This window comes from Esox lucius, chromosome 5 (genome assembly GCF_011004845.1).
Source record: "Esox lucius isolate fEsoLuc1 chromosome 5, fEsoLuc1.pri, whole genome shotgun sequence".
Lineage (NCBI taxonomy): Eukaryota > Metazoa > Chordata > Actinopteri > Esociformes > Esocidae > Esox > Esox lucius.
The window spans coordinates 18806330-18862993 of record NC_047573.1 but is presented as its reverse complement, the minus strand read 5'-3'; the positions used below and the strand labels follow the sequence as shown (position 1 = coordinate 18862993).

At 42.6% G+C, this 56664-nt stretch overlaps 4 protein-coding genes across 7 annotated transcripts; 3 read left to right on the top strand and 1 right to left on the bottom strand.

Moving 5' to 3' along the window:
- The first annotated feature begins 681 nt into the window (after positions 1–681).
- Positions 682–18997, top strand: LOC105005817 (WD repeat-containing protein 49). Of its 3 annotated transcripts, XM_034292238.1 has the most exons (20): positions 682–1386; positions 2571–2802; positions 2889–3035; positions 3388–3510; positions 3598–3769; positions 3994–4040; positions 4215–4352; positions 4593–4781; positions 5509–5700; positions 5871–6146; positions 6252–6419; positions 7475–7624; positions 8237–8421; positions 8669–8799; positions 9460–9605; positions 11657–11874; positions 14355–14476; positions 16349–16446; positions 16909–17037; positions 18119–18963. In XM_034292238.1, the coding sequence occupies exons 1-20, from the start codon at positions 1316–1318 to the stop codon at positions 18239–18241; spliced, it is 3057 nt and encodes a 1018-aa protein (XP_034148129.1). In that variant the 5' UTR covers positions 682–1315; the 3' UTR covers positions 18242–18963. The 3 variants fall into 3 exon arrangements, with proteins under 3 accessions (XP_034148129.1, XP_034148130.1, XP_034148131.1); XM_034292239.1 differs by lacking the exon at positions 16909–17037 and having other exon boundaries at positions 18119–18997; XM_034292240.1 differs by lacking the exon at positions 682–1386 and having other exon boundaries at positions 2649–2707.
- Positions 18998–27662: 8665 nt separating this feature from the next.
- On the top strand, positions 27663–36198 carry fam20a (FAM20A golgi associated secretory pathway pseudokinase). Its single transcript, XM_010863801.4, has 11 exons — positions 27663–28139; positions 29744–29937; positions 30111–30161; positions 31595–31673; positions 31838–31930; positions 33099–33214; positions 33797–33977; positions 34651–34760; positions 34958–35039; positions 35120–35179; positions 35326–36198. The coding sequence occupies exons 1-11, from the start codon at positions 27751–27753 to the stop codon at positions 35603–35605; spliced, it is 1635 nt and encodes a 544-aa protein (XP_010862103.1). The 5' UTR covers positions 27663–27750; the 3' UTR covers positions 35606–36198.
- A 2032-nt stretch (positions 36199–38230) lies between these two features.
- On the bottom strand, positions 38231–45968 carry prkar1ab (protein kinase, cAMP-dependent, regulatory, type I, alpha (tissue specific extinguisher 1) b). Its single transcript, XM_010863789.5, has 11 exons — positions 45821–45968; positions 43754–43984; positions 43434–43601; positions 43237–43328; positions 43036–43097; positions 42898–42944; positions 41672–41830; positions 41436–41496; positions 41143–41264; positions 40846–40927; positions 38231–40685 (listed from the first exon to the last, which is right to left on the bottom strand). The coding sequence occupies exons 2-11, from the start codon at positions 43925–43927 to the stop codon at positions 40513–40515; spliced, it is 1140 nt and encodes a 379-aa protein (XP_010862091.1). The 5' UTR covers positions 43928–43984; positions 45821–45968; the 3' UTR covers positions 38231–40512.
- Positions 45969–46889: 921 nt separating this feature from the next.
- LOC105005666 (WD repeat domain phosphoinositide-interacting protein 1) lies at positions 46890–56298 on the top strand. Of its 2 annotated transcripts, none has more exons than XM_010863771.3 (12): positions 46890–47276; positions 51160–51242; positions 52532–52701; positions 53433–53529; positions 53620–53735; positions 53938–54030; positions 54273–54343; positions 54468–54575; positions 54725–54886; positions 55000–55107; positions 55349–55497; positions 55584–56298. In XM_010863771.3, the coding sequence occupies exons 1-12, from the start codon at positions 47200–47202 to the stop codon at positions 55703–55705; spliced, it is 1356 nt and encodes a 451-aa protein (XP_010862073.1). In that variant the 5' UTR covers positions 46890–47199; the 3' UTR covers positions 55706–56298. The 2 variants fall into 2 exon arrangements, with proteins under 2 accessions (XP_010862073.1, XP_010862081.1); XM_010863779.4 differs by having other exon boundaries at positions 46891–47276; positions 53620–53717.
- The last annotated feature ends 366 nt before the right edge of the window (positions 56299–56664 follow it).

Genomic DNA, 56664 nt, shown 5'->3' with positions numbered 1-56664 from the left:
ATTATGCACTGTAGATGATGATAACTTCAAACTCTTTGCAATTTTTCTCTGAGAAACTCCTTTCTGATATTGCTCCACTATTTTTTGCCGCAGCATTTGGGGAATTGGTGATCCTCTGTCCATCTTGACTTCTAAAAGACACTGCCACTCTGAGAGGCTCTTTTTATACCCAATCATGTTGCCAATTGACATAATAAGTTGCAAATTGGTCCTCTAGCTGTACATTTAACTTTTCCAGCCTCTTATTGCTACCTGTCCCAACTTTTTTGGAATGTGTAGCTCTCATGAAATCCAAAATGAGCCTATATTTGGCATGACATTACAAAATGTCTCACTTTCAACATTCGATATGTTATCTATATTCTATTGTGAATTAAATATAAGTTTATGAGATTTGTAAATTATTCCATTCCTTTTTTACACAATTTGTACAGTGTCCCAACTTCTTTGGAATCAGGTTTGTATCAGAATAATGAAACCGTCGTTTACACTGTTAACCAAAGTTGTTCAGGTCAAAGTTGTTCAGATATTTAAGCCTTTTCACAGTGAGGTAGTTAATGACAAAATGCCCTAGGACCTGAATGGGTTCTCCTCCATTGCCTAGTTTAGTGGCTCAGTGACCTGGTCTATCATTAGCCAGAGTTAGTCCTGTCCCTCCATTTGAATTAGCCTACACTTTCACACAGACATCCAGACACGTAAACACCAGCCCTCTTTCAACAAGACTTCAGGATCCTGTACATCACCATTTGGGATAACTTTTGTGTTGTTGATATTGACTTACATATGGACAGTGTGGTGTATTGGTTGCAAACTAAGAAGTTACTGTCCTTTCCCATATAATCCATGATGGTAGGATGACTTATCTTGACACCCCGGTGCCTGTGCAGATGGTGGATGGTCTCATCTCCATGGTCATCCAACTTTCTTTCCTCGCGGCTGAACTCCTGTGATGGTTGACGCATTGACAGACCAGGGCATTCCACCCCTGCCTGAGAAGAAGCAGCTTTGTTTGAGATAATATTGGGTTTGTCTCGAAAGACGGAGGGGGAGAGAGACAAAGAGGGAAGAGAGAGGTCTTATATTGGGTTGTGACGAGGTCAGTCTGTGTTTCAGCATCCTTCACCCTGACACACTGACAAAGGATTGGGCCCAAGGTGATGAGGAGCCCCTCTGAGGTCATTTGGAGGAGATATTGAAATATATGACTGAGGTTGTTTCTAGGGCTTGATTCAGAAGGAGTGAAATGTCTCTGTTTAGAAGCGCTTCGCCTATTTGAAAAAAACTGAGAGCAGAAAGGTTCAGGTGTGCAGGAATGTGTACTGTAGGAGCCAACACTGGTCCATGGGAGGTGTATGAGAAAGAAACTCCCAGCAGCAGCTCTTGGTGAGTTTTGTATGTTTTAATTAAGAACAATATAAAGGAGAATTCACATAACATTTTATTGTGTTAGTCTCCTTGTCTATCTTTTTATATGTTTGGTCTGCGCTGATGTCTTTGAAGTCAAGTCTATATGCATGTTTAATACATTTAGCATTGTGTTTATGTTTAAGTTTGTGCTTTTCCTCATTAATGTAGTGATTTTAATCCATCATACAATCAAGATATCAAAACGTAAAAAAAAAAAAAAGAATACATCTCTGAATAGTATAACAATTTCTATCTGAGTAGAGCAAATTGACATCTTCTAAAGACCTTTGGAGTAAAAACAGTCTCATTGTCTCATTGACTGCGTATCAATGATTACCCTGTCAGGGGTTGATTGCTAGATCTATTATCTGAAAGGAGCACTCATGCATGACTGGATGAACCAGTCAGAAAGGAAAGTGTTGAGACTTGATTGTTGTGTGGTTTCCCATGGCAACAGAGCCACACATGGCTGGTTCTCTACAAGGTTGACCACACACAAGACAGGGGTTATACCCATATGACCAGCAGTGTTCCGCACTGCCTCTCTTCAAGAACTCCTTATATCCATATAATATAAGGACAGCTGTGAGTTCCAACGGCACATTACATTTTTTTTAAAATATCAAACATTAAATTCAAACAGGCATACCACATCAAACAAGGGCTTAGTTATCTTAATCCAGTTACCATTGCAGAGACATTCCTTAAGCCAGTACCACATTGCTTTCAGATCAGGGCAGGGCAACTCTAGTCTGTTCATTTCCCCAGAGCAAAGAGATGCCCCAGAGCGAAACGTCACACTAGCAACTTTGTTTTCTGTTCATGGTGGGTGAGGGTGCTGCAGGTGGGGTGAGTCGAGGCAATGAACAAAGCAGAATGGCCCTGCACAGACCACAAAAGAGAGGGAGGGGCTCTGACTGTGGTGTCGCCCTTCCTCGGTCTGTAGTCTTTGGAATGTGTCACAAAGTGTGCTGTTTCAGTGCTGCCACAGGGAGGTGCTACGTGTTCACGTTCTGTAAGCCTGTCATACAAAGCAGTGTCAAGGATGGCTGGTACATTAGTATATGTCTGTATCTAACTAATATACAGTTTGTGATCTGTGACTGTTTTGTGAGTGTCTGCATAGGGACTGTAAACTGCTATTCTACTCCAATCTATAGTGAGTCTGGACACAATGCCTGTCTTCTGGAAGAACTGAAACTAGAACACCTCCGGTTGCTGAAGGACAAATTTACCCATCACACATTCTCAGACCGGGGGTCCCGGCGAAGTTGGAGAGCTGCTCGTAAACAAGGAGGTAGAGGAATGAGTCTGGAAGACTTCCAGAAGGCTCTGTGTGATGTGATTGGTCCGGAGAGCCATCGTGGATGGATGGAGAGGGTCTTCAATGAAGTACCGTAACTCTCTCCCTTTGCTATGTACATTTGAGCTGTTTGTTTCCCTTTAAGATAATGACGGCCTGTTCTCATTCATGATAGATTGACATATCGTGTGATGGCTATGTGGAGTGGGAGGAGCTGTCTAACTACCTGCTGCAACAGTGCAGAGAAAGAGAACATTCGTCCAGGCTTAGAGATGCTCTACTGGACACTGAGCCGCTCATCAGACACTGCTCATACAACAAGGTGAGGGAGGGGACACCTGGCTAGTCATTACATACATTTTGTGCAACACCGATGTAAAAGTGAGTAGTGTGTTATAAATATGTAATAGGTACGTGGTGTGTTATAACTTTGTAGTAAGTACATGGTGTGTTGTAACTTTGTAATAGGTATATGGTGTGTTATAACTTTGTAGAAGGTACATGGTGTGTTATAACTTTGTAGAAGGTACATGGTGTGTTATAACTTTGTAATAGGTATATGGTGTGTTATAACATTGTAGAAGGTACATGGTGTGTTATAACATTGTAATAGGTACATGGTGTGTACACTCTTGTACCTATCTTGACATTCATTTGTCTTTTCCCCTTCGCAGCAGGAGCCCACTATCCGTGTAGTGGCTGTTCCTCATCCTCCTCCCCTCCGCTATATCAGCGTCAGTAAGGTGGGGCTGCTCACAGTGTGGGACAGTCAACTACACATCCACAAGACTCTTGAGGTGAGTGAGCTGATAAGCCACACATAAAAACAAACTCACAGACACACAGTCACACAGAGACACGCCAAATTGAATCTCTCTCCCTAGCTTTCTGGAGATCCGGCAGAAGAAGGTGTTAACAGAAGGAAGTTCAAGGGCTGGGCCACCGATGCTGTCTACCTGCCCAACATCCACAAGGTTGTCGTAGCAACCAGCAGCAGGGACCTCCACTTTGTTGATGTGTCAACGGCCTGTTGCTTTGAGGACGTCCACTTGTATGGTATCTAGTTGACTTTTAGCCAAATGTTTTAATGTGAAAATGATGCTTTTCTTCCAAAAAAGGTTTGTGTCCTAGGATGGTCCAGTGGTTTAAGAAGCTGTCTTCTGGTGTACATGTAGTGCTGTCGTAAGGTTTCAAATCTGTCCCAGTGCTCTTCAGCTCTGTCTCTAGTAGTGAATAAATGTTAGATTTCTAAATTCTCTTTATGTTTCTTGTTTATTCAGGGTTCACCAATGTTCCAACCACTCTAAGCTCCTGGCATGACCCTGAGGTACACGTCCCAATTCTCCCAGTTGATCCATTCCAAACTGTCAGCTACTCCTCTTTTCATGGCCCATTATGCATGTTCTAAAAAAAATATACACATTCGTTATACCGTTATATTCCGTTATATTCAAATATTTAATTTACTTCCTCTGAGTGGTGTTTTTGTCTTCCCTTCCAGTCTCCAGGGCAGTGCTCTCTCCTGCTGTGTGGTGATGAGAGGGGGGGGGTCCATTTGCTGCGATTTCTGAAACCACATACAGTGTTGTTTGAGTGCCCTTTCAGTGATGACAATGGCCCACAGAGGATCTACATGAAGGTGTGCCTCATCGTCTCCATTTAATCTCTGCCGAGCTAGAATAAAACCCAGCTCCTCATTGTAATGACCATATAAGTACTTTTAAGCAAGTCCAAGGGAGTTACTTGTCTTTATACTGTGGTTAGCGTTCGTTGCTGTTAAGTTTTTTTTTCTCCTGAGGTTGCTACATCACTCTGCCAGACCACGATTGGTGACCACATACAGTGTACATATTGGTGAACTGAAATAATATTATAACAGGATATTGGTGACCACAGCCGCCTAGTCTCCTACCAACACATCCCCGCGGTTCACCAGGAACCAATCAACAGGATCTTGTATGAAGCCCACACTGACTTCATCATGACGTCATCAGGAAGTGATGCCTCCTCAGTGGTCATAATGAGCACGTCACCTCGGAGAACACCCATTGTTTGGAAGATCAATAAGGTAATCATTTTAGAAAGCATAAGCGTTGCTGTAAATATGTAATATGTTGCTACTCTATGGTGTAAGCTTGAAGTGGGATGATAGAAGAATTCAGTCGGTGGCTGGAGCTGCAGTACAACAGATCTGTTCTTAAGTTGATTTGGACTGAGGTCAAGGTTGGGTTTGATTGACACAGGAGGTCTGGGTGACTTTGACCGAGGCCAGAATGAAATGTCAGCTCTGACTCAATCACACGCTCTCAGGATAGCCAATTACACAATATCACTCAGAGAGAAACATGACTTACATCATCAGATCATACGTCTCACCACGGAATGATGAACTGGTCTGATGCAGGATCATTTGGACTGTGGAAATGAACTGATGCTCACTGTGGCTCCCAGCATATTAACAATACAATGAGCCAGACAGAGAGAAGGAAATGGCCCTTTACCGTGGAGCCAATGTCTAATGTGACCTGCCACAATGAGCATTAATGTGGGTGGGGATGTTTTCCATTGGTCTTTATGGTTTCTGAAGGGCAAATTCTGTACTCCATTAAACTGCCTAGACTTGGTCATCTAAATAATAAAGCTGTCCTCACCAACACCCTTTTATAAATTAACAGGAATTTTTTTTAATAACATTTAGCCATTTTATTAGGTGACCCTTACATTCTAACCCCATTTTCTCTGTCTTTCTTTCCAATCTTTCTGTCTTCCTCTATTTTCTCAATCCTCTACCTCAGGGTGTGACGTGTTTTGACTTCAGCAGGTCTCTCAACCTGTTGGTGACTGGTGGTCTGGACCCTGCGGTTAAACTGTGGAACCGCTTCATAACAGCTTGGCCAGTCGCTGTCCTGTCTGGTCACAGCACCACCGTACTGGATGTGGTCATCTACCAACCACTGAGACAGGTCTTCAGCTACTCTAAAGATGCTGTAAGTAAATAATCTGCCGGTAGGTTGACTAGAGGCTTTGAAGACAACCATTACAACAACCCCCTCCTGTCCTTTTTGGTCTGTAGGTGTGTTTACCTTCCACTTTTTTTGAAGAGGTGTTTGTTTACCCGTTTTTAACCGGTTGTTTATTGGCGTGTGTATCTGGTCAGGAGCTGAGAGTGTGGGACATCTCCTCCCATAGCTGTCTGAGGACAGTCCATCTGCAGTTCGCCTGTTTGCACCCAGGGCGAACCCCAGTGCATGGCAACTTCCCCTTCCTGTTGGTTGCCCCACCCTTCCCGTCCCAGACTCCGCCGCATATCCTGGTGTCCTGTAGAGACTACCTGGCCAGGCTAGAGCTGGAGGTGGGGGGAGGAGAAGGAAGGAGGATACAGTGGCCTGCCGGCCCCGTCTCATGTGTCCTCTACAACCCCACTCTGAAACAGGTCTGCACAATCTCACGCTGTAAACACGTCCCGTATGCCCTATGAGATTGCGTCGGTGCGTGTGTGTGTTCATGACTGGGAGTGTTTGTTAATTCGTGGGTGTAGGTCACGGGTGGTTTTGACGACTCCTCTGTATCAGTGTGGGACGTGGAGACTGGAACTCTGTGTCTGAAGATCAGCAGTGCTCACGGGGAGGAGCCAATCACCTGCATGACACTGATAGGCTCCTCCCACAGACGACTGGTCACTGGCGCACGCAACGGAACCATCAAGGTACCACAGACGCGGCTCGCACAATTATGATAAGGACTTTCACATTGTAATAAATATATGTTATCCATATATCTGTACAGGGGCGTGTCTAGATTATTTTGACTGTGGTGGCCAAGGTGGGGCACAGACCCTGTTTAGGGGGGGGCATAAGATTTTAAAACCTAATATATTTTTTTCATTAGAATTGTCATGATTCAACACATTAAACAATTCAGCTTAATACATCTAATGGAATAGGGGTCCCCAGGAGAGATTTGATAACCTCTGGATTAAAGTATTCAAACAGGTCTATTCCCGGAATGCACTAGTTAGTGTTAAAACTTTTGAAAGGTGAGATGAAACAACAAAAATGGGAAAAGGTTAGTTATCATTCCTTTACCTACAAATTCCAAAGCAGTTTGTACTGGAAAGATTGCATAATCTCATTGGATACTTCCAGATAAAGTGCCTTAAGATCAAATTGAAAACGTATAATGACAGCAATAGCTGTGCTTAGAGCTAAGTCACTATCGAACATCCAGGCACGCACTGCATGTCTAGAAGGTGGCTGTAACGGAATCGGATTAACTGTTCCGAATGCTACTTGAGAAAGGTATAATACTGGTATCAGATCAGCTCTTACTTAGTTGCACAATGGCCAATGGGCCAGCACTATTGGGTTGATCTACTTGAGTAATAGCCTATCAGATCACAGAGTTTTTGGGGTGGGCACCAGGCCACCTCCTGGACCTGACCCTGTATCTGTATACATTCAGTGAGGAACTGTCTGGGATCTTCTATGCCTTCTAAGTCTTAAGGATTAGCATAAATGTGTACATATTTTTTATATATTATCTTTCCTTTCCATTGTTACAGTGCAATGTTACTGGAACATTTGCAGTGGAGTCTGTCACCTATCCAGTCATTTTACTGACGCCTGATAACTATTTCAAGTAAATAAGAAAACCAGGGCAAAATCTTCTAGTATGTGTCCGACCCCTCCTTTACTAGGTTGAAACAACGTATGATTGACACATATGTAGTCTACTACAGGGATATGTTGGTTCTGTCCAAAGGTGTGGAACTTACTAAATGGCCACAACCTACACAAGCTTGAGCCTGTCAGCAATTCAGAGATCACAGGGATTACCTGTCTCCATGACAACAAGCTCCTGGTTGTCGGGTGGAGCCGGAAGGTTGCTCAGTACGACATCACGGGGGATAAGGTAAGAACTCATAGGGCAGAGACAGACACACGTACACGTTTTATTTTTCACTGGAGCGCGGTTTGTGCACCAGCCAGGATCAACACAAGGCCTGCAGGCTCAGGTGGAAGAGTCCAGCACACCTCCACAACCAAGAGTTACACAGAGTGTTACCTTTCATTACCATCAGACCATGTCTGCTCCATGTGGTTTCACTCAGACACACGCCTTCATTACAAGGGACCTTTCATGAATTGATATATATATATATATATTTTATGGACTGTATATATAGGAGAAATCCAGTGGTTTCTTACAGTAAGACGTCAGCAGAACCTGGTGAGGTTTTGAACATTTGTAAACGATATCAGTGAATGACGCAAAGTAAGGCCTCGGGATCTTGTTATATGCCCAATATCAATCACTACAATTTGGAACTGAACATATGCCCCACAGGTGATCATATGGGTAGATATGAAGCCACAGATATTCAGAAGAAAACATGGTCTGTTTCCACATTATAATGAATGCTGGCCCAAATTCCTCTTAATATGCATGCTACTTTTTTAAACTGCTGATTGACTGACCACAGTGAACTTGTTCAGTATGACGTCTTGTCTGGGGTTTGAATAGGATGTGTTTGTGAGGGCGGACATGTCTTGGAAGTCAGGTCAGCAACACAGAGCTGACATCCTGGCAATTGACCACTGCCCTGCCCTGGGTATCGTTGCTACGGGCAGCCACGATGGAGAGGTCATCGTCTGGACCCTGGACACGCAGAGACCCCTAGTCCATTTGCAGAGGGACACATGCTCACTGTAAGTCTGATCGGGGTGTGTGTGGGTGTATGTGTGTGTATGTGTGTATGTACGTGTGTGTATGTTATGTGTGTGTGTGTGTGTGTGTGTGTGTGTGTGTGTGTATGGATGTGTGTGTGTGTGTGTGTTTATGTGTGTGTGCGTGTGTGTGTCTATGTGTGTGTGTGTGGGTATATGTGTGTGTGTGTGTATGAGATTATGTACCATGCTTGCATTTTTATTCAATTTTGTGTGTGTGTGTTTCCAGGGCAGTGGCCCCTGTGGATGTTTTGTATTTCCTGCAGCGGAGGGTTGGAGTCCGACACACACCTCTTCTTCTCTCCTCAGAGGCAGGAGGGATCTATTGGTGGAGCATCACCGGGGACACACACCCTCAGGGTAATCTGGACACACACACCCTCTGGGTAATCTGGGGACACACACCCTCTGGGTAATCTGGACACACACCTTCATGGTAATCTGGACACAAACACACTCATGGTAATCTGGACACACACACCCTTAGGGTAATCTGAACACACAGAGACTCACATGTTTGATTTGCTGCCAAATTGAGAACAGGAAATGTTGTAGCATTGAAAAAACTACTTCCTATAAATTACATTCACTAACCCAAAAACAATACTTAATTTAAACTCTCTCTCTCTCTCTCTCTGTCGGTCGCTCTATGTCTGTATCTCTCTCCCTCTGTCGGTCGCTCTATGTCTGCATCTCTCTCCCTCTGTCGGTCGCTCTATGTCTGTATCTCTCTCCCTCTGTCGGTCGCTCTATGTCTGCAACTCTCTCCCTCTGTCGGTCGCTCTATGTCTGTATCTCTCTCCCTCTGTCGGTCGCTCTATGTCTGTATCTCTCTCCCTCTGTCGGTCGCTCTATGACTGTATCTCTCTCCCTCTGTCGGTCGCTCTATGTCTGCATCTCTCTCCCTCTGTCGGTCGCTCTATGTCTGCATCTCTCTCCCTCTGTCGGTCGCTCTATGTCTGTATCTCTCTCCCTCTGTCGGTGTCACTATCTCTGTATCTTTCTGTATTTCTGTGTCAGGCCAGTTCTATGCTCCTTGTAGAGAGGAACAGTGTGTGTTGGGACTGAGTTCAGACCTGGAGAACAGCATTCTGGTCACAGCAGACACTGCAGGCAGTATTCAGGTCTGGGATATCTCTCAATACTTACTCAGCATTCCACACGAGGTACGTGTGTGTGTGTGTGTGTGTGTGTGTGTCTGTGTCTGTGTGTCAAATGCCTGCTAGCTTTCATGTTACCATGGCTCGTAGAGGCATTTTGTCTACCCAACAAAAGGCTTAATAAACCGACAGGGCGTGCATGATCATGTTTTCATCCTAAAAAATGCAACGGATGACTTTAAGCAAGTAAGCATTTCTATTCAGTAACTTTTAACGTGGAACTTGAAGCATGACCCTAACAAACACACAATGTGATTTAAAACTTTAGAGATGCTCTTTTGTACTTTTTTACATTCTGTAATGATAAGTGCTGGAATATAAATACTTCTCAGGGTTTGCACACTTCAAAAATGAACTGCCGGACTGATGAAAAAGTAATGGACATCAAACATTTCCAACAATTAGCTGAAGTGAAATGACAGACCCTTCAGACCCTGTGTCCATTATAATGGGCATCACGTAACAGCCCAATTCATTTTTGCTTCATTTCACCTCATTCATGTTGCTTCATTTCACCTGTATGCCACTGGGATTTCTCATAATCAAAGTTTTTTTTAGCACTGTTCAGCATTGGGGTACCACATTAAAAAGTAGTTGGATTACTTTTAACGGTAACGAGTAATGTAATGTGTTAGTTATTTAATTTTAGTAATCCATTACTAGTAAATGTTTCAAATAAATAACGCGCTACTCAATTTCCCTCAGTGCAACCAAGGTAGCTTTGTGTAGTAGTAGGATAATCATGTATTTTATTTGTTTTGAGACTACAACTAATACAATGTTGTATGCATATTTTAGGAATAACTATATTTCTGAAGTAGTTTTAAGCAACCTGTTGTGCTATGAGGTGGATTGAAAATACATTAAAACTGTCTGGAAAATTGACTTTAAAAAACAGCACATTCATGACACCAAAAAAGTCATTTGTACCACAGGGAGGTCATGTAACATTCTGCGATGAATACTGCCCTACCCACCTCCAGTTACTGCTATATGAGTTACCACTGTTCATGCTCAACAAGGCCTGCTATGGTGTGTTGGAATGACAAATAGTCTAATACAAAAAAATATAAACAAGCACTGCTTACACTTCAAAAGAAATTTGTGAGGGAAGAAAATTCTTTAAGTAAGGACCCTAATTTTCTTTTTTTTCAACACAACAATGTTTTAGTAACTTGATTTTCGGTAACCACTTTCTACCCCGAAATTTGTTAGAACAAGATATACATTTTTATAGTGGGTATAAACAGATTGCCCATGGAGTGATGCTACTTCATCCTAGAAATGTGGTTGAAATGATATTGCCTGTGTACACTAGCTCATGTTCAATTGCCAAACCCACTACAGAGATATGCTGATGACTTTCAGATCTCCTCCAGAAAATATATATTTATTTTTTTACTTGCCATATTGCAAAGAGTACATTTTGAAATGGTCTAGGTGTACAGAGAAAGACATAAAATGTTCTGTGAGTACTCTATAAAAGAGGCAGTGAGGTCAATCGCTGGTACAATTCTATAATTTGTAACAAACCCAGCATTTACACTAATGAATGAACCACAGTTCAACAACTAATGTCATGAAGCACAACTACAGTATGTGGTTCATAAATGTAATAATGTTGCTGACAAAGAGCTTAGCCGGGAGTATTCAAACAGGCTTAATATGTCTGACATCTCAGTCATATAGGTTTGGGTGTCTTGAATTTTAAGTGGATTTTCACTACTCCCAGACTGACCCATCTACTGAACAAGACCTGCCCTAGCTTTGTGGGGGCTTTCGATCTTGTGACAGTGAAAATAGTGTTCTTTTGGTATTCATTTTAGTTATTGTCTGTCAACCAAAACAGTATAATAGGTCCACTGTCCTGTTCACGTCAACCAGGCTATTTGAGTTAGCACACAATGGAATTTAGAAGTGTCCCTTAATATTTAGTATTTCATAAAAATAGCAGTATGTGCAAATTTAGAACACAACTTTAACACCCTGTGTTTTTAGTGTTCTACACTGTACTTTATCGTCTTATCGGTGTGTGTACCTGCCTTTCCCCTCTCCAGCCCCACTCCAGCCGCCCTCCTCTCCTGCACTCCTGGGGGGCCCACGAGGGGGCAGTAGTGAGCGTGGAGGTACAGGTGTACACAGAGATGCTTTTCTTCGTCTCTGGCTCTGTGGATGGGACCATCAAGCTGTGGACAGGAGAGGGAGGGCTTGTGGGCACCTTTGGACAAGAACCACATTGGAAACTCGGTGACCCATCGTCGTACCACATCTACAGGTGCAGGAGTGAAGGGATTTTAGGTGCTCTACTGTATAAAATGAATGATGGACTTGACCCTCATGTATCGTACCTTTGATCCTTTGCAAGGTTTTGTAATGTTTTTTAAGTAAACCCAAAAATGGCTTCCATCATATATTACAAACTACTGAAGAACAAAGCAGTCCGGGTGTGTTACTACTGGCTGGAGAGTATAAGACTGAGGTGTCATTGAGCAAAGTGAGAGAATAACATCAAATGAGTGAAGAAGTTAGAATGCTGGAGATGCGACAAAGCAGCAATAATGGCTAGGAACTGTCAAAGGAACACACAATGGGCCGTTTTCAAGGACCCGGATTAAGCTTAGTCTAGGACTAAACATCAATGGACAATGGAATACTCCATTAATTTTCATTGATTGTTTAGTCCTAGACTAGGCTTAGTCTGTGTCCTTGAAAACGGCCCAATGTGTTTGTGATCGTGAGTGTGAATGTGAGCGTCAGTGCGTGGGCGGGTGTATAAAATGTCATGGGAAACAATGAGAAAGATGATCTGGTTTCAACAACAACCACAATGGTTGACTTCTGTTGATAGTTCACTGTAAACACAGCTGAGTTACCAAATGCGGCCAAAAGAATTGGCACCCTCGCAATATCTTCAAATAACTTACGTTGTCTAATAATAAGTATTTAATTTGTACAATTCTTTACTTCACTGTTTATATTACTGGAACTTTGTTTTAAAATATTTATACATATAGCCTTATAAATCAGAAAATAAATCGAAATGGTGGTGACAAAATGATTGATACCAACCCAATATTTGACCTCTGGCTAATACAACTGCAGTTAAAAACTGTCTACAGTATAGCCATAGATGAGCTATCTGAACCTCTGTACTGGCAGTTTGTATTATTGTACTCTTGTGCGAATTGCTCCAGTTCTCCCAGATTTCAAGAGTATTTCCAACTGCTAGTTTTCAGTGAGTGCTTTTTGAAGTATGTTTGGGGTCAATGTCCAGCTGGAAGATCCATGACCTTTCATGGTGACCCAGCTTTCTGACAATGGGTTTGACATTGTGCTCAAAAATGTCTTTGGATTATCCTGATTTCATGATGCCATTCTCACATTTGAGGCACCCAGTGCCAGAGGCAGCAAAGAAATATCACTCAACCTTCTCTGTGTTTAACTGTACACAAGGCTTCATTTTGTTTTCTGCTACACCGAGATGGTGTGCTTTACCAAAAGCTCCACTGGACATTGTGGAATGTTCAAGTGTGTTCTGACGAATTGGAGTCAGGCGTCCTTATGTCTCTCAGCAGTGGGGTCCTTCTGGGTCTCCTGCCACACAACCAGTTGGCCACAGATGGTGCGAGTTGAAACTGTCGTACAGTTTGTCTGAAGGTCAGCTTGAATCTATTGTATGTGGCAGCTGATCGAGGAGCTGTCCCATTCTGGCCCAGCAGGCCCGCCGTGCCACTGAGATCCGATCGCCGGTGTCCCAGAGCACCGTCCCTACTTACGGTTTCTCATCCCTATTGTATCTTGTCTGTCATTCCCGTTCCTTTGTGACGTTGCTCTGTTCAGTTTTATTAAAACTCTTCAGTTCTCCCTGCACCTTTGTCCTGCAACGTTACAGCTGCATTCTCCAACATTCCAAAAACCTTTTTCTGCAGCCTCCCATCAGGTTCTGCTGTGGGCATGTCCTGCGGGGGGGATGGCTACTGAGGCTTGGGCCTTAAACATCTTTCCACTCTCCATTCTCATTGGATGCACACCGTGACACTAATCCAGAGAATGAGTCTTTTCTCTTCAATCAAACTGAGTTGAGTGAGTGATGTCCATACTGCAGACACTTAAAAATGAATTCCCTGAATTCACAGAAGGCGCCAATCATTTTTGAATTGTTATTTATTCAGTTTTGCAAACGAATTAAATACATATGTGGATACCAAAATATTTTTACACATCCCCAATTTTCTAGAAGAACTGGTGCTTTGTTTGAATGAAGTGCAAGGGTGCCAATCATTTTGGCCACGACAGAGTTCCAGATTGGGTTTGATTCAGCTTGAAGGGTTTGGAGAGTTTGTCAGTGTGGAAGAGATTTTGTGTGTGTGTATGGGTGTGTGTATTTATGTGTGTTTTGTGTGGCAAGAGTAACCCATAGCCAGTGTTTGTTGTTGTGGCATGATGACTACCAGCTCTGGGAAAAGACCTGATGAGTGTGACAGTGTGTGTGGTGCTGGTTGGCGTGGTTATGAGGTCACTGTGGGACAAACCAGCAGAGACCGTGTAGGATACGAAAACATGTCATTTGATGTTTACTCACCAATTAAGCTTTCCTTAAAATTATAGGTTCGGAAAGAGAAAAAAAACATAATTCAAATGTTTTTGACAATGTCTCTGTTATAAGTGATTTATATCAATGATATGTAAAGGTAAGATGTAGGATTTTCAGTAGAGGTTTTGAGAAACATTTCAACAGCTCAGTTTTCCAAACAGCGACCAACAGAACGACATGATGGCGGAGGAAAAGGAAGGAAGGGAGGAAAGGAGTGAGAGTGAAAGAGTTCGAACATCTGACCTTGTCAGCCGGGGTTCACCAGAGGAATGTCATTTTGAAGGTAACGATTAACTTTAAATAGGTACACATACACATGCATTGTACAACCCCGTTTCCAAAGAAGTTGAGATGCTGAGTAAAAGGCAAATACAAAAAGAATGCAATGATGTGCAAATTATTTATCCCTGTATTTAATTGGAAATAGTACAAAGACAAAATATAAAATGTTGAAATTCTATTGTTTTTAGAAAAAGACATGCTCATTTTGAATTTTATGCCAGCAACACCTTTCAAAAAAGTGGCTTAGACAAGGGCATATTTACCACTGTGTTGCATCTCCTTTTAACAGCACTCAGTAAGCGTTTGGGAACTGAGGAGACCAGTTGCTGTGGTTTTGAAAGTGAAATGTTTTCCCATTCTTGCTTGATACTGGATTTCAGCTGCTCAACAGGTCTCCTTTGTTGTATTTTTCATTTCATAATATGCCAAATATTTTCAATGGGAGACAGGTCTGGACTGCAAACAGGCCAGTTTAGCACTCTTTTGAGCGATGCTGTTGTAATACACGCAGAATGTGATTTGGCGTTGTCTTGCTGAAATAAGCAAGGGCTTCCCTGAAAACGACATTGTCTGGATATCAGCATATGTTGCTCCAAAACCTGTATACATTGTTCAGCATTAATGGTGCCTTCACAGATGTGCAAGTCACCCATGCCATGTGCACAAAAGCATCCTCATACCATCACAGATGCTGGCTTTTAAACTCGGATGATTACAAGCCTGAGGGTCCCTCTCCTCTTTAATTCGGAGGATGCAGCATCCATGATTCCCAAAAATACTTTCACATTTTTGCACTTGGCCTCTGTCAATCCAAACGAGCTTGGGCTCAGAGAAGGCAGCAGTGGTTCTGGATCTTGTTTATATATGGTTTCTTCTTTGCAGGATAAAGTTTTAACTTGCATTTGTGGATGCAGCGAGATACTCTGTTCATAGACAGTAGTTTTCGGACGTGTTCCTGAACTCATGCAGTGATGTCCACTACAAGATCACGACCATCCAATATTGGTTTTCGGCCTTGCATATAGAGATTTCTCTAGATTCTCTGAAACTTTTAATGATATTATGTACCATAGATGATGAGATCCCCAAACTCTTTGCAATTTTACCCTGAGAAATGTTATTCTTAAATGACTGCACTATTTGCCTGCGCAGGCTTTTACAGTGTGGTGAACCCCTCCCTATCTTTATTTCTGAAAGACTCATCCTCTCTGTGATGTTCTTTTTATACCCAATCATGTTACTGACCTGTTGCCAAGTAACCTTATTAGTTTTGTGATATACCACCAGGTTTAGTTTTTTAGCATTAAACACATTTTCCAGTCTTTTGTTGCCCCTGTCCCAACTTTTGAAAAGTGGGCATATATTTTTCAAGAAACCATAAAATGTATCAATTTTAATGTATGATATGTTGTCTTTGTACTATTTTCAACATTTACATTTTATGCAGCGTCCCAAATATGTATAGCAACAGTGGGACGGTAACAGGAGCAAGTTGTGACATGGTCGTGTTGACAAAAGAGACAGGTTACTGTGAAGCCAGACAGAGAACGGCCAGACACAAAAACACCTGACACCATAATTCAATCACCCTCAATTAAACTGACTTATGAAGCATGGTATCATGACATTCCTGAAATTCTGGAACAGCGGAATTGGAGCAGGAATTTAGTACGTTTGGCAAATGTTCCCCAGGACCAAGTTGCTAGACATCAAGTGCAGGACTGAGGTGTGTGTGTGTGTTTAGGACATTTCCTACATTATCCTCTCCCAGATTGCCTGTATACTTGTCCCTGCCAAAATAAGCAATTTGCTGTGCGTTTCCTTTCAGCCACACCGACGCAAACACACACACAAATGAGTTTTCTCTCTGTAGGTCCTGTAGAGGCAGAGGAAGCCCCATCACCGGAGAACCAGACAGAACCTGTCGGCCCACAGGAGAGTCTTGCTCCGGGGCAGACTCAGCACTCTAAAGTAAGGCTGACTTCAGCCCAGACACCTTTCAGTACTCTCCCTTATGCACATACACGTAGAATACATAGACACTGCGTTTCGCTGTCAGCCACATTCATTCAGCCTAGTGTTAATCATTGAACACCTTATCCATGAGCATAATATAATATAATATTCAAAATGATTGCTTATTGTAGCGCCACCGTGTCGCTGATAGAAATGTGCTTGCATAGGACGAGTCTGAACAGTGTTTTTATTCAATTAGTGTTACGTTTTCCCGAAAAACACGAACAATGCCGGAGCATTTTAGATAGCTTGTTTTTGTACCAACATTTGGACAATTACTGTGATTTTATAAGCACCAGACCTCCATGGTAAGATGGATTATTCAGTTTGGTTTCTCAGCATGTGTGGACACATAGTTGGTTGGACAAAGGCAGGTCCAGTCCTCCCACGTTCCCATCTCTGCCATCCCCTCCTCAGCTGTATGGGAGTGTCCAGAGGAAGATGGCATTGAGAAGAGGGAGAAGGCAGGCGTTTGGAGACATTGATGTCAATAGGATTTTCCCCATCGGGCGTGTGTGCATGCCTTTTCAGGCCCTGGCCGTGCAGGTGAGTCTGGGTCGAAAGGGTCGTCCCATGGTGCCTCAGAGTTACAGGCTGTGCAGGTTTTTGTTCCGCCTCAAAATGAACACACCTGACTAATGTACTGTTGATGCCTGTACCGTACTGTACTGGATTAAGGTTTCCACACACTTGGTAACTAAGGAACTTTGTCTTTGAAATCTGGGATTGCCAGAAATAGGATTGGAAAAAGGCCAATGACCAATAGAACAAATTCTATATCCTTTAGACATGTGGCTCCCAAAACCTCCATCACAGGGAAAGATCCTGAGTCCTGCTTGAGGCAAAGACAGTGTGGCTGTTACATTTCATGGTCAGAATTGATGTAGTCCAAGAAAGCATGATGGATGTGGAGGAACACTGAAGGAAGGAGTGGAGGAGGAGGTTGCTGTTCTATTTTGGAGAGGACTTCTGGAGGGGAAAGCATATTTTCCGCACTGTTACATAGCGACGGTGTGTGTACGCAGTTTCTTCTCTCTTACCCTGGCTCTCTATTTCCCCTTCTGTCTTACTTTCTCTCACCCATTCTCTCTTACTATCTCTTACTCATCCCATCTCTCTCAATCTCGCTTACTCTCTCTCTCACCCATTTCTCTCACTCTCTCTCTCTTTCTCTCTCTTATTCTCTCTGACTGTCTCCCTCTCTCTTTTACTCTCTCTTTCTCCCTCTCTCCCTATCTTACTCCCTTTAACTCTCTCTCTCTGTCTCTGGCTGTCTGTGTTTGTTGAGTATTTGTTGCCATGCCCTGCCTGAAGTCAGGGATTTTGGCCTGCCGATTCAGTGATGGTGAGGGATGGAGAGAGGGTGGACTGGAAAGAGCAAGATAAAGAAAGAGGGATATTTGAAAAGAGTCTCAGGCCTTGGTGGAATTATTCCAACAAAGACTGTCAGAAGTGATTCGTTCTTGGAACATCAGTCATCAGCCTGCATGAGAAATGTATTCTCAACCTGAACTTCGAACCTCAGACTCTTTCTTTAGTGTCTTCCCATTCCCTCTTGTCCCCACATTACTATTCACCTCCTTTACCCTCCTTTACTCCGCTCTCCTTTTCGCCCTCCTTCTCCCAGGACTGCCAGGACGTGTTCCTTCCTAAGGATTTACCCATGAGCCCCCAGATGCAGCGTCAGACTCTGAGTTGTGTGAGTGAAGCTGGGCTTAGCTCCTTACAGCTGTCAATCAACAGCTTATAGCAGGAACAGGAAGTCACAAGACCAGCCTCCTCTTCTGCCTTCTCCTGTCCCTTCAACTTATTCCCTCTTATTCCTTCTCACATATTTCCCATTTTCTCTTTCACATCTTCCTCCTGTGATTGAAGAATACAGCAGAATACATGTACAATGACAAAAATAAAGGTAAAATTACAAATCAAGAAAAGTGATTCCATTGCTGAAACATTTTAAGGTCTCTGAAGAACCATAAATGGGTCGGTTGATTGAAATACATGAACAAATTCTAAACCTGTAATGTTTCGGCCATCAGTGACCAGAATTTATTAGCTCTAATATAGGATTTTAAGCCCCATTAGCTAAATTCTAAGATAATTTGTAGTGCCACAAACTGCAAACCGCAAGACAGGTAAGAGGATATCAAAAAACAAAATAAACATATTAAATAACTCAGGAACAAAAGAAAAACCAACACTATAAATCAAAGCGAAAGGTGTCCGCGTGGAGAGAAGTCTCCCTGAAGAATGAGGAGTCAGGGCCATTTCCTCAGGTCCTGGTGTGCCCACGCTGATGTCCCTCCCAGCTCTGCCCTCTGAAACTCTACAAAGGAAAACAGGAGAAAAAGGAACACAGCAGTAGGGATGCCACAGTTGTCATTGAGATTCATTCATTTACAATTGGACATCACAATACATAATAAAGAGGCCCGAAACTCATAATTCCCAGGATACAACATGCCTGCAAATCACAATAGACAATTGAATGTATACCTATTGGATTCCAGGCAGAGTGGGAATATCTAGTCTGGAACGGTTATTCACCTACAGATTGCAGTCAAAATAATTGTCAGGGTTTGGTAAGATTAAGATATCAGATTTAACTGGAAAAGATAATTCAGTCGCGGATGCAATTAATCCAAATAATCCAGTAGATTACAATGGTTTAGAAAATATTGTGATTTAAAGATTGTGCTGTCTGATCACCAGGCAGTTAGCCGACCACAGCCAAATTATCATTCTCCATTTTAAGAAAGCATTCACCTACTGTCATAAGGAAAACATAATAATGTGATCATTGTGCTGTGCAAATGTTACAGTGGATATAAAAAGTCTACACACCCCTGTTAAAATGCCAGGTTCTTGTGATGTAAAAGAATGAGACAAAGATAAATCACGTCAGAACATTTTCCACCTTTAATGTGACCTATAACATGAACAATTCAATTGAAAAACAAGTCTTTGAGGGGGGAAAAAAAAAAAAAAAAAAAAAAAGTGTGCACACCCTTAAACTAATACTTTGTTGAAGCACCTTTTGATTTTATTACAGCACTCAGTCTTTTTGGGTAGGAGTCTATTAGCATGGCACATCTTGACGTGGCAATATTTGCCCACTCTTCTTTGCAAAAGCGCTCCAAATCCATCAGATTGCGAGGCCATATCCTGTGCACAGCCCTCTTCAGATCACCCCACAGATGTTCAATTGGATTCAGGTCTGGGCTCTGGCTGGGCCATTCCAAAACGTTAATCTTCTTTTGGTGAAGCCATGCTTTTGTTGATTTGGATGTGTGCTTTGGGTCATTGTCGTGCTGAAATGTGAACTTCCTCTTCAGCTTTCTTGTTTTTGCAAACTTCAGCCGGTCTTGGATGTTTTTCTTTGTCAGAAAAGTCTTCCATCTTGCCACCCTGCCCCATAGCCCATTCATATGAAAAATACGGGAGATTGTTGTCACATGTAGCACACAGCCAGTACTTCCCAGAAATTACTGCAGTTCCTTTAATGTTGCTGTAGGCCTCTTGGAAGCCTCCCTGACCAGGTTTCTTCTCTTCTTTTCATACATTTTGGAGGGACGTCCAATTCTTGGTAATGTCTCTGTTGTGCCATATTTTCTCCACTTGATGATGACTGTCTTCACTGTGTTCCATGGTATATCTAATGCTTTGGAAATTATTTTGTACCCTTCTCCTGACTAATATCTTTCAACAATGAGATCCTTCTGATGCTTTGGAAGCTCTCTGCAGACCATGGCTATGGAACAGCTGAACTTTATTTGTGATTAATCAGAGTCACTTTAAATGATGGCAGGTGTGTAATGACTTCTATTTAACATGAGTTTGAATGTGATTGGTTAATTCTGAACACAGCCACATCCCCAGTTATAAGAGGTGTGCACACTTACAGAGGGGAGAACAAGTATTTGATACACTGCTGATTTTGCAGGTTTTCCCACTTACAAAGCATGTAGAAGTGTGTCATTTTTAACATAGGTACTCTTCAACTGTGAGTGACGGAATCTAAAACAAAAATCCAGAAAATCACATTGTATGATTTTTAAGTAATTAATTTGCATTTTATTCCATGACATAAGTATTTGATACATCAGAAAAGCAGAACTTAATATTTGGTACAGAAACCTTTGTTTGCAATTACAGAGATCATACGTTTCCTGTAGTTCTTGACCAGGTTTGCACACACTGCAGCAGGGATTTTGGCCCACTCCTCCATACAAACCTTCTCCAGATCCTTCAGGTTTTGGGGCTGTCGCTGGGCAATATGGACGTTTAGCTCCCTCCAAAGATTTTCTATTGGTTTCAGGTCTGGAGACTGGCTAGGCCACTCCAGGACCTTGAGATCCTTCTTACGGAGTCACTCCTTAGTTGCCCTGGCTGTGTGTTTCAGGTCGTTGTCATGCTGCAAAACCCAGCCACGACCCATCTTCAATGCTCTTACTGAGGGAAGGAGGTTGTTGGCCAAGATCTCATGATACATGGCCCCATCCATCCTCCCCTCAATATGGTACAGTCGTCCTGTCCCCTTTGCAGAAAAGCATCCCCAAAGAATGATGTTTCCACCTCCATGCTTCACCTCCAAACATGGCGAGTGGAGTTTAGACCAAAAAGCTCTATTTTTGTCTCATCAGACCACATGACCTTCTCCTATTCCTCCTCTGGATCATTCAGATGGTCATTGGCAAACTTCAGACGGGCCTGGACATGCGCTGGCTTGATCAGGGGGACCTTGCGTGCGCTGCAGGATCTTAATCCATGACGGCGTAGTGTGTTACTAATGGTTTTCTTTGAGCCTGTGGTCCCAGCTCTCTTCAGGTCATTGACCAGGTCCAGCCGTGTAGTTCTGGGCTGATCACTCACCTTCGTCATGATCATTGATGCCCCATGAGGTGAGATCTTGCATGGAGCCCCAGGCCGAGGGAGATTGACCGTCATCTTGAACTTTTCGGAGATTTCAGTTTGTTTTTCAGTTGAATTGTTCACATTTTAGGTCACATTAAAAGTGCAAAAAGTTTTGACAGGATTTATCTTTGTCTTGTTCTTTTACATCAGAAAAAAATAGCATTTTAACAGGGGTGTTTTAACGGTTGTCCGGGATGTGTTCATGGATGAAAAGAAAACCGGGAAAAGTGGGAGATGACAGGGCTGTCCGTCACCTCACCCTCACAGGTGTGTAGACTTTTTATATCCACTATAGATTATTCTACTTGATGTAAGTTATTTACCTCTCTCCTACAATGAGAAGATGTAAAATACTGTTTCACTTTGAAGGGATTATTGTAACCTGAACAATACAAGCTGCAAAAATCAGCAGTAAACTTTAAACAGGGATTTCTTTAGAATACAAATTTATGGCATCCCAAGGGTAATTTATTATGGCCAGAAGGTAAGCCTACGGATTTGACCTACTCCACCAGAAATAAGCTTACTACGGTCAGCAAATAAACACCATCAGCACTAGTGTGACTAGACATACAGCGTTGGTGGCAGGGACGCTGACAGGAATCCTAGGGCCCGGGACAGCATTTAACGTTTAAAACCCAAACCACGGGCCAAAAACGAAAGAAATATCAATGATATTACTTTCCAAAAAACACGTAATAAATGTTTTATCGTAAAAGAAAAAAATTCATAACTACATCACTTTCAACACAGGTAATCTATTATGTCACATCTTTTCAATACATAACCTACTCAGTCACAATCAGCCATTACTTAACTGCTACACACATTTTGATGTTCTCTTTTAGATTTGTCCTTCCATTTCTGGGCTCCTAGTTTTGGTTGCATGGTGGCAATGTTTTAGGCAGATAGCTACTGCAGTTAGACACATTTTTGTTGGTAAAATTTGGAGGGTAATATACTGTATATATCATCCACGTAAAATGACCATTCACAAAATAAGCCAAGGAGGAAAGCCCCCCTCGCACAAGGCGATTGGCTGGAATGGGATTGCAATAACAGAACTGGCTGGGAAGTAGAGGCTAGTTCCAAAATTATAAACTGACATTCCATTGGCACTGAACTTTTATTTTGTTATTGAAGAAATCTTATCTAGTGCAGCTTTAAAAGAGTTATGTTGGTGCTGGTGTTATGGTATCACTCTGATTGGCTGTAGGTGTTAGGGTATCACTGATTGGCTGTGGGTAGAACATACCATTTAAAAAAATTAATTTAATCATAACGCTGTATAAAAAAAAAGAAAAAAAGAAAAAAAACATGAATCACTTCATAAATGCAGTTCTTCTGTTTAATAACTGTAACTTTCTTGATAGTACTGAATACTAACATTGACTGACTAATTAATAATTATATTTAAGCCAACTAAATGGCCCCCACCAGGCCCGGGCCCGGGAAAATTGGTTCACGGTTGGTCCCCCTGTCAGCGTTACTGGTTATTCTAAAAGGGAGCAGATCATGTGACTTAACCTTAGTAACTAACAAGATAAAAACCAGCTAGCCTGGCAAACTAGCTAACGTTATACAAAGTGTGGTTTGGAATTTACATTTTTAAAGCTTATCCTTCTGTGATATAACTAACCAAGCAAGCAAAAGCTTTTTGTATAGGTATCCTAGGTTAGTGGTGCAGGACACAGAAGGATTCCTAGGTTTAGCATTAGGTACCGATTAGATAACAGCTTTATATTCTAAAAAATGTTATAGTGGTTTACTAAATTCCCATTTGTATACCCAATATATCCTGCCCATGGTATAGCTACAACCAAGCAAACAAATTCATTTTTTTAATATATCCTAGCATACTGCTGTAAAATGATAAGAAACCTAAGGAGCTGAGGAATAAATCCACTTCAGGACCTTTTCTTTATGTGCGAAGAATGCACATATTTTTTATACTTCTATATGTATACACTGCATGCTGACTATATGACCGGCTACAGTAACACCTCAAACAGGCCAGCTATAGAACAATGCACACGTAAAATAGGCTGAAAGTATTTCAAATAAATATTGTATCACTTATTGTTACCTATTTAACCAACAAACGTGTTCACAGCTAAACTACCTTAATGGTTTTAAAACAAGCAATAATGTTGAAATAAAATAAATAATAATAATTGTGTTTTTTTAGTCTTTTTATGGTGTCTTTGCAAGCCTGGACAGTACCACTGAGACCATCTGGATCAGTTATAATCTTCCAAATTAGGTCAAGTCAGTCATCCCTCCTGATGACTTACCTGGAATCCAACCTGATTATCAAGGGGTTTTAGCTAAGGAAGGAGGACGTCCCACCCAAAAAATTACTACTTTACACTGATGAAAGCCCTCAGTGGTGACATCCGTGCTAAAAGTTCATCTACGATGAGTCCTCTATCCATCTTTATTGAGTTTTTATTCACTTTGTTTCTTTTACTCAGTTGTTTTCCCATGGAGTGTAAGTAAATGCATCTGTTGTTATGATATGGTAAGACATCCTGAGAGGATTGTGTGATAGCAAACTACTCTGACTAAAATATTGGCAGGATCTCCTTTCTACAGAATCCAAGGTCAGTCACTGGGCATTTCTTCTCTCTCGCACATTCTTTCTTCATTTGTATATTTCTGTGAAGTCACCTTCTCTCCACATGTGTCCCTCCTCCTCTGTCTTTCATATCTCCATCCTGTTTGGATCATACAACTCCCACAACATGGTTCTCATGATGTCATTGCAAAAAAACGAATAACAGGAATTAGGGTGAGATGTGATCATGTGTGTACATACTACTTCAGGCTTCATAGTCTGGTACAGACATCTTCGGTTGGTAGATACATATCCAATTTCCTTCTTTGTTAGCATAATTTAAAGTTAAATTTAGATCTAGTGTTTAGTATTACTGTAAACCCTGATTAGACCCAGCTACTCTTCCTGGATTCCAAATAGAAATACAACACATCACATGTAACATACATAATAATCCAGAATATATTTTAAAATACATAATCTTAACATACAGTATATAGTCTAATAGGCCTTCATAAACACAATAGATTACGTACATAATTAATGTCTTAGCAGTTTCTGTCTCTCTTTTGTCTTTGGTTTCAAATCTCATTGAGTTATTTGAGCTACCTGGGATGGCATAGAATTCTTTGTGCTAATGTTTCTCTAGTGCTGTACGACTCTTTGTTTTTCTGTTCTGGTTTCTGGGAGACATCTGGTTGCATGCCATTCCAGCCTTATCAGTGCAGAATTAAAACCATTGACATACAACCCATGTTGGTGTTGTTGTTTCATTTTTGTCTTATTAAAACGTTCCACTATTTGTGGCACATGATTCGCCATTGTGTGTGTGTTTGTCCACATCCAGGGTAATTTAGAGCTTTGTTACAGCTTTCTGGGGAGAGAAAAAAATCGACGTTGTTAGGAACAGAGCAGTGTTTGGATTGTGTTGGGAATAAATAGAAACAGACAGAGAGGGCTAGTTCATAGTAAGTAAACAACCCAGGATTCAGACTAACAGCTACGAAATTATGATTTTGGAATTATTAGATGAAAATCTATGGAATGTCAACTATCTGATGATAATCTGGAGGAATTATAGATAAAATGTGTTTAGAAGATCAGGGTTTAATTTTTTGGGTGGGGAGACTGCACAGCTTTGTTATCTTAATAAACACTCTGTGTTAAAGGCATTTAAGGAGATGCATGAAAACAACAGTTTGATCGCAGTTGTGAGGAAGTTGGGTTGTCGCCTGTCTGCAACAAATGCTTATTTTCACCTCAAGAATCTCCCTTTTTTTAGAACATTAATAGCTACTCTTATTTTCATAGCTCTAGTATTATGAGCCATTTGTGGGAGTATTGACTCACTTTAACTGTGTTCAAACAGAACCACTTCAATGCTAAAAGGGCATGTCCCGGATGCCTTTTGTACATTTCTCAACGTCAGTGAAGTTTCTGGGTCCATTTTCTCCTCAGAGAAAGAGATAGTGAAAACACCCTAGCAAATGAGTTAGAGCAACAAGGTATCAAAAATGAATGTCACATTCAGACTTTTTTTATAAAAGGAGATTACAGGGGATGTCCTGAATTTGCTTCCACCTTCTGGAAATAAGCTGAATTACAGCAACAGCTCATTCCAACTCACTACCACTGACTTTACTTTGAGTTTTAGGTGACCGACTTCCAAAAGCTGTAAAAACTATAGTTTTCGATATTATAATAATGTTTATACAGTATTCCCTAGGTTTGAGCTGCTCACTCTCCCTGTCAGAGTCTGTTAAGAGCTCTCTCGCTGTCTGTGTGCGGTCTGATTATTTCCATCTGGGACAATCGAAGACTGGCCTAGCCCTGCACAACAACCCCAACACCCTAACAAACTGCTAGTCTATTTAAATGTAATAGAGCTCACCATTGCCCCTAGTGGCCCATTGTCCAGTCATAGACGATTTCCCCACCTGGACAAACCTCTAATATAGACGTGGATCTGTTGTGATTTGTTGGTTAGAGACCTCATAGCGTAGCTTTGCCAGAGTTCCACACACACACACACACACACACACGCACGCACACACACACCCAAACAGACGACAGATGTTTCTAAAATACCATGGTAAAAACAACAGATGGAGTCTGGGAAATGCCCTCGGAGTCTCTGGCTGTTCATGGAAGTAGAATAACAAATGTAATGTAAATTCTGTCTAATGTGACTTTAAGTAGAGCCATTGAAGGATCATTTCAACTCGTTTAATAGTAGAAGTATTATAAGTGTCTGCAGATAGTCTCACTCTGCATGTGCGTCCAGACTTGTTCTAGCTCTCTCCGCCATGCTCTCACTCCTTGTCTCTCTCCCAATCTCCACTATGACGGAGTAGGGGAGGAGGAGAGGAGGGGAGGAGGAGAGGAGGGGAGTTGGGGAGGAGGCTGTGTGGATGTCTGCATGGGAAGTAGGACGGGAAAGAAAGTGCTGTTGGAACAGTGCCTAGGTGCTGAACAGAGCGGAGCTGAAATGAAAGGAAGGAGCGCTGTGGAGAAGAGACGGAGAGGAGGATTGGCATAAAGGAGAGGGAGAAATAGGGAGGGAGTAGTCCAGAAGAGAGGAGCTTAGGAAAGTAAGAGCGACTGGAGCAGAGAGGTGAGGAAGAGAGAGAAGGTGAAAAGAAGATGAGGGAGTGAATCTGATAACAGGTGAGTGGGGCTGAGATTACTGGACACTAGACTAGATAGAGGAGGTGGAAGGACAAGAGAGAGGATGGAGGAGAAGAAATGTTTACACCTGATTCAACCTTTAACACCTGACCTTTAACCCTGCCCACCCAACAGAGAAGAGGAGAGCAAGAAACAGATGAGCAGAGGCAAGGCAATCACGCTGAGGCAGCTTACCGAACACACACACCACCACACACATACACACACACATATCACCAAACACATTTACATGTTGTACACACCAAAAGACACCAACACAGGAACATCCACAAACTCTAGTATGTCTGTTCAGACTTATGTCAAAGCAAACACAGACACACACCTTTTTTGTCAGAGAACAACATTCACCAGAGTCCGTTCCAGATGAAGAGGAATGCATTCAGGAAGACAGGAGGCAGCCAGGATACACACGTGCGCAACTCCCCGCGCATGCACACTGGACTTAGACCTGCAAACTCCCACTGACAGCGAGTAACAAATTAACTCTCTCTCACATACACACGCACACACACATATACACACACACTGAAATAAAACAGGAGGAAAGAAGCCAACACTTTACAAACTGGTCTTACAAGAGGTGGACCCACACACACTCTTCATGCAGGACCTCTACTTGGAGTCACATTACAACCTGTTACTTGGAGCAATTAACACACCGGGAACCTGGGATTAATGACCTGGATCTACCCTCGGACATCTCACCTGAAACCTGTAGCAGGAGCTGTGACGGCTGGGCTGCTGGGGAGAAGCATCTGGTCTCCGCTCTCTCTCACTCTAGTCACTGTCAGCTCATGGGCTCTTTCTCCATTCTTACCGTTTAGCTTCATACCTTGATTTCTCTTTTCTGTATTTTCTGTATTTTTTTCTGTACATCTTATTTTGCGTCTCCCCCTAGCCACTGTCACTCTCCCGTCTTTCTCCCCCCGTCTTTCTCTCCCGTCTTTCTCTCCTGTCTTTCTCTCCCGTCTTTCTCTCCCGTCTTTCTCCCCCCGTCTTTCTCTCCCGTCTTTCTCTCCCGTCTTTCTCTCCCGTCTTTCTTCTCTCTCTGCCCTCTATCTCTCTCCCTGCGCTCCTCACCCTCCTGTCTTATTAACGCGATGATGAGGAGAGACCGCCTGCTCCTGGTTGTGACCCTCGGAGCCGTCTTCACCGCTGACTTTTACTTCATCCTGCTCCCCAAGCTCCGGCCCAGACAACAAGGACCAGGAGAGCACTGCCTTTGTCCCCTCTCCAGGGGGCCTAACCTCACCCTCGGCGGGTACAGTGCCGTTGACACACCCTGGCTATCCAACGCCTCCTTCGTAGACCTCCAGGCAACGTGGTTCGAAGGCCTGGATGACTCAACGGAAGGGCTCTCAAAGCTGGGGAGGCTGTTTGCTCACCCGCTTTACAACATCCATACGCCGGAGCTGGGTGCGGAAGAGAAGCTGCTGCAGCCTGAGGATCTGATGGGATATTACAGGAGGAAGGTCTCACGCTGGGAGAGGTGAGTTGCTGCCCCCGCTTTGGGAAGTTTCTCATGGTGTTTGTTAAAGCTGTGCTTCAGTTCTGGTGCAAGCTGAAGGGTTAGGAGACGTGTGTTTCCCCACTCTGGCTGTAGAGGAGGGTTAAGGTCACTGACAGTGCGGCTGTGAATCCCTGACACATAAACGGACCATTCTCTCGCATGCACACACACACACACACACATGCACACACACATATATAGACATGTAAGCATTAGAATATATTAACAACTCGAAACCCATTCTATAAGGTTTTCCCGTAAAGACCATCCACACGAAATGCATTCAGAAATCGTTGTCATAAACTGCTTTAAATGGCGTGCTGGAACCAACACTCACATGTCTGTTGAGAGCCTGGAGCTGGATCTCTCTGACCATTAAACCTGATAAAATCCTTAAAAATGATTTCATATCTGAATAGATGTTGTTTTGGCACCTGTAGCGCTGTCCATCACAGCCCAACACAATCCCCTCAGAGGTTCTGTTTGGGCTCCAATGGTGGAAAAACAGAAGAAATATGAAGAGAGATGTCTCCCCCTTGGCTCCATTCAAAATGGATAGGTTACCTCGCTAAGTAGGAGAGTCTTGCAAAATCTTACAGCATCCTCTTGTAAACAGAATACATGTAGTGACGATGACTTCTGGGATAGCTGGGACATTTTAATTTAGAGACTGAAAATGGGCAGCTCTAGTTAACAGTAGAGCTGGGCAGTGTGCATCTCTGTTAACTCATTAATGGCATACATTGCCAATAGTCTCACTGAAGACCAGTGAAATGGGAGTGTGATTTGGTAGCCAGATTCTTGCTCCCTGGTCAGTGGATCTGTGGTTTCTGCCATCTGTGGTCAGCCTTCCTGATTACACAGACCAGTCACTGTTGGCCAGATAGGTCAGCAAGAATGAACAAACTGCCTCCTATCTTCTGACCACAGCAGCAGATGATGTTTGAACGTAACGACCCAAACCTCCCTCCCACTCACTGCTACACAGCGGTGCCCCCAAGCATCCTCTATGGTGTAAGTGTTTGCTTTGGGTCTTGAGTGCTTTCTGCCCATGCTTTAAGTATATGTTTCTGTGGGATATATATACAGGAGTGTTGGGGGAGAAGGGGAAGTTAGGATGGAAGCCAGGGTGAATTTTAAGTGGGGGCAAACAGTTCATCTCTGAAAGTCAGAGAGTCCGAGATGGAGGTGGTGACAGTGTGTAGTCTTTCATTGAAGTCTGGAAGGCTGCCACTACAAATGTGTTCCTTTGTCTTTGACTGATTTCCTCTGTTGTCTTCTGTGGAAATACCCCAAAGCCTTGGATGACGGGTTTGTCCTATGAAGCAACATGTTAGCCTCACTATGGATTTGGAAAGTGTATAGAAGATTTTTCATTGGGCTTTCAGTAGATAGTGTCTGAGTTTCACACAGGTTTTCAAGGATAGCTACTGTTCCTTCATACCCCAACCCCTTCTCTCTCCCTCTCAGACATGCTCGATGACACTATAAAACAAAGCCAAGGTTTTGCCTGACCCAAACACCACCTTGTATTGCCAGGTCCCTTCTAACCAACCCCCATCGGCCCCCTCCCCACCCCACAGGCATATGAAGCTTTACAGCGAGGCAGCAGCAGCCGTAAATGTGACGGTGCCGGAACACCAGGTCAGCTTTGACCCTGAGGCCAGCTGGCTGAAGTTCCACCTGGGCATCAACCGCTACGCCCTGTATTCCCGAGACGACCCCGCTGTCACCCGCCTGCTCCGAGACATGCAGGCCACCGCGGTCATCAGCGCAGGTGCGGTAGCACTGGTCTAATGTGTGTTTAAACCACTCATGCAACCGCTACTAGTGTACGTCATCAGAAATATTCAAATTACCGTTACATCACTAATTGCAGACTGAAAGCTGTCAACAGTCTGTGCATGTGCTAAACCACTGATACCATTGTCTTGGGACTCATTTCTGCAGATTACACTCAAGACGAAAAAGCACTTAAAGGATCTTGTGACTGTACCCAGGGTAAGATCTAGTCCTGCCATGTTTGCACATCTGCTCTGTTTCTCTGTGATTTGTCTGTTTGTTTAGTCTTTTACATGCATTCCTTTTCCCCATAAAACTTTTCCATTATGCTTTGTTTTGAGGAGGATAGGGAGAGAAATGAGAGGACAGAGAGAATCAGTTGACAAACTGAGCTTCCTGACTGGTTCTTTTGTATTTCTTTCTCCATGTCTTCTTTCCTTTCTTGCCCAGTCGTGCTATCAGAGCCGAACACCCAGTTGCACCACTGACAAGACTTTTGTTTTCATCTCGTTCCAAGCCCCATAAATTAGCATTATTTTAATTTCTCAGACTCTTTTGGATCTTCATAAGTCACATCCCTGGAGGCAGAGTGCAGAGAAAGACTTATTTAGTTCAAAGGCAGAATGTTCTCTAAAAAGCTTTATCTCCGAAAGCAGCAGAGTGGGGTGATGCCGTACCAGCCTACTCACCAACTGTTTCCACAGGCTTAATATACCTTCAAGCAACCAAAAACTCAGACCTCGACTACACACTCATACACTGGTAATGTACAGACAAACGGACACGCAGACACACAGACACACTAATCTCACCTAACCCAGGGGCCAGCGGTTGGTTGCATTTCGAGATTTGGGCCTCCTTCAACCAGACCGCCGGAAAACACACTGGCTGCTTCGACCTCAGCAACAGCACACACACTGCCAAGAACCTCAACACCCTGTATTCCTCCGTCCTGCTTTTCTTTTTATAGGCCTTTTTCAACCACTTCTTGAATGGCTGAAATGCAACAATGTGCCCTTTGCTCTTCAAAAGCTTGTTTGTGTGAGTTAGATTTCCCTCCAGTAGAATGCAGCAGAGAGAGATTGTAAACTATTAATAAGGTACAGCTTCAAACGACCGAGCTGAATAAGTTGGAATCAAGAGGAGAAGCCTGTGTATTTGTGCTTGCTGGTTACCCGTGATTTCTCCCACAGTATGTTAATTACACAGCCTTAATAAAGAACCCTCGTTTGGCGTGGTGCTGCGTCTATGGTACCATTACCCCCTTTGTCATTATCTTATCTTGGGGAGCAACTCATAGCTAAAACAAATCTAGAGCAATTAAATTCACTTTAAAAAAAAAACGATCAAAAATAAATCCCTGGATTTGAGCAGCAAAATAAACTTGGGTCAGATTCCGGGCCAACCATGTGTTTTTCGTATAGTTTTTTTTCTCACAGAGTTAAGCTTTGCCAAGCTTTCTCTGTGTACATACAGGGCAAAGAGTAGCCGAGAGAGTCACAGCACTTGAGGGCAAATGGTTGGCTGAGAGGTCGGTTAGAGAAAATTCATGATTATTTCATATATTTTATGTCTGATCTGTCACTATATATCTTTTTCTATTTCTGTTTTTCTCTCCCTCTCTCTTTCGCTCTCTGTTCCCCACCTCTCAGTGGTAAAGCCCAGTGGACATCACCTCAAGTTGGCTCTGAAGTTGCAGAACTTTGGCAAGGCCATGTTTAAACCCATGAGGTGACTGTTTAGGGGAAAATCTATGTGATGGTTTATAGCGGTGTTCTGTACAGTGCTGTAGTTACAGTGGATGACCCACTTTTTCTTACAGTTAACAGCCAATGGCCTCCTAAACCTGGGAAGCCTTTACGTGTCACCATGATCAACTGTGTTCTCTGTTTCAGACAGCAGAGAGACCAGGAGACTCCTGATGATTTCTTCTACTTTGTCGACTTCCAGAGACACAATGCTGAGATTGCCGCGTTTCACCTGGACAGGTGAACTTACCAACTTGTACTTTATTCATATTTATTTTGTTTCGTTTAATTCAACTTTTAACTTAACAGAAAATATCTCAAACACTTAAATGTTCATTTTAGAAATACATCTGTTTCAAGTGTTTGGGAAAAAGAACAATTCAAACAATTCATTGGGACAATTCAAACGGCATGATTTTCAAGCCTACTGTATCTCTCAAGTGGCATCCTAACAAACCTCATACCTCCTTCCGCATAGCGTCCTAGTGTGATTAAGGCCTCTTCACTCTTTGAAAATGTCTCCTTCCCCAGCCAGGTATTTAATTTCCACACACTTACAGTGTTGGTATAATTACTGATGTCTACTGTAAAGTCTCTCTAACTTCCAAGCTTACAGGTTGCTAAACTCAAGTGAGTCAGATGTCAAATACAGTCATTACGGTCCCAGCTGATTAACCCCAAACACCACAGTCGACGATGTGGTTGTTTTAGTCTGAGACAGCAGCAGAGAAGGGTGTAACTAACTGGGTGTAGAGCAACAACCCACAGATTAGGTTCAAGGCAGTTATTATGTTATTATATTAGGTACATTTTACCCCACCATATACAGCATACAGTGTTTTGTCAATTCCAATTATATAACATGGAAGAAAAAAAAGAAAAGTAAAATAAAGAGAAAACTGTCATCTTTTTTTTTTAATTGGGCTGTAGACTACAGAACTGAGAAGCAGTGTGTCCCATCTGTCTGCGTTTCGATATGTTCTTAGTGTTGTGTCTCTGTCTGTGTTTTGCTATGTTCTTATTGTTGTGTCTCTGTCTGTGCCAGAGGCCTTATTTTTTATCAGCTAGGCCTGCCCCGGCGCCTCAAGAATATCTCTTTATCCAGGTTCAGATACTAGCTGATGACTGTTATTTAGACAGGCAGGTCTGTCAGACAGTAAACATGGCCCTGGGGGAAATGGCTACTGCTACACATCATCAAAACCTGGTAGATCACACTAGAGAAAAAAAACGGTGTTATTATAGATAAGAATCGATACGTTTTAATATGTTTCCTATGAGAATATGAGATTGGCACAGAAGTGTCTGAGTTGTGCATCTGCATATGACACTTTCCTCTTGGAGTCTCAATAGTGGAAGAGCTATGAGTTTGTTTCATTCAGAATGGAGCTCTTGTTCTATCTTCTAGGATTCTGGACTTCCGGAGGGTTCCGCCGGTGGTAGGCAGACTGGTAAACGTGACAGGGGATATTTTACTGACCACTCACAATGAAGACCTGAAGAGTGTGTTCTTTACCTCTCCAGGTAGGCTTTGCAGTTCTGTAGCAACACAGTTCCACAATAGGACAGGTTGGTTAGAAAGTCCAAAAGACATCTCCCCTGCTTCGTCCATTACACACTAGACACCTGCTGTCAGGTTCCACAGGTTGGATATCGAAAGAATACGTAGAGTTTATGTCAATTAAAGTGCATGCACCATTTCATAAAAGGACTGCCCCAGAGGTTACCATAACGATAGCAACCTGATCACGCCCACTATCACCCCTATATGTTCAAGGCAAATCACATCCGGCCTCATTCCAGTACTATCCAGTCATTAGCAAGACACAAGTTACATTTGGTTGCATGATTAACAATAGTTATTATACAGACAAAACATTCATGAGGTAGAATTTACTTCTACACAATTAAACAGTAGAACACGTTTGATGAAATTCATGGCACATGTGATTATCCCATTATGTTTATTATGCATGAAGCTAACTGCAGTTATTTTACATCCTGGTGGAACTTGACCCCGGTACCTTCAATCTATCAGGCCGTGGTTATGGCGAGGAGGAAAATCTGCACCGATTAATCTATCTGACTTTATTCCCTTTCAAACAGCGAACAACACGTGTTTCTTCGCCAAGTGTCTGTATGTGTGCAAGACGGAGTATGCAGTGTGTGGGAGCCCTGACCTACTGGAGGGCTCCATGTCGGCCTACCTCCCAGGGCTCAGCATCGCCCCTCGTATCTCCATCCCCAACCCGTGGATAAGATCATACTCCTTCACTGGCAGAGAGGAGTAAGCATACAAGCCTCAGACCTTATCTCCGAGACCTACACGTGTTGTTCCATCTGCCATTTTGGAGCCTTTGTAGAGTCCATCTATATCCGTCCGTCTGTGCGTCGGTGCATGACAGGAAAAATATGACCCAGATTGGCCAGATGGTGGCGCTATAAAAAGGGATCTCGGCAAGCTCACTCCCCTCACCCTGTTTCAAGTAGTCATTGCTTTCTGCACGTAGGTCCCTCTCCTCACAAGGAACATACGTGCCTTAGGGACCCATTATAATCGTCATCGTGGGTTTTGAATTTTGAATTATGAGTCAAACGTTTGTGCCCTTGGCTATTGATAATTAACATTCCTGTGACTTGGCCAGGGGCTCAGGAAAATGACTCTAGCTAACCCATCTGATAGCTCTTTTTTTTACATAACTTGGGTGAATTTCCATAGATATCAGGCATTAACACTTATACTGCCCCATTGGGAGGGACACATTTATAAGAAAATCCATCAGTTAATCACAAATGGCTGAAGGATGTCACTGAATCATTCTTGAGGGTTTACTGTAGCCTTGTTTCTCTGTTTTACTGTTAATATATGTTAAGATGGCAGACTGAACACAATATTGTGTTACAATTAATATCTTATAATGTCTTGTTGAAAGCTAACATATTGTGTGTGTCTCAACCAGATGGGAGGTGAACCCCTTCTACTGTGACAACATAAAGCAGCTGTATCCCTACAACTCAGGAAACAGACTGCTCAACATCATAGACATGGCCATCTTTGACTTCCTCATAGGTACGTTGCACCACCCATTACCCAAGATGGACCCGTTTTCTTCCCTTCTGACACCTCATTTCCCGTGTGGTGCATAACCTTTGTCTGTACGATGAATAGGCGCATTGTTTCCCAAATGACACTGTGTTCCTGATTAGTCTGCACTACTGTCTGTAGACAGCCTTAAGCGAGTCATTGTTCTTGGCGCTCTCCCCCAGGTAACATGGACAGGCACCATTACGAGATCTTCACCAAGTTCGGAGATGAAGGTTTCCTTCTGCACTTTGACAATGCCCGCGGGTGAGTACTTGAGCTGTCACAACGCATTTACTTCTGAGGAATGTTTGGACTTCGCTTACGACGGCTTCTCTTTGTTCCAGGTTTGGGAAGCATTCTCGGGATGAGATATCCATTCTGGCCCCCCTGTCACAGTGCTGTATGTAAGTATAGACATCCTACAAAAGTAGATTAACATTTAACCTTTACTCAAACAACTTCGGGAAGGACGCATGGCAACCGTCAGGTCTCGCTCTTGTCTCTCCCACGTTCTCACCTCCGTGTCTTCCCTCCTCGCCTAACGGGCCAGTATAAAGCGTTCCACGTGGCTTCGGCTTCGACTCCTCTCCCAGGACCGCTACAGGCTCAGCGACGTGATGAGGGAGTCCCTGGGAGGAGACACATTGCGGCCGGTCCTCGCGGAGCCCCACCTCCAGGCCCTGGATCGCCGACTGCAGCGCGTCCTGAAGAGCGTCCACAGATGCGTCCGTAGGCTGGGAGAGGCTCAGGTGATCACCACTGACTTCATTGACACGGCCAACACGCCCGGTCCAGTCAAACCTGTGGCCGCACCCGACAATAAGACGTAACCAAGGTTACTAAGGAACCCATTTGGAGGAGGCCGGTGTGGATCAGGTGGACGGACATGCCCTGTGGTAAGGGAATAGGGTGATTTTGGATGTATCCTGTAGGCCAAAGACAGCATGAACCTGACGGCAGGTAATCCCATCCCGCAAAAGCACAAAAACTGGTTTCTCTGAGAGTATGGATATGTGAATCCTTCTAAACTAGTCTTTGAAGCCGAACTTTTGTGATGATACGGCCTGTTTTGACAACTGACAGCGGCGCTTCCTTCCTGCACTGTCAAAATGTCCCCCACCGCCTTGGGCTGTGAGGGGATGTATGCGTGACCTGGACCATCCAAGGAGCCAAACGACTGTGGAAGAAGCACTGGATAATTTAAGATGATTTTAGCTTAACACTCTTCTTCAGAACCCACCATTCATATGACATCAATAAATACATTTAGGGTCTGCTTTTTTAGATGACTATGCTTTCAATTCAGTTTAGTTTTCACATGGGTACTGTAAGGTAATATTGCAATAGCTGTTTTATAACATAGAAATGTTTAAATAAAGTCCTGATTTTGGTGCCTGAAGATAAATAAATAGTTTGTAAATGATTGTAGAGTTGTTTCTTCCTGAAGGAAAGAGTTATTCCCTCATATAAACGACCCAGGTTCTTCTGGACAGCAGGTAGACACGTAATCCCTGTCTCATGGAGCGTCTGTTGATCTGTCTGTTGGTGTGTGGGCGAAAACCACACCCTGACATTCCCATTCATCACAGCTATGGTGCTGCATGAGCCTAATGAGCAGCACCACTAGGGAACCTTCTAACTAGTGAATTAAAGCACCGTCTTTCTGTTCCAAACTTCCTCGTCTGATCCCATTTCATCTCAACACATCTAGGCCTTCTGCTCTAAGCTATTCTTATTGTTGTACTGGCTACAAATCCAATATATCCTAGCGTTTATGAGGAGAGGGAGAATAACCACAACTATTTTACAGGGCCTTTGTAAGTTAAATCATGCCAAATGAATTTGGGCCTATGTCCAACAGTGCCTGAGGGAGCCTATGGAAGCCTGCTTTATAAAGTGTCAGCAGCAAAAACGCTTAGAACATTTATAGATTTTGAAACAGTGACTGATGTTAAATACATGCAGAAATGGGTTCTGGGTTTACTAACTTTATGAGCTCTGTAATTGTGCTGCTTTCTTTTAGCCTTTTTCCAGCTTCTTTGGTGGCAATATACAGTATCTCACAAAAGTGAGTACCCCCGTCACAGTTTTGTAAATATTTGATTATTTCTTTTCATGTGACTACACTGAAGAAATGACACTTTGCTAAATTGTAAATTAGTGAGTGTACAGCTTGTATAACATGCTGTCCCCTCAAAATAACACAACACAACCATTAATGTCTAAACTGCTGGCAACAAAAGTGAGTACACGAGTAAGTGAAAATGTCCAAATTGGGCCCAAAGTGTCAATATTTTGTGTGGCCACCATCATTTTCCAGCACTTCCTTAACCCTCTTGGGCATGGAGTTCACTCCACCATGTTCACTCTTCCACTCCACCATGACGACAACACAGAGCTGGTGGATGTTTGAGACCTTGCGCTCCTCCACCTTCCATTTGAGGATGCCCTACAGATGATCAATAGGGTTTAGGTCTGGAAACACGCTTGGCCAGTCCATCAACTTTACCCTCAGCTTCTTTAGCAAGGCAGTGGTCGTCTTGGAGGGGTGTTTGGGGTCGTTATCATGTTGGAATACTGCCCTGCAGCTCAGTCTCAAAAAGGAAGGGGATCATGCTCTGCTTCAGTATGTTGGCATTCATGGTTCCCTCAATGAACTGTAACTCCCCAGTGCGGGCAGCACTCATGCAGCCCCAGACCATAACACTCCCACCACCATGTTTGACTGTAGGCAAGACACAACAAAAAACTTTTGAGAAACTCAGATTCTCAGAGTTCTTTGCCATGATGTGCCATGTTGAACTTCCAGTGACCAGCATGAGGGAGTGTGAGAGCGATAACACCAAATTTAACACACCTGCCCCCCATTCACACCTGAGACCTAGTAACACTAATGAGTCACATGACACCAGGGAGGGAAAATAGCTAATTGGGAAATTTGGAAATTTCACTTAGGGGTGTACTCAATTTTGTTGCCAGTGGTTTAGATATTAATGGCTGTGTGTTGTGTTATTTTGAGGGGACAGCAAATTTACACTATTATACAAGATGTACACTCACTACTTTACATTGTAGCAAAGTGTCATTTCTTCAGTGTTGTCACATTAAAAGCTATAATGAAATATTTACAAAAATGTGAGGGATGTACTCACTTTTGTGACATACTGTATATGCATTGGACTGATAACCCAGACAATCAGAGACCCTCATGGAGATTTGCCTTCTTTAGATGAATAAAACTCTGGGAAAAGGAGACCACTGAATGCTTTTGAGATCCCAACAAACCTTTAAGTTTTTTCTACATTGCTAGAGTGCAGTTAACAGTAACTAATGAAGAGGTATAACACTGCCACCAAGTGTTATAAAATGATATTGCACCTTATTTCAATACAATTCAATGACTTCATCCATTATTAATTTGGACAATCAAACAAATACAATACAGGAGTCAGTACATCATTTTACCTTTTTATTGCTTAAACTGCCATCTGGAACAATCTATACCAAAAGGATAAACGTCTTTGCACATACAGGAAGTCAAACCAAGTACAGTCATTGGGTAGAATAGAAAAAGAATGGTCCTCAGATGACCCACAGCTCTCAGAGCCTGCTGCAAGGCCGCGCAAACTTGCTGAAGGTCGGGGTAGCAGAAGTGTCTACGCCCGGGTTACATAAGCTAAGGCAAACTGGGTCAACTGCAGTGTGCCTTCTGGTTAGTAGGAATCTTGTGGCAATGTTCTTTTATTTTTTACATTATCGGTACTGGGACTGCTGTGCTAGAATAAACATCAGCAAATCGTTAGTAGGGGTTTAAAATGTCAGTAACAGACACCTGCAATATTGCATAAGTTCAACTGAATCAGAAAGCACTACAAAAGTTTTGGACCAAGTAGGCAACACTGCAATTGACTCAGTATCATGTTGATTGATTTTGGACATACAAACATACAGTTACACATGTCAATCCATCCAGTCAGCCATACTGTTGTGTACATAAGATTCAGATTGGAAACATGGCAGAGCCTAAACAAAGAGAACACCTCAGAAAGGAATAAGAGTGGTAATGAAAGAACTACATCTGGATGGGTGAACAGCGGGGCAGGAATGCACAGGATTACAAACTAGGAGACTAAAGATTCCTGCAAGAGTTACTAGCAAAAAAAATATATAATTGTCAAAATGACATGTGCATTCTTAAGATTCATCAGTTGAGGAGTGAAACTGTTTGTGACTTACCAATTGTTTGACCAACACATGGGCAGTTGGAGAACCCTCTCATGAACATTTTCTCATTATTTTACATTATGCTGTAGGTAAGCATGTAGTAGATCACAGATTTGTCAATAACACATTCAAATAATTACAAAGCTTTAATTGCAAAAATGCTTTAAAATAAGTATTATAAAACTCAAGACAATTTAATCTAATATCTGAATCACCAAGTCATTGGGATTCATTCTTTTTTTTAAGCCTCATTTGAGCTCCAATACATAAATAATTAAAGTGTTAAACCCATTAAACAATCTACAATTTGGAGACTTAAAATGTTAATGACCTTAAAGCCCTTTTGCCTACTTTTAAAAGGTTAACGCATTACGTTTTCACAATACAACTACATACGGTTTCGTCAGTTGACATGAAGCATTTATTTACGCCGTGGTACTGAACAACCAAAATAGAGGTTTACAAAAAGGTATTTGAACGTACTCAAGTTTACGATCACTCCAAACCGTAGCCATAATGTTTTCTCAGTCAGTAAAGATAATAATGTTTGTAATTGTCATGACAATAATAATAATAATAATTTGTTTTAAAAACATAGAACTACAAGGACATTATTTGGTGTATACTGAAAATTGCTGAATACTGAAATAAACTGTAATACTCCATGCCCCCCCCCCCCCCCCCACACACACTGTAGCCAGTAATGTACTGACATGTACTTCTCATGAGTTCCACTAGTTCTGACCAAGCATAAGAATCCTCTAGGGGTTGAGTTTTTGAAACAATTAGCAACATTTGGCACTAGCTTGTTAGCAGTACAACAACAACAACAAAAAATGTATGGGTGTTGAGTTGTACAAACTTAAACTAGATGAAACAGTAGTAAATGAGATTGAAGAACCAACACATGGAATCAATTGTAGATCTAAAAATGTATTGGGAGTAATGGTGCAGTGGAGGACGAACATTGATTATCATAGCATGAAAGCCACATAAGAGATGCAATCCTTACGATTTCGCTGTTGTTTTCATCTGAAAAGGGATACACTCGTTTCTGGGAATGTCAAGCTTGAACTTTTTTGGGGAAAAAGAGGATTTAAAGATATCTAAACAACCTTCACCCAGGGATCCTTATATCGCCTCGTTACTGTACGTTTGATTGTCCTGTCTCGTTATTGGCCTGGCCAATCCCCAATTAACCACGGCTCGTGGAAGAGAAAGACAAAATTAAATTAAATAAAAAGAGTAAGCGAAGTGAAAGAAAGTGTGTGAAGCTGGTGTGTTTAACAAACTGTAACATAAATGTGTCCATTTAGGTGACAAGGATAACTAGGGTGATTTAAAACAAATGAATATAAGTCAAAAGCAAACGGAAGATAAAATGATGTAACTTTAAAATAACATTTCATTGGTGGACCCTGGGTCTAAATGAGAGAAGCGAGTGTGTGCGCGTGGGTGGGTGTGTGTGTGTGTGTGTGTTACGGGCTGACAGAGGGGGGTACAGGGAAACCCCTCAGACCGACAGTGACACAAAGCTGTTATACTGTTGGATGTTGCGTTTCAGAATGTCCGAGCAGGGTCCCAAGACACGTTCAAAGCGCGGTCGGTCCAGCTTCACACACTTCAGAGGCCCGCGGGCGACCACCGTGGCAGCTCTGGGCCGGTTCATCAGCAGGGCGATCTCACCTGGAGGGACAAATAGAAAATGATAAAGTACACCCCAACAGGAAGCCAATGATAGAGGGGGAGAGGTAGAGATAAAGGGGGAGAGGTAGAGATAAAGGGGGAGAGGTAGAGATAAAGGGGGAGAGGTAAAGAGAGAGACACGTGAAGAGCCACTGCTTACCAAAGTAGTCTGACGGTTGTAACCTCCCAACCTCCACAAACTCCTCATTCTCAGATCGACGCTGCAACACTGCCGCGGAACCCTGCAGAACAAAAGAACTGCAACATCAGGATCCAGTTGGACAAGGTGTGGGGGCCCCGGGGGGAGGGGCTGGGGCCCGGAGATGCAGCCGAGCGGTGTCGCAGCGGACATTCAAACCCATGTGCCCCTTTCAACCTCGTTAGCCAATGGAAATCAACGTCCAACCCATGTGCCCCTTTCAACCTCGTTAGCCAATGGAATTCAACGTCCACATACCTCCAATATGATGAAGAACTCGTCGCCAGGCTCTCCCTGCACCACGATCTTCTGCCCGTCGTCGAACTGCACCGGCTCCAGAGAATCAGCAACAGTCAGACGCTCCCATTTGTCCAGAGACTCTGAGGTGGTGGGATCACAAACAAGGAACGTGGAGTGACATCACAATACAGAACCTAAGGGAAACCCCTACCACACTACCAGGACGGAAAGGCCAGGACACACCTCTCAAGAGCAACTGTGTGCTAGTCTTTATTACTGGCCGGGAGAGCAGAGGAAACCGTGAGGCTCACCTAAAATGGAGACTTTGCTGAGGAACTCCTCGTACATCTTTCTCTTCCTCAAAGTGCTTCCCTGTGCACAACAAGCGTTCATGTTTATTCCCAAGTTGTGATTTTTGTTCTCATGCATATAAGATTTTTGTAGTCGTCCCCGTTTATTCAATTCATAAAATCCAGCAGCTTCTCGATAATCACTCCAAAAGGAGCACAGGAAACTAACCACAGGGTCCTGTCAGGGCGGGGCTTACCATGAGTATTCTCCGGTAGCTGTCTCTGTCGATGCCCCACAGTTTGACGTTGCTCTTGGCTCGCACCGTGGCCGCCCTGGGGGTCCCGTAGATCAGGGCCAGCTCGCCAAAGCTCCCCCCCTCCCCAATACTGGTCACCCACTCATTATTCACATACACCTAGAGAGGGAGGGAGGGAGTGTTTTTATGACAGCTTGGGTCAGCTCTCATCAACCCTCCATGAAGGCCCTACATGGCTCTAGAGGAGGGCCAGATCATCGCGACCCCCAAATCCCAGTCCCCCACTATTTCAAAGACCCTGCTCTGGTAGGCAAAGAGCAGAACAATTACGATCCAAAAGTGCCCTCAGCAATCATCCATCTGCATCACATAGGCTAACCGGACCTGGATAGACGCAACACGGAAACTGTCAACCGCTATCTGAGATTTAAAAGACTGCAGTATACTACTTCTGAAACCCTATCTCCCTTCACTGAGACACATGTATACAGCATACAGAACCGTAGTTTTGACAACAGCAATGACTGTAAATGTATGTGTTGGGAGACTAATTGCTACGATTTCTCCAATCAATGTGCATACAACTTAAAGCAGAGCCTACAGTACATGAATGTAGACCGAAGCACATTTCAAGTATATAGTCTCAAGTATATTCTATGACCCTTTTGCATATACAACCCTGTTTCCAAAAAAGTTGGGACGCTGTGTAAAATGTAAAGAAAAACAGAATGCAATGATGTGCAAATAATTTAAACCCTATATTCAATAGAATCATTGCATTCTGTTTTTATTTGCATTTTACCCAGTTTTTTTATTTGGAAATGGGGTGGTACTGTCCAAAATGTCACCCACTACTAGCAGCACCTAGACGTCAAGTATGTATATGTACTGAATAAAGGTGATTCTGACTGTTTCTAGGCCGTTCCTTCTGTCCCAATGCTGTTTCTATGTATGGACATAATGAGGTGTAGCCATCAGAACACTATTCAAATTAGACTCGGCATTGCTAAGGTAACACAGGATGGGGATTTGAGTAGCCAAGTGACATGACCAAACAGAGCTTCGGAAACAATAAGTCCTGTCATTTTCACAAGGAGAGAACAAAGACAAACATTCAACTGGGAGGACTGTCATCTTAAAAATTGGAACGCCGGTGTGAGAATGTTTGTGTGTTCCCTAACCTCAACTAAGTGTTGTTTGTTCCTAAAATACATGAAGAGACTTACATCCATTTCTCCTTGGTCGATGACGTAGAAATTATCGCCCTCATCACCTGATAAAGAACACGTCATTAATCTTTTCTCTGAGATTAAAACACTTTTGGTCTAGTTGAATTTCCACCAAATCTAAAGAGCGTACTGCACCTTGCATAATGACAGTCTCTCCTGCGATGTAGGTTACAGAAAACATGGCATCAAAGATGTCGCTGTGAAAAATACATTTAAAAAGCGTTATGTTTCGGCAAGACGTTTTTTGGCTTGATCAGTGAGATCCAAAGTAATGTTGACAAGCAAATGTCACCATAAACGAATACCATGAATGAACAAATTCAGTGAAAAACATACCTTCTCTCATTGTCATCCAAGTGAGAAAAGAGCACATTCTTTTCAATAGCTTTAGCCAGGGCAGCCATTGTTTTGTAGTCTTTCGGGATGACCTTGAAAATGCCAAAGAATCCAATATTAAGCAAATCATCCTGTGTGTTCCAATGTCTCCACCCAATCCGAAGACACGACCAAGTAAAAACGGGGTGTCACCTCACCTTTCTCACATAGGACGCAGCATCCTCCTCTGTGTAGACCTCCGCACTAATAGCTCCTCTCCGCCGACGACCCTTGACAACAGGGTTCATGGGAGGAGAAACTTCCTCATCCCGGGAATCAGAACGGCTGCTGGCCTTCTCCTGTTTCAGGATTTGCTTGGCCTCCTCCTGCACAGTTTAAAGGTCAGAGGTCACAAACATCCTCTGGAGCAACAGTCCACAACATAAAAGCACTACAAATGTAAAGCTGGTTTACTGGAACGCCACATGCCTGGTGGTCCACAACCTTGCTGTACCCAGCTAAACACATTAATGCTTACGTTCTCCAGCCTCTCAAAGTACTCTCTGAGGAAGGCCATGGGTCTGTCTGGCCTAGAGGTACACAGCTGGACTATGCAGTCCTTCAGCAGCTGCTGAATGTTGTGTTTCTGCACGTACAGCTCGCATTCTCTCAGACTCCGCTCCTCCTCGCTGCTAGTACTGCCAGATGCCATGGCGATTCACGACGCGCTCCTGCTTCGCAACGACTCGGTTAACTGGCGACCTCTGAACTACAGATGGAGAGACAACTTGGATTGTTACTAATATTGAAGCTTTTATTAAAGGGTTACAACACTTTACCAGTGTGGTTGTTATCCATGTCTTATTGTCTTGGACAAGTAACTAAAAATCACTTTTGTAGTTTTGTGTAACTAAGCATTGTCTTGCAATTGTTATGCCTTTGGACTTAAATAAAAATAACTACGTTCTCAATCGACTTACCTGAATAAATGAACGTGGAACAAAAAATGTGTGTGTTTGAGAGAGACAGAGATTAACCAAGACAGAAATATCTATACGATTCTTCATAAATACTATTAAGAGATATTGTTACTAGAGCCGATGCTGAGCACACAGTGTTTTGGTTTTTTTATTATGTCATGAGAATCATGTTGTGGGATAGGTGTGTGCCAAACAGGATGGACAGAGATCTGAAAGACAGGGAAGGAGAGACAAAAGGGAGTGAGACTGAGATAGACAGATAGTGAGAGAGAAAGTCAGAGACAGACCAGTGGGGAATATAGGAAAGCAAGGAAAGAGGGTGCAGGAGATTTCCTGTCACTGAAAGGTTTTGGAGTGTTATTTTGGGGGGACACCAATGTCAGTGTAAAAAAAGTGTTAACTGGGTAGATATCCCAAATATCCCACAGCCAGGGATCAGCCACTATAGGCAACGATAGAGCAATTAGGGTGAAGTACCTTGCTCAATGTTAGACTGGGGGTTCAAAAACGCTTTCTGTGTCAACTAAATGAACACCAGATATAAATGATGTAAAAAATATAATATCCCCACATGGTGAAATCCTACCCGCCATTGTACAACTGTAACAATCGCTGAAATAAAAGTTAGACAGTGACACTCAAGTTGCAGTGCCGTAGGTGGGGAAACATGTATTCTGACATCCGGTCAATGCACAGCAACAAATCAGAAGGAAATCCTGAATTGACTTTGTTAAAAAGATTGGGATCCCAGATTTCCATCCCTACTCTCTTCAACTTCCTCAACTTCTAAATATGCAGATACCACACCAATTTAAACCCAACATTTTCACCAGGGGGATTTATGCATTGGGGGAGTAGGGCAAAACGGAACACACATAATTGGTAGGGTCATTTTTAGTAAAACGCCACCCTAACTCAGAATAATTGTCAGAATAATCAAGCTAAGCATTGTTAGTAGGTCCACCTCCAAATGATTGCATTGATGTGTACATGTTTCAGTGGCATCATTCTAGGACAGATCATGCCAGAGGATGCTGATCATTATGCAGTTTTTTTCATAACACGGCTCATATCATTATTTCAATGCTGAAATAATGTCAGATATTAAAAACCAACAGCACAACATTAAAAATGACCTTGCTTTCAAAATCTTAATTATAGCAGAAACGTTACTACGTGGGCGGTGGATAAATTGGAAGGCGAACGATCTACAAAGTTGACTATCAACAGAAAACAAGGAAAATGTCGGTGGCATCCAGATAACGTTCCAACACCAACATAGGAAGGAGGAGCATTAAGATTATGGCAAATATTAAGACCGTCCTGAGACTAGTACTAGGCCTAATAATACGTAGCACTACAGTTAGCACGCATCAGTTCGCTATTTGAACGCAGATTACTGGTAGCAATTGTAAATAAACATGATAACGAAGCTAAGCTGTGCATATTGTATTGACTGATACCAAATATGTCAACTATCATTTTTGGCCTGCAAAGCCCGCTTGCCAATGACGCCATCTTGAGCTCTATGATAAACAATGTGAGGCGGAGGCTACATAGCTACCGTAGGTATATTTCGATCGAAGGAGTATCAATTTCAAACGATAAGGCATGCAATTACTTACAAGAATCCACGAATTCTTAACGAGACCCTCGACACTGATTCAGTATTAGATGTTTTTCCACAAGCGTAACAAACGTATCGCTTCGATTTTTCCAAATCCCCGAACCGCTGCTCCACCGGATACGAGTATAGAACCAATCACGAGCCGTCATTGACGTCAATTCGCCTCGTTCTGACATGTGAGCAGTAACCCTTGGCAACATTAAAGGGGAACCCATGGATATCATGACGTCAATAGTAAATCGATTAAAACGATAACGGATAGAACTATGGACATAAGATTGCTTTATATATATATAGTACCTAACAACCTCCTATTTAACATTTTCCCCTAAAAATGTTAAATAAATATTCTAATTCACAGAATATCCTATGTATGAATATTTTGGAAGGATGAAATTGTTTTTTACATTACGATGTATTTTTATTTTATTTCACCGTTATTTTGGTAAGTCAATTGAGAAGCAATACTCTTTTTTATTTACAACCTGGTAAAAGAAGGATGCAAGATGGCAAAACGACGCACAAAACAACAAAAATCTGGTAAAAAATATAAATAAGAAAAAACAAGTTGGCAAATAAACAGTACATAGAACGGAATAGACAATAAAAATGAAATTACACTAAATACAGCAAGACACACAGATGGGTTTGACGGATTAATCTGGTTCTTTGTTAATTTTATTTAATAAACAACAGATGACCAGGGGCAAATCATGCTTTATGATTCAGCTGCCAAACAACGTATGAAACGAGCGTATAAAAAGCTTCTGTGCTAACTCTCCAAAACTTCACTTGAGATGTGGCAAACATTGTAAGCAGCCTCAAACAAACTCTAGCCAATCAGAACAATCAAAACAATTCCTCGTGCCCAGAATGAAGGTATAATGAACCAATTGCAATACTTTAAATTGGAATGGGCGTTGCTCTCTGGACTTCTTCCTGGGAATTTTCTTGTAAACCAATCGGATGTAGCTTTTGAAAAACTGGACCATTGTGAATGGTGCAGAAGTAGACCCCCAATTTCCTAGCAGCCAATAGAAAATTGCGCAACAAAAGAGACTCATCCAGACCGATCCAGACCCTCAGCTGTTTTTGTTTTGTTTGTCTGGTTGAGTCTTGAACAAGCAGTTTAAAAAAACGTACCTAGTTGCGCGTCTTCTAAAATTAGGACAAATAAATGAATACATTGCAGGTTATTATACTTTCACGATTCAAGATAGCAGTTTCCTATTTGTAAATAATGATTTAATTACTTATTATCTCACACATTTCTTTGGAACATACGATTTGGGTGGACAGGAACAGGCTTTTGTTTGATCGATCAGAAAACAGGCCTCTGAACTAGGGCAGTAGAGCAGGAAAATAACCGTGGACGGGATGGAGGACCGGGTGATATTCGGCGGTCTGGGAGGGCCTCAAGGCTTGATCAGCGCCTCGTTTAACCAGGACACCACGTAAGCAAGCGCTCTGTCTGACAACTCAGGGCAGTTCTAGCTGATTCTACTTGTCGCACTGCTAAATTGATTGTTGAATAATATATGGCCGGAGTTAATTCATGCTGGTTTATGCTATCTACTATGTACCCGGTCTCGCAGGCACGTTATTGTGAGTTTTATCTTCCAACATGACCAACTGGTATATTCCTTTAACTGTCCGGTGGTGTCCTAAAAAATCCTAAATCCTTAACTTTCTAATTTAGGTCACCAAACTAAAGAATAGTATCCAGGCGAGATTGGACCTACAGGAGATACAGGCTACTGATTAGTAGACTATTGTGCAAGTGTATTTGCCTCGTATGGCGATATCTGCAATAAGTTGTGGAACGTTCATGATTTCGTGGAATCGACCAACAATGCCATTGCATTCATGGGGTGGTTGAATGTATTGCATTATGATAAAGGACAAATAGTTTTCGGGGAATTTATTTAATTGGTATAGGCGATAATAAAGATATTGGAAACTGAGTGTGATAGCGGGCAATCATGTACAGTAGACACTGTTGATATACAGGTTGGTTAGAGATGTGTCCATTTTATAGTAGCAGCTGCAAGGCAGTCAGATAGACACATTGATGTTCACTCTCAGCGATTTTCCAAAAATAATCCTCTTATGTAAGAAGATAAGACAGGTAGTAGGCTAGGCCTATATCCTATTGCATCATGCACATTTTCTTCGTATCAAAGTTGCGCTCAAACACAGATGTAGTATCACCACAACCTTCTTCTATGCTAACCATAACTATTTGGGTGAAAACATTAAAAGGATGTTAGCTAACCCTATGAATGGCCAGAAATCTGATGATATTATATTATCATGATATTTAGTTGCAGATACTGTATTATGTATTGTGATTCTAGCTATTTTTGTATCAGTACAGTTTTTGGGCTTGTATTCCAGCCATTTAGATTTGAAAATATACAATCATTATGGTGTTAAAGTACAGTCCGTCTGCTTTAATTTTAAGGTATTTTCATCCAGCACGTTTTATATATTCAGACATAATTTGGTCAAGGCACAAGCCTGTATATCTATCTATATAGTCAGCGGAACAGAGCAGAGCAGAAATCAAGTATTTTTTTCTAGCGCTCTGAGGCACGATTGTGTTGGGGCCATATCTGGGGAACGGTATCAAAATATTTCGGCAGCATTGAAGGTCCCCAAGAACAGTTACCTCCATCATTCTTAAATGGAAGTTTGGAACCAACAACACTCTTCCTAGATCTGGCCAACCACACTGAGCAATCAGGCAAAAGGGCCTTGGTCAGGGAGATGATCAAGAACCCGATGGTCACTCTGATAGAGCTCCAGAGTTCCTGTGTGGAGACAGTAAAACCTTACAGAAGGACAACCATCTCTGCAGCACTCCACCAATCAGGCCTTTATGGTAGTAGTAGGCAGATGCAAACCAATCCTCAGTAAAAGGCACATGACACCTAGGTCTTCAGGGAAAAGCCCTTGTGAAATATGGTGGTGGAGGTGTTTTGTTTTGGGCATGTACGGCTGCCATTTGAACTGGCTCACTTGTCTTATTTGATGAAGATACAGCTGAAGGCAACAGCAGGATTAATTCGGAAGTCAAGAGATAAAAAAATTGAATGGTTTTGTAAATGAGAACTTGTTCTCAATCAGCTTACATTGTTAAATGAAGGTAAGATAAATGTCTGCTAAAGAGGAAGAAGAGAAAGTGAGGAAAAAATTCATTTGATTATTCATGTAAGTTAAAGTGCTGATAATACATTGATTCCCTAATGTGAATTTAGAGTAAGTATACTTGAAAGTATACTTGAGTTTGGTGGGGATAAAGCAAAAAAGTAATATTACTATAATGTCACACAATATGATTATCGACAAGATAATCAAGATAAGACAATATCGTGTGGATGTATCAATATTTCCCCCATCGCTATTCTTAGAATAGAGTCTACTCTAGGGTTAAAATCATCCTACACTTCACCTGTTCAAATGCTGCTTAATTTCTCATACAATGTCGTTCTGCCCATAGATAGCATGCTTGCTTATCACCTGACCTGATCCTTTCCCTGCAGCTATTCAGCACAGTGTGTATCCTTCATTTTCCCCCTACTGCTATAGTTGACTGGGTCAAATCTTTGCATAGGTATGGAGATCTACTGGGAACCGTTTAGATTCAAATTAGCCTTTTTATTAGACACTTTTTATTTCTAAGGAAAATGATTCTAGTTAAAACTGTTTAAATCTTAAGAGGTTTTGGAAGAAAGCGTTCTTAAAAGGATTCCTTGAAAAACAATGTTTTCTGGCATGCTGTATTGGGAAACTGATGTTTGTCAGGTGCACACAAGGTCCAGCTGGTATTTGGCTTCCACATTTCACCCAACCCTCAGAACTGAAGATGTGTAAGGAACTACCACAATAAGCATTGCTGTAGCAATTAGGGTTAACTGTTTTGTTCAGGGAGAGAACATCAGATTTTCCATTTTGGCAGCTCTGGAATTTGATGTAGCAACATTTCGGTTATAGCTCAAATGTTCCCATTGAAGTGGTATTTTCAGAAATGTTTTGGTGGGGTTTTTTACATTAAAAGGTTCGCCTACACGTTTCTAAACAATGTTTTTCTAATCTTATCCTAGCAGTCGTTAGTAGTTGGGTGTAAAATGTTAACCCAAATAATAGATAAAAAGTATGTGCTTACTCATGATGTATAAGACTGCATTTACAGTTTTCAGAGTAATGATCATCTAACATGCACCTCACAGACAAAGGCAACCTTCATTTACTGATATTTTGTTAGGTTTTAATGTTGTAGTGGTAATGTCAGTGTTAGATAGTATCTGGGTGCCTGTGAAATTTTTTTCATGACACTGTTAAGGTACATCAAGGCACTCAAAGAAATTCATTATGTTGAGTAATGTCATAAATACTTTCATGTGAATAAGTAAGTACACCCCCTGGAAAGTTGTTCTTTTTATTACATATTTGGACACATAAATATTTGAGATAATGCTCACCTAATTAAACAAATCAATCACACTAAATAATGTAAACTTTAAAAGCATGAGTTTTAAATAAACAGAAAAAGTTCCTGAAAAGTTATGACCCCCCTACATTTACCATCACATATTCACATATGAACCAAAACAGGTGCAAATTATTAGATAATCCTTAGAGAATAAGTTGGGAGGGTCCAGTCTTTCATGAAGATTAGAAACTTGTCATTAACCATTTGGAGTTGTGGTTATGTGGTAACACATCATGCCAAGGTCAAAAGACCTATCCAAGGCCCTCAGAAGAACGATCAGGTTCCAAAGCCATTTCCAAGCAATTTGAAGTATATCATTCCACTTTACAATGGATCATCTATAAATGGAGAAAAGTTTGGACCACTGGCAATCTACATAAGATAGGTCATCACACCAAATTTGGGTCAAGAGCTGACCTAAAGGTGCTAGTATAGTCTTTCAGAATCCCAGGGTAACATCTACAGGCCTATCTTGCCACAATCAATGTCAAAGTGTTTGAGACAACTGTTAAAAAGACACTGCACAAACTTGGCCTACATGGGAGGTCAGGAAGAATATCAAGAGATGACTGACGTTTGCCAGACAACACCTGGGTAAAGCCCAAACCGTCTGGAATGAAGTTTTGTGTGCAAATTTATCAAAAGTGGAATGTCACATCAACAAATTGTAACCATCAAGCAAACCATTAGAGGGGATTAGAAGTAAACCGTTATTTATTATTTAGAAAATGATACCCCAATAGTGGATTATAACAATGGTGCCATGAAGCTGTAATGGTGCTAGAGCAGCCACATATTGGCACCAATTAGGAGGTATGGTAATGGTTGGCTCTGTGTCTCAGGTCTCTATCAGTGGGCACCAAGTCAGGCTACAGACTCTTCTCTGTCACCTCGGTGGAAAAGATGGACTGCATCCACGAAGGAGGTGAGCGAGTGTCTTAGCCTGTCATGCTGTTAGTTAAAGTTACTTAGTGGCCAAGGTATACTATGGGTAATTCCATGCAGAACCACAATTTAAAAAGCCCTTGATTTAGGTGACTTTTAAAAAAAAAAAATTATGACATTTTGACACGGATGGACCTGACTCCTACAGGTCAGCAGTTGGGATCAGCCAGTTATGTTGGCATTTGAGTACATTAAAATGGAGAAGCCCCAAAGAGATGGAAAAAGGTCAGATCTGTTGATCTGTGCTACTCTGTTTCAGCACGGCCACGAGCCTTTGAGGATGTCGTCATGTTGAAGTAATCCATTATTTTATATAATTTATTGGTTGAAGTCAACCAGGTCATTTGGGGGCATGAGACAATAAAAATTGCACCACATAAAATCGCCAAATGTCTTTAATTGCAATGAAGTTCATGCCATTTCTCCCAGTTAAGTTCTCTTGCCATGTCTCATGATGCTGTCCTTGCTAAAACAGCATTATGATCACTAGAGGCCTTTATTATTCTCTATGCATTCACTCTGTCAATCATATTTGACCAGTAGGAGAGAGATCCCAGAGAGTCCCAGAGATCTGGGACTTGATAGGCCCATTGAGAATATATACGTTAAACAATTAATATAAAAATTGCTTATGTAAGAAATGTATGTTATTGAAATGAACATACTACTTATGTAGCGTGCAGGAAAGTGCAATGTGATGAAACATTGTAGAGACTTAAAAGAGGCCCTGGTAAGACCAAAATATCATAAACAGGCCAACTTTAATAACTTATTTCACAAAAACCTTTCAATCAAATATTAAGTTCATGTCAACCTTTTACATTTTGTGAAAGTCCCCCAAATCATCAACTTCCTTTGTCTTGGTTTCTCTGGAATCCCTCTAAGCTGGCGTCACAGCACAGGGGCAAAACAAACATGCAGTAAGCTGATGTCAGGTCAACAAGCCTAGTTGTCTCTGTAACTAGTGCAGTTGTTCTGAGCTGACACAGCCCCCCCCCCTCCGCCCCATATGTAAACAGTGGTGGTGAGCAACGTGTTATAGCATTAGCCCATTCCCAGCAATATCTCAGTGCTTCATATCACAGTGGAAGGAAAGTGTGTTGACCTATGAATGTCTTAGTTTGACATTGAGCGTGTGAGCAATGCACGTATATGTGTGTGTCTGGGCACGTACTCTTTGCACACGTCTGTGTGTGTGTGGGAGAGTGCGCGAGTGTGTGTATTCTTTGCAAAGTTTGATTTGCCTTTTTTTGTCCCTCCCCCTCTCAGAGGAATGTCCAGATGTGTATATTGTGGAGCGGTTGTTCTCCAGCAGTCTGGTAGTGGTGGTCAGTCTGTCCATGCCCCGTCGTATGAATGTCTACCACTTCAAGAGGGGAACGGAGATCTGCAACTACAGCTACTCCAACAACATCCTCTCAGTCAGGCTCAACAGACAGGTAATGGCAGAGGGATGCCCTAATTATCACTAATATCCTAAAATCAGATTAAGGCCCCATTACCCAACATCCTCTTCACCCCTGTACTAATGTCAGATTAAGGCAACATTACAAACATCCTCTTCACCCCTATACTAATGTCAGATTAAGTCAACATTACAAACATCCTCTTCACCCCTATACTAATGTCAGATTAAGTCAACATTACAAACATCCTCTTCACCCCTATACTAATGTCAGATTAAGGCAACATTACAAACATCCTCTTCACCCCTATACTAATGTCAGATTAAGTCAACATTACAAACATCCTCTTCACCCCTATACTAATGTCAGATTAAGTCAACATTACAAACATCCTCTTCACCCCTATACTAATGTCAGATTAAGGCCCCATTACAAACCGACTTCTCACTCCTATCCCAGATTCAGATTGAGGCCCCATTACAAACCCATTCTCACCCTTATCCCAAAGTAACATCAAGGCCCCATTCCAAACCTATTGCTCATCCATGTCCCAATGTCAGATTAAGGCAACATTACAAACCAACTCTTCACACCATCCCTCATTCAGATTTAAGACGCATTACAAACATATTCCTCAATCCATCCCATGGTCATCTTTAAGGGCCCATTCCAAATCAATCCTCCCCGATTTACCCCAAGGTCAATCCCCATTCCAAACCTCTCTGGAAGCACTGCTGCAAAGCATAATTCTCCATCCCCTGTAGAGGCTGGTGGTGTGCCTGGAGGAGTCAATCTACATCCACAACATCAAAGACATGAAGCTGCTCAAGACATTGCTCAACACACCCCACAATCCATCAGGTAACTGAATCCACACGCACGCAAACCAACGCAATCTGAAACCCTCGACTGTGTTCCATTGTTAAATGCCCTCACCCTCCGCCCTGGCAGGCCTCTGTGCCCTCTCGGTGAACCATGGTAACTCGTACCTGGCATACCCTGGGAGTCTGACCATCGGAGAGATCATGGTCTACGACGCCAATAACCTAGTAAGATCTGACAATAAGGTGAATTCAGCCAGCGCCCTTCAGTTCGCTGTCAACATGGCTGGTACAACACCGGGGGTGCTGGTGATGCTAACGGCAGCTTTCTGGTTGGGCTCATAGAGGGATGTTCAGCATGGTTCACACGGTCGTCATATCTTTGAGTCATTTCCTGTCACGGCCAGTGGTTGCAGGTGGACTAACATTCGCCTGGTGTGTTCTTTAGGGCACAGTGACAATGATCCCAGCCCATGACAGCCCCCTAGCAGCCCTCACGTTCAGTGCTTCCGGAACGAAACTAGCCAGCGCTTCCGAGAGAGTGAGTCTGACTTTGTCCTTTCTTTTGGCATCCATCAATAGAGTTTAAATAATTTAGCTCCGTCGTTCTGTTTGTTTACCACAGCTACCAGTAATCTGCGATCAATCAGCGAACTGACGTGTACCAACTGTAGTGACATATGTTGTTCGGCCTTTTCGGCTTGCTTCTCCCTCTCCCTCCGTCATCCTCCCGTTCACTGTTTACAGCGGTTCTGTGTGACCTTCTTTCCGTCTCCTCTCCAGGGCACGGTAATCAGAGTGTTCGCCATCCCCGAGGGTCAGAGGCTGTTTGAGTTCCGCAGAGGGATGAAGAGGTCAGTGACAGCAGACATTATAGACAGGAGACCTCCACAGTGCTTCAGAATGTCTACTAGGTTTCCGGGTGGAAGGTCTGATCTCTTTAGGGGCGACCACCGTAACCACGTGTGTCTGCCTCAGGTACGTGAGCATCAGCTCGCTGTCCTTCAGCGCCGACGCCCAGTTCCTGTGTGCGTCCAGCAACACGGAGACCGTTCACATTTTCAAACTGGAGCAGCACAAACTACGGTATAAACTCTTCATTTTCCTGATCGTTTCTGATCCCCTAGCTTGCCGGAGTGTAAATGTGCTTTTTCGTTTCTTCGGTCTCTGCAGTCAGTCAGGATTGTGATTGACTTGTTGTGTGTGTGTGTGTGTGACTGTGTGTCTCCTACAAGAGACGGGGAGTGTCTTACGTGGGGCGCGTACGTAGGGAAGATGTTCACAGCGGCCAGCTCCTACCTTCCCAGCCAGGTGTCTGACATCATGCACCAGGACCGGGCCTTCGCCACTGTACGACTGAACGTGTTCGGACTCCAGAACGTCTGCGCCTTGGCCACGTACGTCTGTCCGTTCGCGCGTGTTTGGAGACGATGCGAGACGGTTTGCGCATTTCAGCCTATTGTGTGTAGCTGTTGGTGTTTTTTGGGATTATGTCTTTATATGTTGTTAGGGTTGAGAAGCTGCCTCGCCTGCTGGTTGCCTCATCAGACGGACATCTCTACATCTATAACATTGACCCACAGGATGGAGAAGAGTGTGTACTGGTAAAAAAACACAGGTGAGTGAGCCAGCAAATGTGCGTGTGTGTGTGTGTGAGAGAGCGAGATGTGTTTGCGTAGCCTTGCTATTATGTGTGTATTTGCGTGTGTGTGTATTGTGAGTACTGGGTGTGTGTGCAATGTGTGTGTATTGTGAGTACTGGGTAAGTGTGTAATGCGTGTGTATGTAGTGAATGCCTGGTGTGTGTGTGTAGTGGATGCGTGGTGTGTGTACTCAGGCTCACTTCTGTGTCTTTTCAGACTATTTGAAGGAGATGTGGAGCCACAGGAAAAGCAAAAGGAAGAGGAGCATCCAGAGGATGTCAAGCCCCTCCCACCGTCAACCAACCCGTCTTATGCTGCCACGGTAGCCTTTCCTTCAGCTCCACCCTCTTCTACCACTCTCACAGGTATTGGATGTCAATGTGGTGTCTCTTAGCTTGTACGATGTAGTCTGGTGGTGAGACCTCATCTCCCCTCTACCTCCTCTCCCAAGGCTACTCGGAGGATGGAGGGGCTCAGAAAGGTGAAGTGATCCCTGAACACGAATTTGCAGAGGGACCCGTCTGTTTGGATGATGAGAATGAGTTCCCTCCGGTCAGCAACCAGAGCAACTGACCCACCTCTTCCGGGGAACCAATCAACTGGAGCCGTTACAGAGGCATATCAATGTTTAGCGAACCCTCTAGGTTCTATCTCCATGTCCCCAATGAGCCAATCAGATGCGATAAATGTAGAAGCTACAGATTTCTATGCTGAGGTATCCCTTTTATCTACGGGTGACTACCTGGCCTGACAATTCCTGTCCAGTCCACCTGGTTGTGTTACAGATGTAGCTTCTGCCTTTACCACTCCTACTGTCACGGACCTCAGCCTACCCGGTCGTCCATCTGGTTGTGCAGCTGATCTGGATTCTGCCTAAAGATTCTGGACACAGCCCATCTGTATTTATTGACCCGCTGAACATGCAAAAATGTTGATGTCGCCTAAAAATATTATGTATTCTTATAATGTTCCAGAAGCTAGAAGAGGACTGGCCACCCTTCAGTCTGCTCCTTTATAGGTTTCTTCCTAGGTTCTGACCCTAGAAGGGAGTTTTTCCAAGCCACTGTGCTTCAATTTCTTGTTGTTGATTGCACTTTTGGATTTTAGGCTGGGCATCTGTGGCAACTGCTTATGTAAAAAGAGCTTTATAAAATACATTGAATTGATTGATTGGTGATTGATTACTCTTGTGTCACCCAGAAGTAGATTATGGATCGAAGAGATATGTTTCAGAGAATCAAAACTGCAACGTGTCATGGTTAAATTGAGACTGACTGAACTATTACTAATAATTAGTTATTTATGATGCAAGGTCTCCTGCATATGTTACCACTGAGAACTTTTTAGAGTAGTTAAGTAGTTGACAGGGTGGGTTTTCCAATGGAAAAAGGATCTTATACTTCCATCAAGCTCATTAGGAGGAATAAATCAGTTTAAGCTGAGATATTGGATATAATGCCATGACCCTAATGTCTCACATAAAACAGTGGTATGTGTTGTACCAACAAGCTTATGATTAGATTTGGTTGTCA

Bases quoted from the DNA above. Each gene is read 5' to 3' on its own strand.
- LOC105005817 (XM_034292238.1), top strand. From the start codon at position 1,316: ATGTGTACTGTAGGAGCCAACACTGGTCCATGGGAGGTGTATGAGAAA. The intron at 3,770-3,993 runs GTATCTAGTTGA...TTGTTTATTCAG, and splicing joins TGAGGACGTCCACTTGTATG to GGTTCACCAATGTTCCAACC. The intron at 11,875-14,354 runs GTGCAGGAGTGA...TTTTCCAAACAG, and splicing joins TCGTCGTACCACATCTACAG to CGACCAACAGAACGACATGA.
- fam20a (XM_010863801.4), top strand. From the start codon at position 27,751: ATGATGAGGAGAGACCGCCTGCTCCTGGTTGTGACCCTCGGAGCCGTC. The intron at 33,978-34,650 runs GTAAGCATACAA...TGTCTCAACCAG, and splicing joins TCCTTCACTGGCAGAGAGGA to ATGGGAGGTGAACCCCTTCT. The intron at 34,761-34,957 runs GTACGTTGCACC...GCTCTCCCCCAG, and splicing joins CATCTTTGACTTCCTCATAG to GTAACATGGACAGGCACCAT.
- prkar1ab (XM_010863789.5), bottom strand. From the start codon at position 43,927: ATGGCATCTGGCAGTACTAGCAGCGAGGAGGAGCGGAGTCTGAGAGAA. The intron at 42,945-43,035 runs GTGCAGTACGCT...GTTCTTTATCAG, and splicing joins AGAGACTGTCATTATGCAAG to GTGATGAGGGCGATAATTTC. The intron at 41,831-42,897 runs GTAAGTCTCTTC...CTCCCTCTCTAG, and splicing joins TCGACCAAGGAGAAATGGAT to GTGTATGTGAATAATGAGTG.
- LOC105005666 (XM_010863771.3), top strand. From the start codon at position 47,200: ATGGAGGACCGGGTGATATTCGGCGGTCTGGGAGGGCCTCAAGGCTTG. The intron at 55,108-55,348 runs GTGAGTGAGCCA...GTGTCTTTTCAG, and splicing joins GTACTGGTAAAAAAACACAG to ACTATTTGAAGGAGATGTGG. The intron at 55,498-55,583 runs GTATTGGATGTC...TCCTCTCCCAAG, and splicing joins CTCTTCTACCACTCTCACAG to GCTACTCGGAGGATGGAGGG.